Source organism: Macaca thibetana, chromosome 2, assembly GCF_024542745.1.
Source record: "Macaca thibetana thibetana isolate TM-01 chromosome 2, ASM2454274v1, whole genome shotgun sequence".
NCBI lineage: Eukaryota > Metazoa > Chordata > Mammalia > Primates > Cercopithecidae > Macaca > Macaca thibetana.
Window position 1 is genome coordinate 67613908 of NC_065579.1, and position 72089 is coordinate 67685996.

Consider the following 72089-nt stretch of genomic DNA (forward strand, 5'->3'; position numbering starts at 1 on the left):
GCTGATTGGTCCATGGGTGGCCATGGGCGAGCCCAGGAAAAACACCATAAATTCTTACTCTGGGATCCAGATTCCACCCAGAACTGACAGCTAAGCCCATATACTTCAGACCATCCTTGTCTTGAAGGTGGAGCTTCACCAGAGACTTGTCCCCTTTCTATCCAGGAGCCTGTCTTCCTCCTGCTGCCACCAATCATGTCGTTCATAATGCCCAGGCTGCTCATGAAGAGGAGCGCCTTTTGGCCCACACTGAGCTATCATCAACGCCCCCCCCTCCCCATTTCATCTCCCTCCCATGCTCATTGGTGCTCAAAGCCCAAAGGGGTCCAAGGAGGCAGAGGATTGGCATGCCAGCACTACCCTGAGTAGCCACAAAACTGGCCAGATTAGGACAGTGTCACGGATTGGCCTCAACTTTGCTCCGAAATCAGAGTGGGTTCCAGGAGAAGGGAGATGCCAGACAGTGAGAGCAGGTACTTCTGAACCTGGAGGAGCAAGAGTATAGCTTCCTGGGCTCCCAACAGTGCAGGGATGCCTGGGTTTGCAGCATCAGCTCTGTGGCTGCAGCTGAACCCAGCTGGGTGGGGCTCCTGCCCCACCAACTCAGAAGGAGGTAGGACTCTTGCCCAAACAACTCTCAAGTGTTTGTGGCTTATGCCTGTTCGTGACTTCTGCTGTTCGATGGAGCATGCAGCCCTGGCCATGCCTGCCCTGCTGCTCCTGGCATTTTTGCAGTGGTGGTTCCATATGGGCTGCTGCTGTCATCACTTTTACTTCTTCTTTTCCAATTTAGATGCCCTCTATTTATTTCTCTTGTCTGATTGCTGTAGCTAGGACTTCCAGTACTACGTTGAATAACAATGCACAAGACAGGGATCCCCTCTCTCACCACTCCTATTCAACATAGTGTTGGAAGTTCTGGCTAGGGCATTCAGGAAAGAGAAAGAAATAAAGGGTGTTCAGTTAGGAAAAGAAGAAGTCAAACTGTCCCTGTTTGCGGATGACATGATTGTATATTTAGAAAACCCCATTGTCTCAGCCCAAAATCGCCTTAAGCTGATAAGCAACTTCAGCCAAGTCTCAGGATACAAAATTAATGTGCAAAAATCACAAGCATTCTTATACACCAGTAACCGACAGACAGAGAGCCAAATCATGAATGAACTTCCATTCACAATTGCTTCAAAGAGAATAAAATACCTAGGAATCCAGCTTACAAGGGATGTAAAGGACCTCTTCAAGGAGAACTACAAACCACTGCTCAGTGAAATAAAAGAGGACACAAACAAATGGAAGAACATACTATGCTCATGGTTAGGAAGAATCAGTATCATGAAAATGGCCATACTGCCCAAGGTTATTTATAGATTCAATGCCATCTCCATCAAGCTACCAATGAGTTTCTTCACAGAATTGGAAAAAACTGCTTTAAAGTTCATATGGAACCAAAAAAGAGCCCGCATTGTCAAGACAATCCTAAGTCAAAAGAACAAAGCTGGAGGCATCACGCTACCTGACTTCAAACTATACTACAAGGCTACAGTAACCAAAACAGCATGGTACTGGTACCAAAACAGAGATAAAGACCAATGGAACAGAACAGAGTCCTCAGAAATAATACCACACATATACAGCCATCTGATCTTTGACAAACCTGAGAGAAACAAGAAATGGGGAAAGGATTCCCTATTTAATAAATGGTGCTGGGAAAATTGGCTAGCCATAAGTAGAGAGCTGAAACTGGATCCTTTCCTTATTCCTTATATGAAAATTAATTCAAGATGGATTAGAGACTTTAATGTTAGACCTAATACCATAAAAACTCTAGAAGAAAACCTAGGTAATACCATTCAGGACATAGGCATGGGCAAGGACTTCATGTCTAAAACAACAAAAGCAAGGGCAACAAAAGCCAAAATAGACAAATGGGATATAATTAAACTAAGGAGCTTCAGCACAGCCAAAGAAATTACCATCAGAGTGAACAGGCAACGTACAGGATGGGAGAAAATTATTGCAATCTACCCATCTGACAAAGGGCTAATATCCAGAACCTACAAAGAACACAAACAAATTTACAAGAAAAAAACAAACAACCCCATCAAAAAGTGGGCAAAGGATATGAATAGACGTTTCTCAAAAGAAGACATTCATACCGCCAACAGACACATGAAAAAATGCTCATCATCACTGGCCATCAGAGAAATGCAAATCAAAACCACAATGAGGTACCATCTCATACCAGTTAGAATGGCAATCATTAAAAAGGTCAGGAAACAACAGGTGCTGGAGAGGATGTGGAGAAATAGGAACACTTTTACACTGTTGGGATTGTAAACTATTTCAACCATTATGGAAAACAGTATAGGGATTCCTCAAGAATCTAAAACTAGATGTACCATATGACCCAGCCATCCCATTACTGGGTATATACCCAAAGGATTATAAATCATGCTGCTATAAAGACACATGTATACGTATGTTCATTGCGGCACTATTCACAATAGCAAACACTTGGAATCAACCCAAATGTCCATCAGTGACAGACAAGATTAAGAAAATGTGGCACATATACACCATGGAATACTATGCAGCCATAAAAAGGATGAGTTTGTGTCCTTTGTAGGGACATGGATGCAGCTGGAAACCATCATTCTCAGCAAACTATCGCAAGAACAGAAAACCTAACACCGTACGTTCTCGCTCATAGGTGGGAACTGAACAATGAGATCACTTGGACTCGGGAAGGGGAACATCATATACTGGGGCCTATGATGGGAGGGAGGGGGGGGAGGGGGGAGGGATTGAACTGGGAGTTGTACCTGACATAAATGAGGAGTTGATGGGTGGTGACGAGTTGATGGGTGCAGCACACCAACATGGCACAAGTATACATATGTAAGAAACCTGTGCGTTATGCACATGTACCCTATAACTTAAAGTAGTATAATAATAATAATAATAATAATAATAATAAATGCTGACAGTAGGCATCTTTGTTTTGTTCCAGATGTTAAAGAAAAGACTTTCAGTTTTTTTTCCTATTCAGTATGATAGTAGGTGTGGGTCTGTTATATATGGCTTTTATTATATTCCTTCTATGCTCAGTTTATTGAGGGTTTTATCATGAAAGGATATTGAACTTTATCAAATACTTTTTCAGCATCAGTTGAAACGATCATATAGTTTATGTCCTTTATTCTGTTGATATGATGTATCGCATTGATTGATTTGTGTGCATTGAACCATCCTCGCAAACCAGGATAAAACCCACTTTGTCATGATAAATAATCTTTGTAATGTATTGTTGAATTTTCTTTCTAGTCTTTTGTTCAAAATTTTTGCATCAATTTTCATCAGGGATATTAACCTATATGTGTCTTCTGGTTTTAGTATCACAGTAATACTGGTCTTGAAGAATGAGTTTGGAAATATTTCCTACTCTATGTTTTTTGATCAGTTTGAGTAGGATTGATATTATTTCTTCTTTAAATGTTTGGCAGAATTCAGCTGTGAAGACATTGGGTCCTGGACTTTTCTTTATGGGAACACTTTTTATTACAGTTTTCATCTCATTACTTGTTATCAGTCTGTTCAGGTTTTGAATTTCCTCCTGGTTCAATATTGGTAGATTGTATGTGCCTAGGAATTTGTCCATTTTTTCTATATTTTCCAGTGTATTGGCATATAGTTGTTCATAGTAGATACTAATGATCCTTTGAATTTCTACAGTCTCAGTTCTGATGTCTCCTTTTTCTTCTCTTATTTTGTTTATTTGATCTTCTCTCTTATTTTCCTTGTTAGCCTGGCTAAAGTTTTGTCAATTTTGTTTAACTTTTCAAAAAACTAACTTTTTAAAATTGATGTTTTGTATTATTTTCTTCATTTCAATTTTGTTTATTTGTGCTTTGATCCTTATTATTTCTTTTCTTCTACTAATTTTTAGTTTGGTTTTCTCTGTTTTTCTAGATATTAAAGATGCATCATTAGATTGTTTATTTGAAGTTTTTCTTCTTGTTTGATGTAAGCACTTATATAGCTATACACTTTCCTCTTAATATTGCTTTTGTTGTATCTGATAGGTTTTGGTGTATTACCTTTCCACTATTATTTGTTTCAAGCATTTTTAAATATTTTTAAAATTTTTTTCATTGACCCACTTATCATTAAGGAGCATATTGTTTAATTTCCATGTACCTGTATAGATTCCAGAATTCCTCTTGTTATTGATTTCTAGTTTTATTCGATTATGGTCAGAGAAGATTCTTGATGTTATTCCAAATTTTTGAATGTTTTAAGAATTGTTTTTTGATGTAGCATACGATCTATCTTTGAGAATGACCCATGTGCTGAGGAAAAGAATGTGTACTCTGCCGCCATTGGATAAAATGTCCTATAAATATCTTTTAGATCCATTTGGTCTATAGTGCAGATTAAATCCAATGTTTCTTTGTTGAGATTCTGTCTGAAAGATGTGTCCAATGCTGAAAGTGGGTGTTGAAGTCTCTAACTATTTTTGTATTGGAGTCTCTCTCTTTAGCTCAAATATTTTCCATATATAACTGGGTGCTCCAATGTTGGGTGCAGATATATTTAAAATTGATATATTCTCTTGTTGAATTGACTATTTAACATTATATATGAACTTGCTTTGTCTCTTACAGTTTTTGTCTTGAACTCTATTTTGTCTGATATATGTATAGCAACTCCTATTCTTTCTTGGTTTGCATTGGCATGGGATATCTTTTTTCATCCCTATATTTTCAGTCTATGTGTGTCTTTATAGGTTACCTGTGTTTCTTGTAGGCAATAGGTCAATATGTCTCACTTTTCTTCTTTAATCCACTCAGACACTCCTGCAATTTTGTTGTTTTCTGATTGTTTTGCATTCTTCTCTTCCTTTTTCATTTCCTTTTTATCTTCCCCCACTGAAGGTGATTTTCTCTGGTAATATAACTTAGTTTTTTTCTTTTTATCTTTTGTGTATCAGTTGTATGTTTTGTTGTTGTTTTGTTTGTTTGTTTTAGTATGAGGTTACCATGAGGTTTGCAAATGCTATCTTATTACTTATTATTTTAAGCTAACAACAACTTAAAACTGTTTGCAGAAGCAAACAAGCCAAAAGGAAACTAATAAAAACACTCGGTCTTAACTTAGTACCCCTGCCTTGCTTTTTAACTTTTAGTTGTTTCTCTTTATATCTCATTGTGCTCTCTATGTATTGAAAAGTTGTTGTAGTTATTATTTTTGATTAGTCTTTCTACTTAGGATAAGAGTAATTTACACATCACAGTAATGGTGTTATAGTATTCTGTGTTCTTCTGTGTACTTACAGTTACGAGTGAGTTTTGTACCTTCAAGTGGTTATTTGTTGTTCATTAATGTCTTTTCTTAATGATTGAAATACTTCCTTTAGCATTTCCTGTAGGATGAGTCTGGTGTTAATGAAATCCCTCAACTTTTGTTTGTCTGGGAAAGTTTTTATTTCTCCTTCATGTTTGAAACATATTGTAAACAGATCTACTATTCTGGGGTAGGAGAGTATTTTTTTTTTTTTTCTTCATTACTTTAAATGTCATGCAGCTGTCTCCTGGCCTCTAAGGTTGCCACCAAAAAGTCTGCCGCAGACATTTTGGAGCTCCATTTTCTGTGGTTTGTTTCTTTTCTTTTGTTGCTTTTAGAATCCTTTCTTTATTCTTGATCTTTGGGAGTTTGATTATTAAATGACTTGAGGTAGTCGTTGAGTTAAATCTGCTTGTGTTCTATAACCTTCTTATACTTGGATATTGATATCTTCCTCTACGTTGGAGAAGTTCTCTGTTACCCATTTGAATAAACTTTCTATCCCTATGTCTTTCTCTACCTCTTTTCTAAGGCCAATAACTCTTAGATTTGCCCTAATGAGGCTATTCTCTAGGTACTGTAGGCATGCTTCATTTAAAAAAAAAACTTTGTCGGCCGGGTGCGGTGGCTCAAGCCTGTAATCCCAGCACTTTGGGAGGCCGAGACGGGTGGATCACGAGGTCAGGAGATCGAGACCATCCTGGCTAACACGGTGAAACCCCGTCTCTACTAAAAAAATACAAAAAAATAGCCGGGCGAGGTGGCGGGCGCCTGTAGTCCCAGCTACTCGGGAGGCTGAGGCAGGAGAATGGCGTGAACCCGGGAGGCGGAGCTTGCAGTGAGCTGAGATCCGGCCACTGCACTCCAGCCTGGGCGACAGAGCGAGACTCCGTCTCAAAAAAAAAAAAAAAAAAAAAAAAAAAAAAAAAAAAAAAAAAAACTTTGTATCCTTTGACTGTGTATTCTTACATTGCCTGTGTTAAAGCTCACTAATTATTTCTTCTGCTTGATCATTTCTGTTACTGAAAGACTCTGATGCATTCTTCAGTGTGCCTATTACATTTTTCTGCTTCAGAATTTCTGCTTGATTATTTTAAATTGTTTATAACTCTTTGTTAAATTTGTCTGATAGAATTCTTGAATTTCCTTGAGTTTACTCAAGATAACTATTTTTTAATTATCTGTATGAAAGGTCAGATAGGTCTGTTTCTCCAAGATTGGCCCCTCATGCCTTATTTAGTTCATTTACAGAGATCATTTTTTTTTTTCCTGGATTGTCTTGATACTTGTAGATATTTGTTTGTGTCTTGGCATTGCAGAGTTAGGTATCTATTTTAGTCTTTATAATCTGGGCTCATTTGTACTTGTCCTTCTTGGGAAGGTTTTTCAGATATTAAAAAGGACTTGGATGTCGTGATCTAAGCTGTATTTTCTATTGGGAACACTCCAAGCCCAGTAATGCTGAGGTTCTTGCAGACTCTTACAGACACCATCTTGATGGTCTTGGATCTGAAAGAATTATCTGAATTACTAGACCGAGACTCTTCTCTCTACCCTTGCTTTCTTCCAAACAAATGAAGTCCGTGTTCTGACCCACTTGAAACTGGGGGTGGAGTGAAACAATTACACCCTTGTGGCCACCACCACTATGACTGCTAGATCTGACCTAAAGCCAGCACAGAGCCAGCACAGACCTGGCTCTTGGCCAAGGCCTACTGTAACCACTCCATGGCTACTGCCTGTGTTTTATCAAGCTCCTGGGGCTCTGTAATCAGGAGGTGGCAAAGTCAGTCAAGCCTATGTTCCTCCCTTCAGGGTGGTGAGTTTCCCCAGGTCCCCAGAAGTCCAGAGGTACTATCCAGGAGCCAGGGAGTAGAGTCAAAAACCTTAGAAGTCGGCTTGGTTTTCTACTGTACTGTGGCTGACCTGGCCTTCAGTCCACTAGATGCAGTTCTTTTCACTATTCCCTTCCCTTTCTAAAGGCAAAGGAGCCTCGCCTATGGCCACCACAACCACAGGCCATGGGGAGTATTGCCAGACTATTACTGATGTTCCCTTAAGGTTCAAGGGCTCTTCTATCGGCTTGTATGAGTGCTGCCTGGCTTTGGACTCATCCTTCAGGGCACTGGGCTCCCCTCGGGCACAGGACAGTCCAAAAATGCCAACCAAGAACCAAGTTCTGGAATGGGGGACCACAGGAGCCTGTTTAGTGCTCTACCCCACTGTGGTCTACCTGATACTTAAAGCCAGCAAGTCTTAGGCACTCCCTCAAAGCCCTTGATGTAGTACCTGAGTACTGCTGCTTGTTGTTCAGGGCCCAAGGGCTCCTCACCTAGCAGGTGACGAGTGATGTCAGGACTGGATTCTTCCCTTCAAGGAAGCATGTCCCTTTCTGGCCTAGGGTGTGTCTAGTAATGTCATTTGGAAGCTAGGGTCTGGAAAGGGGGCCTGAGGACTCTCATCACTGCCTTATACTACTGGGGCTGATCTGCTATCCAACATTAAAGACATAGTCTGCCATGCCCTTCCTGCTCCTTTTCTCAAGTGGAAAGAGGGGGTCTTCTTTGGAGCTGCAAACTGTGCGGCCTGGGATTAGTGGAGGTGTGATGCTAGCACTCCGTTAGTTACCCTAGCTGGAGTCTCATAGGCTACATGACCCATAATCCACTTGCTCTGGGCCCAGTTCAACACTTAGAGTTGTCCAGGTGTTATAGACCTTGTGGCCTAAACAGCCTTTCAAGTTTATATAGAGCTCTTTCAGCTTATGGTGGTGAGGCTTGAAAGAACTGAAGTTTGGGCCACTTTCCCCTTTGACTAAGGCTGGTTTAAATGCTCCCTTAGTGGGTAGGCATCAGCTGAGTTTGGTCCAGCTACTTTTTCTGCTATAAAGGACAGCACTGAGATCAATGTCTCACAATTACTGCACTCCTCCTCACATAGGACACTGAAACACTCTTCACACAATATTGCCACTGTCAGGAGGTGGGAGAGGAGTGGCATCAGCGATTCAAGATTGTTTTTCTCAATCTCTTCAGTGTCCCTTTCAGCAATACTGAATTAAAACCAGTATTGTGAGTGTTCACTTGATTGTTAGTACTTATGAAGGTGTTTTATGTGTAGATAGTTGTTAAGTTGGTGTACTTGCACAGGGCACAATCCAGCGGATCTTTTTTCCCAAATTTGTGTTGTCCTTTGTAATTACCTACCTTATTCTCTTTACCAGTGCCCTTTGTGCCTTTACATGGCTTTGATTTACTTTCTAATATTGTCACAGAATCCTTGGAGTGTTGCTTTTCTGACTGGAAACCTCTGTGGCCAGTGGTGCCTTTTCCTGAGTTTTGCTTGGGTCTGCTGGGATCATCGGCCTGGCAGGCTGCACTCAGCTTGTGCTATTGGCCCAGATCCCATGCCTCCCAAGGGCTACCCAGGTGAGGAGTGGCAAGGGGTATATGAGTGAGTTAGTATGGGGTCCAGCCACTGCACACAGCCAGGCACATCACATCATCTGCAGCCGGGCAGGCAGCTCCAGGCACTGGCATGGGAGCCAACTCCCTGTAAGGTTGTGACTGGACCAAGCATACCACAAGCAGCTTCCATGGCTGGCACCAGGGAACACAGTGGGTCCCAGAAACTTGGAGACACTTGGAACTGCAAAGCCCCAAAGAGGGTGTCACAGCCCTAGCTTTGGGATCTCTGAGGTATGGTCTCCCTGAAAAGCGACAGCCCTTCTCTCCTCATTGCCCACAGTGGGCAGGTAAGGGGTGTGTTTCAGTCCTGTTTACGTTACAACCCTTTCAGCCCTACCATTCAGTGGGTCCTAAGTTCTTGTCTCACATCCAGGACAAGTGGAAGGTGAGCAAGTTGAAGAGGTGCTTTTTTTTTGAGCAGCATAACAGCTCAGAGGAGACCTGCAGTGGGTAGCTCCACTGGACAGGCAGGAGGTCCCAGTGTTTCCAGCTGTCAGCAAAGAGGAGACCCACAATGGGTAGTTCCTCTCCACAGGCAGGTCATCTGATGTCTTCCCAGCTCTCAGCTGAGAGGAGACCCACGATGTGTAGCTCTTCTCTTCAGGAAGGCCGTTCTGACATCTGCCTGTGTCTTGCTGAGTCAAGGGGTTTTATGGGCATCAGAGGGGAGGAAGCGCATGCTGATTGGTCTATAGGTGGCCGTGGACAGCTTGGAAAAAGTACCATGAGTTCTCATTTCAGGCCATGAATCTGGCTTCCCAGCCCCCATGCCTCAGGCTATCACAGGCCTCAAGATAGGGCTTCACTAGGGACCTGCCTCTTTCCACTCAGGAGCCTGTCTGCCTCCCACTGCCATCAACCTGACATCAACAAACCCCAGGCTGTTTGTGCTGAGGGGCTCCTGTGGGCCCGCACCAAGCTGTGTTCAGTGCCCCCTTGGCCTCCCCCACCAACCTGCTTGTTGGTGCCCAAAGTCCAGAGATGACCAAGGTAGTATGGTGCTGGTGTGTCAGTGCTGCCATGAGTGCACACACACCTGGTCGGGTCATGACAGTGCCTGGGGTTGGCCTCAACTTTGCTCCAAAATCAGAGTGGGCACCAGCAGTGGGGAAAGGTCAGGCAGTGGGAGCAGATATTTCCAAGTCTGTGGGTACAGGATGGGCTTTCTGGGCCTCCGAGAGAGCAGAGATGCTGAGTTCACAGCCTAGACTGGGCAGCTGTAGGGCTCCCACCCCTTCAACTCAGAAGGGGCCAGGGCTTCTGCTTGCTCCTGGCTCCCACCGACTTCATGGAGTGTGCAGACCTAACTGCACCCTGACACCGCTGTATCTGGAGTCTTTGAGGCAGCCACTCCAGAAGGGCCACTGTTGCAATCAGTATCACTTCCTTAAACCCTGAATAACTAGTTTTATTTAATATTATTTTAAATAAAATATGCTAGCAATAAATTCTCAATAACAAAATTATGTTTACTTTAAAATGTCTTTATTTGCCTTAATTTTAAATAATAGTTTTGTTGAATATAAAATTGTCAATTGTTATTTATTTATTTTCCAAATTTTGGATATATTTGACCTCCATTATTTCTGATGAAAGGGTTTTTTTGTTTGTTTGTTTAAATTGGTCCCTTTGTACATGTTAAAGTTGTTTATCTGTTGCTACTTTTAGGTACTATTGTCCATTGCCTTTCAATGGACAATGATGTGTCTAGTGGTGGTTCTCTTTGTGTTTATTACACTGGGAGTTACTTGAATTTCTTGGAATTGTAGTTTAATATTTCATCAGTTTTGGGGAGTTTTGATCCATAATTTCTTCAAATATATCTTCTGCTTATTTCTTACTCTTCACTAATTCTGAGAAACCTATTATGTATATGTTGACACTTATGACCACAGATCTCTGAGCTTTTGTGTTTATTTTGTTCATGTACATTTTTTTATGATGGAGTCTTGCACTGTCTCCCAGGCTGGAGTGCAATGGGACAATCTTGGCCCACTGCAACCTCCCCCTCCCGGGTTCAAGTAATTCTCCTACCTCAGCCTCCTGAGGATCTAGGATTACAGGCACACACCACCACACCCAGCTAATTGTTGTATTTTTAGTAGAGATGCGGTTTCGTCATATTGGCTAGGCTGGTCTTGAATTTCTGACCTCAGCTGATCCACCCACCTTGGCCTCCCAACACGCTGGCATTACAGGCGTGAGCCACCACTCCCAGTCAATTCATGTACTTTCTATTCTATAGAAAGTATAGAAAACTTTGTAAACATTGTTGATCTATCTTCAAGTTCACTGATTCTTTATGTGCCAGTTAATATCTGCTGATGAATCATTCTAATTGAGCATCTCATTTCAGTTTTTGTGCACTATCTTTAGAATTTCCATTTGGTCATTTCTTATATATTATTATCTCTTTATTGATATTCTATGTTGGATGAGTAATTGTCATCTTTCTTCCATTTAATTCTCATGCTTTCTTTTGGTTCTTTGAACATGTTTATGACATTTACTTTGAAGATTTTGCCTACTAGATTCAACATGTAGATCCCTCCAAGGAAGTTTCTATTGACTACTATATTTCTTTTACATGGAGGACTTTTTTTTTGCATGTCCAATAATTTCTTATTAAAAGTTGAGCTTTTTTAGATAATATATCGCAACATCCATGGATTCTACTCCTCACCCCCATACACACAAATATAAGAATACTTGTTGCTATTTTTGTTTGTTTTTAATTTGTGTAATAACTTGCCTGGACTATATCTGGAAGTCAGTTTCTTTTGAAGTTTTCAACTTCTAATGTTTCCACTAAGATTTTTCTTCAATTTTGATGTTTAAGTCTATATGTTTAGGGGTCACTCATAGGTCAATATAACTTAATGGTCTGTCAATGTGTGTTCAAGGATTTTACTTACATATGCTGGGCAAGTAGGGCTTCCATCCTTATCTGATGAATTTCTGTGTATAGGTTTAGGAGTGGTTCACAGTTCAGGCAGCTGACAGGTCTGCCCTAGTTAACTCTGGGTACACAGATGCACATTCAGGCTCACATTTAGCCAGTGATGACTAACTCACTAGGGCCAGCTCCAGTAAATGTGCAGCCTTGTACATGCATGCATGCAACATTTCTGACCAGCCCAATAAATGGAATTTCAGCAAGACTCTCTGGAAATCTTATATCTCAGATATTCCTGTTAAATTTCAGGCTAATTTTCCTTTTTGTTGCTTCCCTCTGCCTATTTAATAACAAAAGATAAGCTACACAATAAGCCTTCCCTCTTTTTGTCACTGAAATCACTATTATTTTCATCAGCACCTCTGCATATGCAATACACATGGTTTGCTCCAGTAAAGTTGGCTTGCTCCATCAGGGAGAAAAAAAAAAGGCATTTTCTGTGGTCTGTGCTACCTTACTCTCCTGGGTAGAACTTCTTTGTCAAAGATCTGGGACTTAAAGCTAGAACCAGGATTAGTCCCTGGGTAATATGCCACAATAACTCACTGTTTTTAAATAAATGTTTCTTGATTTGGTGTATGCCTTTGGTCAATGATTCAGTCTCTTTAAATGGTTGTTTTTGACAACTTTGTCAGGCTTCACATTTGTTTTTTGGTAAGAGAATTTGCCAAGGTTCTCACTCAGGCATTCCCTTAGTCCTGCTGGCAGTCATTTCTGTTATTCAGTAAGTGGGTCAGAGCAACACACTCAAATGTGCCTCCAACATCCAAATAGCCTCATTGAGTGAGATTTTGTCAGTCATTTGTAATGATAGGAGCAATATAGTGGTAGTCATGGCACAACAAGTTCTACTTCATTTTGTAGGGAGTGATTCCAAAAATGAAATCTCTTAGAAATTTCACCAAGGTGGTGATGATAAGATGATTAATCTCTAATTATCTGCCAGATATGTCTTATCGAGATTCATGATGTTCAGTTTTCAATATAATGGGTAAGCATTTTATTTTGTTGTATGTCCAATCAATTATAATTTCTAAAACTACATCATGAAAGAAAACAAAAGAGTAGACATGGCTCTGAGGCAAGAGAGGGAAGGTTTACTCCTGCTTTTGCTAGAAAAAAGTAAATGGCTTCTGGTAGATTCTACAAATAGAGAAAAAGTATTTGTCAGTTCAATACATATGCATCAGGTAGATGAAACTGTATTGATTTGTTCAAGGAAATATTATATATGTGGAAGAGTAATTAAAATTAGACTCACCATCTGATTATGTTCACAGTAATACACAATTAATCTCCAGTATTCATATGCCTTCTGATTAAGCCAAGCCGAAGTTAAACAGACATAGGATAGAAATCACTACTTTTAATATTTTAAATATCCAGTGATGAGGGAAGTGAGACTAATCTTAGGAATTTCCCCATTATGTGTTGCCATATTTTATTTACTATTCTGGCTAGGAGGAAAAGTTCTTAAGACTTTCCTTTAACCCTTCTACTATAATGGTCCTTATTTCAAATGTTAAGTAATCAATTAGGAAATTCTGCCGTTTTTCACATATTCCAATTTCAGTTAGTCATTCAGGAACATGGAGAATAAACACAGATCATATATAAAATATATTTAAGTCAAGAGTTTATCTCTTGAGCTTCATAAACCTTTACTTTGGTAGATCACAGTGTCATCTTCCAAACTCTGAATTTTTTCTTTTTCTGGCATAATCGCCTAGTAAATTACCTCAGGCCTTAAAGAGAAGACCTGGAAAAAGTTTTACAGTAAATTTTGTGATAATGTTACAAGGCAATTTCTGAATTGGACCCAGTGATTCCTTCAATCAATAGCTGAGTCTATGACTTGGTTAAAATATTTATTTTGGACATTAGAGGCACTGCATCTCAAATATTTGACTCAATTTGTGTTCCTACTAAACATACCTAATACATTTGAAAGTTTCTCAAGTATTTTCTAGAAACATGGCAATCAATTAGCTACCATACCTCTGAAGTCAAAACCATCAGGTTGACACTTCATCCCTGTAGTCCATTACAGTAATTGTGTAACCATATTTCTGGTAATTAAGTACAGTTAGTTAGCTTATGACACACTGGGAGCTCATCAGTTCCATTGAAATTAGGGAGCAGGTGTCAATCATGGTATTTCCTCTATAGTTCCTGGACTACAGAGTTCAGTTTTTACAGACCTTTGCAAGGATGATGATACTCACCTCAATTATATGAACTTGCAGGGAGGAAGATACATGCTTTCTCAAGAAATACAGCTCAGAGGTGTTTGTTCAGGAAAAGTAAAGCTACTTCAGGGACAAATATGAGCAGTTTTATTTCTCAGCACTCAATAAAGTTGGTGCAAAAGCAATTTTTATCTAGATATATAAATAGACACAAGTTCCTTCTATTTTTTTAATAGCTGTAAGAAGTTCTATGAGAATAGTTGAGGTAAAGTTTCATTAGCAAGATTTAAATTTTATTTTAAGATACTGTTCTCTTTCCTCCATAACTTCATTGTAGACCAACTTATTTATTATTTGGCTATGAGGTAAATTATCAAGTTTATATTTTATGTGAATAAGCAGTTAATTATCTTCTAGATAAATTACAGCTTTATAGTATTTCTTATCGTTAATTAGTGCCTTTATCATCCTATGAATGCTGTCCACAAAGCAGGAGCAATAAGTTACCCCACATTAAAAGCAGTGAAAACAGAGAGGACATATGTTTTATTAAGTAGCAATCCAAAAAATAAATAATAACAAAAAATTATAAAGCATTCATGTATAGTAATGCATACATTTATTATTTAATAATGTAGACATATTGTCCTTATATTATTTTGTCATGAATTCATAGGGATTAATAATGGTGAGTTATTGAAGCACTAGCTGGTTCTTTCTCCATTCAGATACGTGTGACAAACTCTGATTATCTGAATTCTCACTCTTCATGAATACATAAAATTTTATTTATTTTGATGATCCAATAAAATACCTTATCTGACAAAATACATATCTATATACACTCAAATATCAGTCTTTGACATAGATGCTTGAAGTAGGAAAGTTTGGTTAAAAAGATAGTTCAGTTAGTTATACGATTGAAAATATGTTAGCCCATTCTCTTATTATGTACTAACAAATCACACACACACACCCATCAAGAGCTCTATCACTATGGCTATAGTTCCTGTTAATGTATCTATAATAATGTTGTATTTATTCATCAATTTTATTTCCTGTTTTAATTAAATGTTGTAATGTATTACTTAGTCACAGTTTTATTTCTTATTATAAGTAAATAAATGATTGGTTACAAATGACCATTCTGAGAGCTGAAAATCATTCACTAGCTTGCCACATACAGAAAAGTTAGTGAAGCAATTGCAATATTCATATCTATCAATGGGGAAATTAATGAATCCATGAGGAGAGGGATTTTTGTGTACTTTGCCTAATGTTGTACCTCAACTGTCCAGAACAGCACCTGGAATATTATAATTATTCAATAAATAGATGTCTAGGGCATACACATGATGAATAAATGTGGATTTTTTTTAATTTTTGAAACCTCAAACTTAGAAAAGTTTCAACTGTAATACAAACAATAAATATTTTTTCCTGAACATTTTGAGAGTAATTTCCTAACATAATGCTTTGTCTTTTCTGAATAGTTTAGTATATGTTTTCTACAATGATGTTCTCTCCCATAGTCACTGTACAACCATCAAACTTTAAAAATTCACATTGGTATATTACTAATATCTAATACTCTTACTCCTTTCAGCTTTTACTAATTGTCCTCATATTATCCTTTATAGCTCAAATATTAGTTTACAATAATGTTACACTTTCTTAAAATGTCACTTTAGTTTCTTTTAATCAGAGATAGTTATTCTGCATGTTCTTAATATTTGTGACACTGACACTTAAATATTACAGAGCACTTATTTTATAGAATGCTCTTTAGTTTGGACTTTGTCTTTTTTTGTGAATAGACTCAGGTTATTCATCTTTAGCAGAAACAACACAGAGGCGCTATTTTATTCTCATTGCAACCTATCTGATGGTACGTGATCTTGATTTATCTGATCACTATCGTTAAATTAAAAAACTTAAAGTGACGTCTGCCAAGTTTTCTTTTCTAATATTACAATTTTTCCCTCTGCAATTAATACATAAATTATTTAAATGTGTGTGAGAGGGTGTAATTTGACTCTGTATATATTCCATTCCTTTTCGAATTTCAGTGTATATGTTTACTTGTTCATATCATCATGAAGTCATGATTTTGCATTTCATTTAGTAGATTATAATCTGTTCCTACCTGTATTAATTTCTGAGGGCTGCTGAACAAAGTACTTAAAACTAGGTGGTTTAAAACAAGAGACATTTATTTTCTCATAATTTTGGAAGTTAGAAGTCCAAAATCAAGTTGGAAGTAGAGTCATGATTATTCTACAGGTAAAGGAAATCTTTCTTGCTTTAAAAAAAAAAATTCAGTTTTTATTTTAGCTTCAGGGGGTATTTGGGCAGGTTCGTTACAAGGGAATATTACATGATGCTGAGGTTTGGGCTTCTGTTGATCCTGTCACCCAAATAGTGAACAGAGTACCTTACAGAAAGTTTTTCATCCCTTTCCCCACTCCTTTCTTCCCTCCTATTTGAGTCTCCAGTGTCTCTGTACCCTGTCTTATGTCCATGTGTACTCAAGGTTTAGCTCCCACTTACAGGTGAAAACATGTAGTATTTGGTTTTCTGTTTCTGCATTCGCTTAGGGTGATGGCCTCCAACTGCATCCGTGTTGCTGCAAAGTAGATGATTTTATTCTTCCTTATGTCTATGGAGTACTCCATGGTGTACATAAACCACATTTTCTTTATTCAGTCCACCATTGATGGGGACCTGGGTTGATTTCATGTCTTCACTCTTGTGATTAGCGCAACAATGAACACACAAGTGCATATGTCTTTTTGATAGAATAATTTATTTTCTTTTGGGTCTATACACAGTAATGAGATTCCTGGGTCAAATGGTAGTTCTAATTTTAATTCTTTGAGAAATCTCCATTCTGTTTTCCATAAAGGTTGTACTAATTTACATCCCACCAGCAGTGTATGAGCATTCCTTTTTCTCTGCAGCCTTGCCAGCATCTGTTATTTTTTGACTTTTTAACAGTAGCCACTGTGACTAGTATGAGATGGTATCAAAATGTAGCTTTCATTTGCATTCTGATGATTAGCGATGTTGAGCATTATTGTATGGTTCTTGGCCACCTTCTCAGTTATTCCTTCCTTCTGGTTGCTCTTAACAACCCTTGGTCTTCCTTGGCTTGTAACTACACTATTTCAATCTCTGCTTCATCATCACATGCTTTTCTTCATTGTGTTTATCTCTTTATGTTAACTTCTCTTCTTATAAGGACTCCACTAATCAAATTTAAGGTGTATCTTAATCTTGTTGACCTCAACTCAACCTAACTAGCTACATCAGCAAAGACCTTATTTCCAAATAAGTTTACATTTTGAGGTTCCAAGAGGACATACATTTTGGAAGGGGGATGTTATTCAACCCACCACACTATTATAATTTATTTTGATGTTCAAATGTCCTAGATTTTGGCCAGTAGGGGCCTGTCAAGCTGGATTTTGCACTCTATGATATGTTCCTATTACATTTTGAGCACTTTCTTACTTTTTAGTATAAGATAAACCGGTGTGGTCATTTGCTGCTCTTATTGTCCTGGTTCTAGAATCTATAATTTCTTTGAGTATATCTGGTTCCTGTTTGTAGATCTTGGTATTTAGAAACTGAGATCTGAAACTGGACATATTCATTGCAGTTGAGTTTTGTTTGTTTCTTTTTTTTCTTATTCACTTCTTGCTTCAATGTACTGTGGTCACAGAACCTGTTCTAAATGGTATTGTTTATTAGAAATTTGTTTTATGGAGTTCATCAATTTATATAAATAATTCATGTGCAATTGAAAAGAACAGATATGTTCTAGCTATTGGGGGCAGAGTTATCTATAAGCCTATTAGATGAGGTAAATTAATTCTTTAAATTTACTGCATATTTCTTCTATGGTTTAATTATCAATAATTTAAAAGTATTCTGTTGGCATTTCTCATATAATAAAGGATCGTCAATTTTTTCTTCGAATTTTCTCAAATTTTACTTTATTTTATCGTTATTCATTACTTCTTCTATCCCCATTAATGTTTTATATTTTAAAGTTTATTTTATTTGAATATACCAGATTTCTTTGGGGTAATATTTATTATATATTCCTTATTTCAGACTTGATTTTAATTTATTTTGTATTTTCTATTTATATTTTATAAATAACAAATAACTAAATTTCTTATAAGCCAATTTAGTAATATCTGTCTCTCTTTTTTTTGGTATTTTGCTATTGAAGTTGGATGGTTTTTCAAAAAGTAAACACATTTTTTTTTTGCCATTATCAAGATAGAGAAATATTACCTGTGTCTTCATCACCATTCCCTGCCTCCTACTGCAACTACTCAGTTTTCCCCAAGGATCACCAGTACTCTGGTTTTTAACATTATACATTACTTTTGCCTGTGTTTCAACATTATATAAACAAATTCAAACAGTGCATACTTTTGTTTCTGGCATCTTTCCTTGAAGGTTATGTTTACAAAATTCATACATGTAATTGTCTATACTTACTGATTCATGTTACTGGAAAATGGTATTTCAGTGTATGAATATATCACAATGAATTTATCCACTTTGTTTTTGATGGAAATTTGGGTAGTGTTGATTTTAGGAATCTGGAAGAAAATGAAAATTAAAACAGTAACAATCAACTATCTGTCTTCAGGAAAATGTAAATTAAAACGAATGTTATATCATTACATATTCACCAGCATGAATAATGAATGAATAAATAAATAGAAGATAGACAGTAGTATGTACTACTATGAAGAGTATATGCTGATACAATTGCTTTGGAAAATTGCTTAGCACTATACTATTTACTAGAGTTGAATGTAATCATATCCTATGACCCAGCAGTTGTACTCATATTTCACAGAGAGGTATACTTATATTAATCAAAAAACACATATAAGAACACATTTTATGATTTGCATATGTTTTTACTGTTTTATTATATCACTTCTTCTTCTTTTTTTTTTTTTTTTTTTTTTTTTTTTTTTTTTTTTTTTTTTGAGACAGAGTCTTCTTGCTGTTGCCCAGGCTGGAGTGCAGTGGCACTATCTTGGCTCACTGCAACCTCCATCTCCTGAGTTCAATTAATTCTCCTGTATCAGGCTCCTGAGTAGCATGCATCACCATGCCAGGCTAATTGTTGTACTTTTCGTTGAAATGGGATTTCACTGTGTTGGCCATGTAGGTCTCAAATTCCTGACCTCAAGTGAGCCAGCCACCTCGGCTTCCCAAAGTGCTGAGATTACAGGTGTGAGTCACTGCACTCGGCCACCATCACTTCTTGTGTCTTAAACCAATTGCTGGGGTAAATTCTTTAGGTTTCATAATCTATAGATATTTTTTACAGGGAGAGACTAACGTTTTTGTCCTCTTACTCCATTGTTGCATTCAAAAAGTCCACTATCATTCTAATTGTTGTTTTGCTGTATTTAACTTCTTCTTTCTCTCTGGCTATTTTAAAGTAGTTGCTTTGTCTTTGGTGTTCCACATGATTTATAAGTGAGTATATATTATTTGTATTATTCTTGTATACAGTGTGCATCCTGATCTGTAGATTCACATATTAAACAAGTTCTTAAAAAACTATTATTTCTTAAACACTGCCTCTCCTTCATTCTCTCTATTCTCTCTTGAGGACTTATAGTCAAGGTATTCTTTTTAATGTTCTTTTAAATATTTTTCAATTCATTTCTTTCAGACGATGTTCTTTAGCTGTTTCTTCCAGTTCATTATTTTCCTCTTCAAGACTGCTTATATAACACTTAATTCCTAGTAATACCTCCTTATCACTTAGCAACTATGTATTTTATATATTTAAATATTTTATGCATTCAGTTATAAAATCTGTATCTGATAATTCCGAAATATGCACTTTGTAGTGAGGAGCTAGGACTGTTGGTTGTTTTGGCTGACTGGCATAAATAATAAATAAATTATTTCTAGGCATAATTATTACCAGCATAAATCTTATGTTTATCGACTTTATGATTATCAGCTTATTGTTTTATCACAACCTGTGGGTAGCCTGTGGACCCAAATTGGAAAAGTTTTCCTCCACAACAAATGTACTTTGGCGTTTGCTAAAAACAATTTCATAATCTCAGATCACTTCAGTTCCCCTTAGGAGTATCAGCTCATTATTGGTGTTTCCAGCTTTGTTTCCTCTGCGAATTGCACAGGGCTGAGTGTCCTGTTAGTCAGGATATTGTCAACATCTGCAATTGAGGTAATGCTACTTCTCGTTGACTGCAATGATGGTTGTAGTTTCCTGCCAATTATTTGCTTCCATCTCAAAGTGTGTGTGAGTGTGAGTGTGAGTGTGTTTGTGTGTGTGTGTGTGAAAAGAGGTCAGTCTATGGAAAATTCTCCTTTTCACACTAATAATGCCTCAAAATGTTTGGGCAAAATTTCCTGCAAAAATAAGCCTCATTAATCTCTTTTTTTAAAAAAATGCATGAAAACTAAATTTGAGTTGATTGAATATTTATTGTGTGTAGATTCAAAGTAAATAAGATAACAGGTGGTGTGTGCTTATGACAAAACGTGTGAAGACTGTCCATGAAGAATGGCACATTGGTAAATAGTGCTCTAGTTCATGCTAATTTCTCCCTCCTTGAGCACCTATTACAGATAACATGTGTCCTATTTATTCTGGTAATTAGTCAATTTTATCCTTACTCCTTTATTTAAATTGTCCATTGTTATTTTTATGTTATATACAAGTGCATTTCAGGGATGGTGATTTAGAATACATTTAAACGTCCTAGGTCTTGTTATAATTCATTTCATGAATAGTATAAATAATTATTCAGTTGAATACATCATGAATATTTTTCTGACAAATATGTCTTTCTACTAGAGTTTGCAGTTATAGGCACGTGTAATCATCTCGGTTTCCCCTAAAACTTCCACACTAAAATGGATATTTGAGGTGGAATAGCAATTAAATTCATTTTGCATTTACTAAGGACATATGTTGCATTCCTTATGACTAGCTTGTTGATAACATAAATATTCCTTTGTTTTCTGAATGAATAATCTTTTACAGCCTAGAAATTGGATGCTGTCCCCGGCATGACTGTATCATGCATTGCTGGCAAACAATAAGCACTACCTCATAAAAATCTCATCATTTTGATCTATGCCTTTTATCTCTATACTAATTGTATTATGCAATATATTGATCTATCTTCTTAAGAATAACATGCAGACGTCGGCTGAGGAATAATCTAATGTTTAGAACTAGCACTCCTATTGTCTGAAGTCTGTAATGTTTTGTTTTGTATCACGTATTTCATGGTTTATAATACTCTAAATCCTGAAATTGTCCTAGAATAATCCATGTGAAATATTTAAAAATACATTTACATTGTAAATTATTTCATTTTCGTTCTGAAGAGACTAAATTTCTAATTTTTAAAGGTAGTTTATCAGTTCACTTAAATCTAATCTAAAGAGAAGCATTAGTTTTATCTTCCAGATTTAAACACAAATTTTTAAACCCATTATTACTTATGCACAGTGTAAAACTTTTTCTCATCTAAATATCATGTTAATCAAATTTATTGTGCTAATAGGCACAAATATGGTGGTTGTCAATAATATGATTACTCAATATGTAGATATCTAAGGGCCTATTTAAAATGTAAGATTTTTTTCATAGATGAGTTTTCATTGTACATATTTTTAGAGCCTTTTTAGAATAAACTTGAAGCTATTAGAAAGTCGCCAATATATCTCCAGATTTTGTATAATAAATTTTTGAAAATCTTTTAAATCATATTTCTTATGACAGTAGTTTTCTGAAAATGATGTAGTTTATTTTCATAATCTAAAAGAAAATTCAGGGAGCATTTTCATTTTTTTTTTAAATCCTAGTTAGACATACTTAATGCAAAAATATTCTACTTAACCATCACAGATGGGATCAGCATCTTTAAGGGCTGTGCAGTAGTTTGGAAAGAAATTGTAAAACAAAACATGATCCAAAAACTATGTGATTCTTGTGCTTTTTAATTTATCAATATTAACGGAGAAAAAGTTTTGTGTGAACTACTTTCCTGAATTTTATGTTTTTCCATTTTCCATTACATACTTCTAGTAATTATTCTTCTGTAGCCTAATATGAAATTAATAGAATTAAAACAATAATTTAAAAAATTTAAGCATTTGTTCATCTATTATTTCTGTTCCAGACATTTGGTAAATTGTTATGTTTCTCAGGACCTCTGTTAAATTCATAAGTAAATGAGTACTCAATGCTTACTGCAAATGAAAAGAGAAAGTTTGCTAATTATTTTTATAATGTCAATCAAATTAATAAATTTGTTAATATTTAATAACTATGAAGAATATTGTCTTTTACAGATTATAGCCAGTTTAAAAATATGTTTATGGCAACAGTGCAAATGATACACAATAGTTAGGTAGAATATTTGTTTCATGAATATTTATATAAGTACTTACAACTATGCAAATGCTAATGTTGAAATGGAATCCAAAAAGGTAAATGAGAAGAAGAAACAGTAACATCAGCATAGTCAAATTTATGTATATGTATCAGTTGCACTGTATCTTTTGTGGCATAAAAGAAGTGGGGTTTTAGTCATACAAATGAATGAGTAAATGTCAAACTAGAAAGGCAAAATCTTTTATCTGAGTGAATTGCACAGTGTATGAATTGCTTGATTGTAAAGATAAGCTTCCAATTTTTAAGAATGAGATATTTAAATTTTAATAATTTCCAAATTACTCCAGAAATTATGCTTCTTTTGTGTGACATATAACAGAACATTCTTGAGCAGATGAAGATGTTGTTTTAGTCTTCTAAGAAGTAAGTTAACATAAAAGAAATAAAGCCATTTTTAGCCACAGCATTCAACAAAAGTCTTGGATCTGTTTGGTAAGTTTAAGATGATGATGTTGAAAACATTTAGAGCATTTTCCTACTGTCTTACAACAAGCTATTTTGGAGCTATCTAGGCATCAAAAAGACTTCCAAAGAGCCTTTAGAGTTTTAGAATTTCCTATTCTGTTCTGTTCTATTCTGTTCTATCCTATTCTATTCTATTCTATTCTATTCTATTCTATTCTATTCTATTCTATTCTTTTATTATATTCTATTCACAAACCACTTCATAAAATTTTCCATAATCTAGATTTGGCAATTTGTATTATATTATGTACGTGAGCCTTAGTTTGATGAACTGCTGCCAATTTCTACCAGCTCACATACAAGATGACCCTTACTGCATTTCATGCTGCTTCTACTTTGGTTTTTTTTTTTTTTTTTATTACTATACTTTAAGTTGTGGGATACATGTGCAGAACATGCTGGCTTGTTACATAAGTATACACATGCCATGGTTGTTTGCTGCACCCATCAACCTGTCATCTATATTTGGTATTTCTCCTAATGCTATCCCTCCCCTAGTCCCCCACCCCCTGACAGGCCCCGGTGTGTGATGTTCCCTCCCTGTGTCCATGTGTTCTCATTGTTCAGTTCCCACTTATGAGTGAGAACATGCAGTGTTTGGTTTTCTGTTCTTGTGTTAGTTTGCTGAGAGACATGGTTTCCAACTTCATCCGTGTCCCTGAAAAGGACATTAATTCTACTTCTTCATTAAGCTTTAGTTACCAGCCCAGTGCTTTGGTACCAGTCTTGAGTTTCTGTAAGTAGTAGTAATATATATGTATACGTGTGTGTGTGTGTGTTTAAAATATTTATATATTATATATAAGTTTAAAATATGTATATATTATATATTTTTAAAATATAGACATATTTTGTCTACTATAAGTATAAAAAGGTGTGTGTGTGTATATATATACACATATATATATACACCATATATATGAATATATCTACTCATAAGTGCAAGGGAAAAGAGCATTCTACAGTTATTGGTCAAGAGTTCCCCCAATTAGAAAAGGATTTTTATTATTTCAGTTTCGTTAAGTTATACTGAAACATCTATTTTAAACATTGATCTAATTTATTCTTATTTTCAAAGACAAATTTGCTTTTTCAAGGAAAGCAACAAATGTAGCCACCATTTATCTGAGATTTGTTATTAATTCATGATTTCATCCTTATTCTTTAAATATTCGTTCATTTGTGAAAGTGAATTACTGCTCAGTTTTTCTCACCTATTTAAAAATTAATTTTCATTTAACTATTTTATTCATTTTTAACTATAAACTTTGTGTTGTGTATTTAACTCATTTTTTCCTTTGCAGAGGAGGAAAACCTTAAAAGAATAAAAAGAACTTCCTTACTTCATGTGGCTTTTTAACATTTCTTCTCTAATAAGGATGATTCATATCAGTCATTTTTGTGAGAAACAACATTGCATGGTTAGAGAACAGATGGTATAGTTAGTATCCAAGATTAAGGACTTTATTCACAAAGCATTTGTGGATCATTTCTGCAATTTTTTGACTTTCTGGCATGTTGCCCTCAATTTGCTGAGCAGTAGTTTTGATGTAGTAGAAAGTGCTGTTTGCCATTATAATTTGTTGATATTCACATTTAAAAAAATTGAGTCTATGAGCTGGGAAAAAAATAAAATAGAAAAAACAACAATTTAATAAGAAAAACTAAAAATCTAGACATCTAAAAAATATGAAGCTCTTAACTTTACAAAAGCAACATGTTACTACAGAGGAGCTTACATTAATACTTAAAAATGCTTTCCTTTATTCTTAATTGGTGAGGATTCAGATGACAGGTTTTTTTATCTGTGACATATATATGCATACAGGCGCGCGCACACACACACACACACACACACAAAAGTCACCCTATCCACTACAGCTAACTCTTTAAAAATTGTCTTATCTTACTCAAGGTATTACATATAATTTCAAAACTCTCTAAACAGAGAGTTTCAAGGAAATGAAAGAGATGAGATGAGTACTGGGGAACAGTAAGATACAAATGGAAACTGAAAGTATCAATACAAACCTCACTTGATTAAATGATCTATGCCAAGACCACAACATATTTTGTGGATTTGTGTATATAATATTTTCAGCTTCTTCTGAACATTGATATTACATATTTGACATCCAGAGGAATTAACTTTGTATGTTAACCAAGTTCCTCATAGCTTCTAGCAATACAATCAAACAGTAAATCTTTACTAAATAATTTAACTTAAATTGCATAATTACAAATATTCTTTTTCCAAAACAATAATTGTTGCTTTATTTTTAGTGCACATATTAACACATTGCTTTCAAAATACAAACAAGATAGATACAAACAGAAAAATCTGGTATGAAAAGAGTCAATCTCCTGTCCTACCAACCCCCATCTCCATTCACTCCTTAAAGTTTAATTATTTTAAAAGCCTCTATTTCAACTTGGTGTGTGGCTTACTTTCATAACTCTAATTCATATACTAATAAATCAATTTTGCTTTATCAGTTAAAGTAAGATATAATTGATAACTTAATCTAAAAAATGACATTTTGCCACCTTATTTAACTCCCATTCAGCTCTCTTTCTTTCTTCCTTCCATTTTAATATTTATATTGCTATTTTACTACATTCAATTTTAAAATTTCATATTCCACATCTTCAGTCACATCATGACTTATCATGAAACTTGAGGGTACGAGATATATTCTTTTTCCATCCTTTCTCTCCCTTTCTACATCACAGTCTCTGTCAATGTTTTCTCATGTTTTCATTTTCAGAGATAAAAATATTTGTATTGCATTTTATATCTTAATAGAGCCTCAGTTGAGCATATAAGGCTAAATTTAAATAATTTTTAAATTACGATGTAAAAAGTACTCTGTGAGGCACTGCCTTAATCTTCATTTTTAGCTGTTTGTAATGAAGCTAGGAGATGGCCCTCAGCTATCAGATTTCTTTTGGAATTACTTCAACTGAGGAAAATTGCCTTGCTTTTCCAGGACAGTCCTAAACCAGGGACTGAAAGAAATGCTGTAGTAAAATGCTTCATTACCTTATCCCAATTTGGGACAGCTCTGTGGGACAGAGTTCAGAGCTACCCATCTGCTTCCTATGAAACACAACCTGCTGTAACACTTGGTACCAGAAGCGATTGGAGAAAGCAACTACTCAGATTGGATTTTGGCACTGTTCCTAACACCTCTTCGTCATGAGAACCAGATAACTAGTGGTAGCAAGGGCACAGATATCTTGTCACAAAAAGGCAATTGTTAAAATTTTCACTCAGAGTGAACTAAAGAGGCACATCTAAAGGAAAAGGATACACTAAACTGTACAATGTATCAAGATTTTCAGAATTATGTGGCAGGGGAGAAATGTAACTGTAAGGGCAGTAGAATTGTAGAGGTATTGTTAAGATCACTTGGTGTTCAAGGAAAGGACAACAAAAAGATGAGAGAGAATAGTAAATTGTTTATTTGAAGCTAATTGTGAAAGCCACAGGGCCTCACTTGTCTCATATAAAGATGTTCTCATCTGCATGTAGCAGGCAGATAAAAGATAAGATCAAGACTAGGAATTTATTGTAAGAGTAACCAAATTTCAAACAAACTTAAAAGTCCAACCAAAGAAAATCTGGTATGCCAAAATCAGATCTCTACTAGAAAAGAATCTTGAATCATGATGTAAAAATAGGTTGATGCACTCAAATCTTGAAACTCTTGATTCCTCTGAACCACCTGTCCATTAATCTACTCTCCATTAATGACAGCATTTAATCTCCCTCTACCCGTACTTCCATACACATCTTGTTTATATAAAAAGAAGATAACTCTTTTCTGAAAGACAATAGGCCCGCACTCATAATGTGCCCCTACCTTCCCTTCCTCCTGGACATTAGGCTATTAACTATAATTAAGTCATAACAGAATCCTGGCAGAAGCATGGTGAGCCTGATGGAAGAAAAGGAACTATAACATGAAGAAACTGAAAGACCTAGCCAACATGTCCTGTTAGGGTCCTGGAGAGTGCACATATTTTTGCTTCTGAGAGTCTTGTAATACAGGGACTGAAGCATACATTTGGATGTATTATGATTTATTAACATGGCAGAACTCTTCCAGGATACAGGATTTAACATACTGAGAATAACACTGAGAGACAGTATGAACATGATTCTGGGGAGGCTTCTAAATGTATAAAGAAATCCATTCACCCCTTTAAGTGAAGTGAAATGCCAGAATTACAAAAATAAACGTTGGAAGAAGGAATTAAAATGCTCAGAGAAGTTGGCATATGAGATTGGATACGATCTGTAAGACTAGAAAACGCTCAGGTGAATACATTCCCATGAATGGCATGGAAAACACATCATTTCCCAAAGCAATGAGAACTATGCTGATGAGAGGGGCACCATCATTACTAAAAAGTCAGTGGTAGCTACTCTGAAACCTGAAGCTAACGGTAGGAGACCCTGTTGCAAAACTGGGCTCACTAACAGCACTGGGGGTAATAGGAGCTGCAACAATAAATGCCAGATTGAAATCAAATCCTCAAAAGCTATGTGTACAAAGTCTTTGATTTCAAAACTTTGGTAAGGCAATTTGGAGAAACAGTCAAATTGGTCTGACACAAAATAATGGACCAAAACATATATAGGAAGAAAATAGGATGATAACAATTATGAGCATATCTCGAGTTGTACCATTAAAGAATTCAAAGGGGCAACTTGCAGTGGCTCACGCCTGTAATCCCAACACTTTGGGTGGTCGAGGGGGGTGGATCATGAAGTCAGGAGATTGAGACCAGCCTGGTCAACATGGGGAAACCCCATCTCTACTAAAAGTACAAAAATTAGCCAGGTGTAGTGGCGCGCGCCTGTAATCCCAGCTCCTTGGGAGTCAGGAGAATCGCATGAACCCAGGAAGCAGAGGTTGCATTGGGCTGAGATCGCGCCACTGTATTCCAGCGTAGGTGACAGAGTAAGACCCTGTATCAATAAATAAATAAATAAGAATTCAAAGGAGATCATGAGGCTGAGATAGTTGTTCCAGTAAAAACTCCCTAATTCTGTCTCAGTTTCCGAACTAGAGCCCATTTTCATACACAGAACTCAATGCATGAAAAAAATCGTCTGATCCCATAAAGGAAGATTGTACTGACAATGCAAGTCTACTCAGCAATGAGTCTCTTAATATATGTTAAAATTACATAAATATGTGTATTCAGGTATCTCAAGCAAAAAGGAGGTACTCAAATATTTTAAGGACTATTGGACATCGAGTCAAGGTTGTCATTTTTGTCTGGAGATTAGAAGGGCCACTATGGCTCTAGGCTATATGTGGAGCCAAATATAAATAGTTCTGGGCTGGATCTAGCTCACAGTGAGTGAGTTCATGGGATTTATGAACGTATAAAGTGCTCATTGCCTAGCCAGTGAATTTCTCATTGCAGTAGACATACATGTTGGTAGGCACAAAGCCCAGATCTGTATACAGCAGAGTAAGAAATATTATAGTGAACAAAGCCAAGTAGGAGCCTCCAATTCCTTACCTTTTTCCATCTCCAAAACAGCAAATCAAAACACGAGGCCTGTACTCTAATAATGTAGTTTGCTTGTGCCTTCTGTCATTCCATATCGTGGGGTTTGTTATTACAGGCATTGTTTCATAGCATACAGTGGGGAAAATGGCAGAAATTGGTGACACATTTAAAGACTTAAAAATGCAAGGTGGTAGTCATCCCTATCACATTTCAATTTAATTTACCTATCTGGTTCCTGAAAAAACAAAACAAAACAAAACAAAACAAAAAACTAAAAAACAAAAAACACAGATGGATTCTGGATAATGACAGTGAACTATCTTAATTAGCCAAGCTGTAATCACAGGTACTGTGGCAGATATGGTGTTTTTGCAGGTGCAGATTTGCATTTTCAGGGGCAGAGTGTGGAGCTATTTAGTTAGCAAATGAGTTATTTTACATTCACATTAGAAAAGTGGATTGTATTTATTTTCAACAAACAAACATGCAAACAAGTAGTTGTTCTCTAGGGCTATGTTAATTTTTTCACCTTCGCTTGTAATATGGTTCAAAGAGATCTGGACCTGTTTGACATTTTGTAGAATTTCATACTAATCCATTCTACTGATGTCATCATAATTAGTGGAGCAAGAAAAGGCTAGCCCATTGAAGACCTTGGTAAGGCATGTGAAATCCAGATCGTGGAAGGTAAACTGTAGAAAATGAAAAGACTACATTAGTAAAACTTTTTATGTTTGTGTGCCTATGGTCTGGGACATACTGGTCATCCCCTCCATAATAAAGAAAAATATATTGCATTTATTGAATATCCCAACACCAATAAGGGACAATAATGCCTAATAGTCCTCTTCTGCATGTTCTACTCCTAGGAATATTGCTCTGACTCCTGCACATGGTGACAGAAAAATCTCCCAGCTTTAAATGAAGCCCAGACTAAGAAAGGGATGGGTAGAATGTTCAGGTTGTGATTTAAGCAGCCCTGCTGCTTGGAACATACAATCAGTAGACTCTATGCCACAGAATGTTAGAGGTATAATACTATATTATAGAGGTAGAGGTGGTAAAATACACTCTTTAGAGTTTATGAAGTGCCCCAATGGGAAAATTAGAACCCTGAACCATGTCTTTATCCAACAGTTTAAAGAAATACATGCTTTTTAGGAAAATACCTCTTGACTTGACATTGGGCACCTGTAGAGATGGAACACCTCATAACTGACCACGTGTCCGGAATAGATAGTCATAAATTGGGTTCTACAAAATTCAACAAGTCAAAGACAAACCCAGAAATAACCAATTTTACGATGGAGATAGGATAACCAGGATTGAGTACAAGTGGGAACTGAAGGCACAAGCAAGCTACATCATCAGATAATACAGGTCTCATGTCATCCCCCACTATTACACAGCTCAGTTCAGACATATGGTAGTAAGAATTCCTGACTGATTGGCTGATACTTTGATGCAAGCAAAAACAGATTAATTACCACAGTAGAATTCCACTCAATGAAGATCTTGAAAGAAAGTAGTGAGAAAAAAAATTTTCTTCATGGTCAGAGCATCAGCTTGTATACCTATTCATACACTTTGAATGAAAAGAGGAGTGGAACATAGTTCAAATATACACTCATGAGAAGTTGTTCATGGCCTGGCTGTCAAGAACATGAAAACAGAAAGATGGGAAGGTTGGTGTGATAGGCAGAACAATAGACTTTCAGAGGTCCACATCCTAGTCCTTGGAAACTGTAGCTATGTTAGCTTACATGACTAAGGATAATTTACATATATGATTAAAGTTAACAGCCTTGCAATGGGGAGATTATCCCGGTCTATCCCAGTGGACACCATCTAAACATATGAGTCTGTATAAGTGGAGACTCTTTCCCAGCTGTGTTCAGAGAACTAAAGAAATAACAGCATGAGAACAATTTGGACCAAAATTGACTTTTTAAAAATTATATTTTAAGTTCTAGGGTACATGTGCACAATGTGCAGGTTTGTTACATAAGTATACATGTGCCATGTCAACGTGTTGCACCCATTAACTCGTCATTTACATTAGGTATATCTCCTAATGCTATCCCTCCCTCCTCCCCACACCCCACAACAGGCCCCGGTGTATGATGTTCTCCACCCTGTGTCCAAGTATTCTCATTGTTCAGTTCCCACCTATGAGTGAGAACATGCAGTGTTGCGTTTTCTGTCCTTGCAATAGTTTGCTCAGAATGATGGTTTCCAGGTTCATCCATGTCCCTACAAAAGACATGAACTCGGCCGGGCGCGGTGGCTCAAGCCTGTAATCCCAGCACTTTGGGAGGCCGAGACGGGCGGATCACGAGGTCAGGAGATCGAGAGACGATCCCGGCTAACACGGTGAAACCCCGTCTCTACTAAAAAATACAAAAAAAATAGCCGGGCGAGGTGGCGGGCGCTTGTAGTCCCAGCTACTCGGGAGGCTGAGGCAGGAGAATGGCGTGAACCCGGGAGGCGGAGCTTGCAGTGAGCTGAGATCCGGCCACTGCACTCCAGCCTGGGTGACAGAGCAAGACTCCGTCTCAAAAAAAAAAAAAAAAAAAAAAAAAAAAGAAGACATGAACTCATTCTTTGTTTTGGCTGGCTGCATAGTATACCATGGTGCAACATGCCACATTTTCTTAATCCAGTCTATCATTGATGGACATTTGGGTTGGTCTCAAGTCTTTGTTATTGTCAATAGTGCCGTAATAAACCTAAGTGTGCATGTGTCTTTATAGCAGCATGATTTACAATCCTTTGGGTATACACCTAGTAATGGGGTGCCTGGGTCAAATGGTATTTCTAGTTTTAGATCCTTGAGGAATTGCCACCCTGTCTTCCACAATGGTGGAACTAGTTTACAGTTCCACCAAGTGTTCCTATTTCTCCACATCCTCTCCAGCACCTGTTGTTTCCTGACTTTTTAAAATAATCATCATTCTAACTAGTGTAAGATGGTATCTCATTATGGTTTTGATTTGCATTTCTCTGATGGCCAGTGATGATGAGCATTTTTTCATGTGTCTGTTGGCTACATAAATGTCTCATTTTGAGTGAAGATGAAATGAGGAGCCATGAGCTAAGGAAAGTGGGTGGTCTGTAAAAGCTGTTAAAAACTGACAGCCTTCTATGTCACCCGATATATGAGCTGGATAATTATTTCTAGGGGTGGAATATATCTCTCAGAAATTGAAAGCACATGTGGACACTGTGCCTCCCTCTTGGTGGTATGGAATGTAAAATGGACAATTTGTCTGTTATTTTGAAGGTGATATCCTAACATGTCTCTCATTACTGGACCTCTAAAATCTTTACTGAATTGGCAGATCCTTGAATCTTTTGAAAGATTTATCTTAACACGCATTGGAAGATATTTCTCTTCACAGGGCCTCCATCATGCTAGCCACTTATTGTTCATACTGGCCAATTAGAGCAACAACATTGATGTACATATTCTCTACACAGAAATTCAGTTCATAACAAGTACTTTTCTATTCATAAGGTAGATGCTTCAAAATGTAAGCATGGGTCTTTCGTAAATAAATATCAGTAGCTTGAATAACAATATTCATATACTCTGTCAAATGTATTTTTATATATTTTACCTAATTTAAAAATTTTTTAAATAGTCTACTGCATTATGGCACAGGAGTTGATAGATTTGTAAATATTTCAATGAGGTTTTCAACTGCAATTTTGAAATAGTATCACTAGGTTTTATAGTTACAAAGTTTTTAAGTGTTTCTATATCCTTGGGAATAAACCATTTATATCTATTACTGGGGTTCCACCAGATAATAAGATGAAGACGGATATTCTTAAAACTTCTTTTTGTTTTTTCAATTTATTGAAGAATATATTGAATATATTCATCAAACCCACCAACAATGGAAGTCAATTTATATGCACTTTGATACTAGATGGGATCTTACCTTTTTCTTCTAGATAATGTATGATAAATATTTTAAATACTTTGAACTCTATAAACATATGCGTTTTCATTTGTTTTGTGCTTGTTCCATGTGGTTATTTTGTTTTATATTTATTTTGTGTGGTTATCTAGTTTATCTTTACCTCTTTCCCTGTCTTTTCTGGAATAGATATTTTTTAAAATTTTGGGTTCCTATTTGATTCCTTTATTGTCTTCTAAGCTATACCTCTTCTTGCACTTACAATCACTTTTATTTTGCTCTAAGGATTAAAATAGCACCATGAACTTATCAGAGTCTACTTATTGTTAGTATTTTCCCCATTGCTGTTACATATTTCCAATGTAAAGATATTATAAGTTTAAATAAAATTTGCCTTTAACAGTGTGTTGTTTTCTGCATTCCCTCCTTTAGAGTCAATGATTCATTTAACATCATTTTCCTTTAATTGTACAATTTTCTTTATGTTTTTTTTTAGTAAATTTAGCTGATATCACATTATCTGATTTTATGCCTTACTTTTCACTAGGTGCTATAGGCTGAATGTTTGTCTTGCCCCAGATTCATATGTTGAAGCCTAATCCCTAATTTCATGGTATTTGGAAGCAAAGCATTTGGGAGGTAATTAAGTCATGAAAGTGAAGCCCTCATAAATGGGATTTGTGCTCTTTTAAGACAGGACATAGGCGCATCCTCTCTCTCTCCCTTTACTGCTTTTTGGGGGCACAAGATTGACCATCCAGAAGTGACCTCATTTGATACAGGATTTCCTAGTACCTTGTTCTTGGACTTCACAATCTCTAGAACTGTGAAAATAAATATCTGTTGTTTAAGTCACCAAGTCCATGACATTCTGTTATGGCAGCCTAAACTGACTAGGATGCTGGATTGATAATTTTGTTTTACCGTTAGATGTTGCATTATTTTCTGGCTTTTATTATCTTTGAGGAGAAACCAGGCCTAATTCATATTAGTATTCATGTTGTAACTTCATTTAACAATTTTTACTTTAATATCTTTGATTTTCTATAGTTTGATTAGGATTTGTCTTTGAATTGTGCTGAGCTTTTGGATTTCTACATTTATTTTATTCATCAGATTTGAAAGATTTAAGGCTCTTTTTTCTCAGTTTTTGTTTGTTTGTTTTGTTTTGTATTGTTCTTTTTTTTTTTTTTTTTTTTTTTTTTTTTTTTTTTCTTTCTCTAGTTCTTCTATCTCCTCTCTTTTTTTGGACCCTGAATCCATTCGTGGTAGACCACTCAACATTATCTTATAGGTCACTATGTCAATTTTATTTATTTTTTCTTCTTTATATAAGATAATTTTTATTAATCTTTTTCCACATGCACTAAAACTTTCTTCTGCTATTTTCAATGTGCAGTTTAACCATTCTGATAAACTAAATTCATTTCAGATATTGGAATTTTCAATTATGAGATTCTTATTTAGTATTATATTTTGTTTTTCACTTCATAATTGAGATTTACTGTTTGTTCACTTATTATGATAGTCATTTCCTATATATTCTTCCCCATATTTTTACTGGTTTATTTAATGTTTCTGATTGTTAAGTCTCACATTACCAGGTCTTATTCTATTACTTGTTTTTCTTTTCTCCCCCAAATATGGCTCACATTTTCCTGTTTCTTCTTACATGTAGTAATTTTGGATTATATACTGAACAATGTAGATAATGCAATCCAGAGGCTTTCAGTTAGGTTTTCGTTCTCTGAAGTATGTCGGTTGCTTTTTTTTTAAGCAAACAATTAAGTTATTTGTTGATACTTCTGAAATCATGAAGGCTTGGTTTTGTATTTTGATAGACTCCAGCTATGTAAAGACTGAGGTTTTTACCAGCACTCTAACTTGACTTGATTAATACTCTCTTTCTTCGAACTGTTGACCTCAACTGACCCTCCCATCTCAGCCTCCCAAAGTGCTGGAATTGCAGGTGTGATCCACTGTGCCCATCTATTCATCAAATGGTGCTGGGGTAACTGGCTAGCCATATGCAGAAGAATAAAACTAGACTGTTACCTTTCAGTATACACAAAAATTAACCCAAGATAGATTAGAGACTTAAATGTAAGTCCTCAAACTATAGAAAACCTATGAAATGCCCTTCTCAACATTGGCCTTGACAAAGAGTTTACGCCCACGTCCCCAAAACAATCACAATAAAAATAAAAATTCACAAGTGAGACATAATTATACAAAAGAGCTTCTATGCAACAAAAAAAGCTATCAACAGGTTAAACAGACAGCCTATAAAATGGGAGATAATATTCACAAACTATGCATCCAACAAAGGTCAAATATCTAGAATCTATAAGAAATTTAAACAAATCAACAAGCAAAAACAAATAACTCCATTAAACGTGATGAAAAGACAAGAACAGACACTTCTCAAAAGAAGACATATAAGCAACCAACAAACATATGAAAACAATGCTTATCAACAGTAATCATCAGAGAAATGCAAATCAAAACCACAATAAATACTATCTCACACCAGACAGAATGGATATTATTAAAAAGTCAAAAAATAACAGATGCTCGCAAGGCTGCTGAGAAAGGGAATGTTTATACACTGTTGGTGAGAATGTAAATTAGTTCAGCCACTGTGGAAAGCACTTTGGAGATTTCTCCAAGACCTCAAACAAAGCTACCATTTGATCCATCAATATCATTGCCGGACATATACTCAAAGAAATATAGATCGTCATACCAAAAAGTCACATACACTTGTATGTTCATCACTGTGCTATTTACAATAACAAAGACGTGGAATTAACCCAGATGGTCCTCAATGATGTATTGCATGAATAAAATATGTGGCATATATACACCATGAAATCCTTCACAGTCATAAAAAGAATGCAATCATGGTCTTTGCAAAAAGGATGGATCTGGAGGCTGTAATCGTAAGTGAATTAATCCAGGAACAAGAGACCAAATACTGAACGTTTGAACTTATAAGTGAGAGCTAAGCATTGAGCACCTATGAACATAAATGGAAACAATAGACCCTATGGAATGCTAGAATGGGGAGGGTGAGAAGGGAGCCTGGTTTGAAAAACTACTATTGGACACTATGCTCACTACCCACATCCAACATGTTCATGTAACAATCTTACACATGTACCTCCTGTACCAAAAATAATAGCTGAAATTTAAAAAGGTAATAATAAATAGCAATAACAAGTCTCTCTCTTGCATTAAGCAAAAATTGAAATCTCTGCCCAGTTCTCTCAGCCATCCAGGTATGTGCTTTTTTTTTTTTTTTTTTGAGCTGCTTGGAGTCTTCCCATGCCTGAGTAGTTTGGGAGTCAGCCAATGATTCAAAGGGAATTTTGATGCAGATACTTCACCTGTTCTGGCAGCCACAAATTCAGCAATTCAGCCCTTCAGGCCAAAAATCGTTCTGCTTAAGTTCTATTTACATCACACCAAACAGACCAGTGAGTTCCCTCAATATAAAAAACATATGAGAATTGATTTTTTCCAGTATGCTTTTTTCAAGAGTCGAATTTTTTCAACTTCTGCCTGCTTTTGTTCACTCTCCAGAGATTTCAAATAGTAATTATGAATTTATTTTCAGATTTATTTATATTCATTTATTATATTTATAGCGTAGAACACCTGCACTTTTTAATTTGCATAAAAATTTTTATTAACACTTCACACACACATTTATAGTGATACAGTTTGGATGTGTGTCCCTGCCCAAATCTCATGTTGAAATGTAATCCCCAATGTTGGAGGTGGGGCCTGGTCGGAAGTGATTGGATCATGGGGCAGATTTCTCAGAAATGTCTTAACGCCGTCCCGCTCGGTACTGTCCTTGGGATTGGGAGTCAGTCCTCATATGATCTAATTGTTTAAAAGTGTGTAGCATCTCCCTCCTTGCTCTCTTGCTCCTCCTCTGGCCATGTGACGTGCCTGCTCCCCCTTCACCTTTCACCAGGATTGTAGTTTCCTGAGGCCTCCGCAGAAGCTGAGCAGATGCCAGCATCATGCTTCTTGTACAGCCTGCAGAACCATGAGAGATTAAACCTATTTTCTTTATAAATTACCTAGTCTCAGGTGTTTCTTTATATCAGTGTGAGAATGCACTAACACATTTAGAATGTCACATATTCCAGGCCCTAAGATAAACTAATATTTTGGTTCTTAGATAAGGCAGACACAGCAGCAGCTCCCAAGGAGCTTATATATAATGAGAAAGATAAATCTGTGAAAAGATAATTAAAATAGGATAAACGTTATAAAGAGTGAGAAATGACATTAGACGTCAGTACCTAATATAATATGATAGATCAGAGAACTATGTTCTGAGCAGGTTAATTTCAAACTGAATGTAAGCTGTGACAAGTTAAAGTATATGTGGCAGGTGGATGTTTCTAAGAGGAGGAGGCAAAATGTGTGCAGATTTTATATGTAAAGTAGAATAAAAAGTTCAAATAAAAGTGAGAAAAAAGCATACTTTGGTTGTAATGATAAGACTGAGGTTGACAATGGAATGAAATAGACCTAAGGATAGAAAAAAAGAGAATTTTTTTTTCTTCAGAGTTAAAATAATTGCTATCAGTTGACTCATTTACTACTCTATTAGTCATCCATTAGTTATGAAAATATCATGAAACTGAATAAAATACTTGATCAAAAGATAACTTAAGTCATCTGTCAGATGACAATGAGAAGATATAGCATTTTAAAATTCATGATATATATCAGATATTCTTCTAAGTGTATTGTATGTATGTATATTAACTTGTTCAATCTGTGTCACCCTCTAAGGATGTAACATTATTATTCTAAGTTTGAAGTTAAAGAAACTGAGATGTTAAGTGATCAAGTTCATTGGCATAATTGAAAGGTTAAAATAAGAAAAAAAGATTTCAAAATTAAAATATTGTCAAATAACAAAATCAACAAAATCTTGATTTTTTTTCCTGTTGAATGCATTTCATACAAAGTAGACTTAGTATAATAAATTTTTTTATGCAGGTTTTGAAAGACTGAAAATTTTTAGGACAAGTACCAAGATTTGAACCCTATTAGTCTGGGTGACTTTCAATGTGTGAACTTATAACTACCTCACCATAGCTACCTTTTATGTGTTTGGTTTACCACTTTATTTTTAAAAAAATAAATTATATTAAATTTAAATATTATTTTCAAATGTTTACTTTTTACTTGAGAACGACTCTGCTCTTTGATTTCTTGCATTTTTCTGGAAACTCTCCCCAAATTAAAATGACAACCCTATATTTTCCAAAATCATTGTTTTCCTGATTTCAAATTTGAATAATCCTAAACTACTTCTGCAGGCCCCCAAGGAACGTAAAATTAATAGCTAATTACTTTGCAATAGCACCTGCTGATTACATATGAACACTGTGATTCAAGACATCAAGAAGTGCTTATTAAGAACACTGCCAAAGGTTTTGGCATGCTCTTTTAAATATTTTTTTTGACTCTATATCTTCATGCTTCCAAGTAGAAACCCTATACTCCATTAAAAGTCACTAATAATTAAAATAACATAGGTTTTATCTCATAAAAGTGACAGTTATTTTTAGATAAATGTATGTACCTATATTACTATTTTTTATGAGATCCAACTTTCTCTCTAAACAATCACTTCACACAAATAATTGAGTGGGTCTTTTGTTTTCATTGCTGTCAACAGGCCTCTCAAGCTGCATTGCCATTTTGTGTGCACTGCTTTCCAACAGCTTTCCTATATGTCTGTACTGTTTGTTTCTACTCTCCCTTTGTGGCTTGTCCTGATTTCTTGTATCAGGCTCAATCCTATTTTTCTATTGAGTTTACTTTGTTCTGGACTAAGCCAATTTTATGCCTTCATTTCTTTTTACACTTTCTACATAATTAGCTAATATTCCCATGTGCCTGTGAAAGTGGTTGCCTAAGGAACATGAAGCGTACTTGAATTTCTCCAGCTCTTAATCTATTCTTATTATTTTAAGGTTAATATAAACTTTGTCTAAGTTCATTTTGTTCTTATTTTTTCCTTTTTGTTAAGTTGGTAGATTTTTATCTTTTTTTTCTTTCTTCCTAAATAATAGATTTAACATGCTATGCATGTATTACTTGTTTATTTCTGCCCCAATCACCCTTTTTAAAATCTGTTCCGTGCTTGAGATGAAAACAAGAAAACTGCATGTCTCCAACACTATTACTACCTAGTTTCTTATTAGGTTCAGGATGGGAGGCACTGAGGAAAGATTGAAGCAAGTAGTGAAGCAAGAGATACCTGCTTCTTCTCCACCTCTGGTAGCAATCCCCTAGAAGCTAAAGACAGATACAGCCGCAGTCTGGGCTCCCATGAGCACTCAGAAAATCACCATCCCATGTTTCCCTAAGGGTCATTAGATAATACCTCATGGCATTTGAGGACATGTGCGGTCCCCTCATCTAAGCAACTATATTCTGATAGCCCCAATCCTTTTATTTTTACTCTTGTTATACATTTTGTAGCTACATTTCCGTTACCACTTTCTCCACTTTAAAAGGAAAAAAAAAAAACAACCTTTCATGCTCTGAGTAAATAATTGACTCCTTTCATTAAATCTATTTTGTTTAAAATGCCTCTGGTAGTAGAATTATAAAGTTCACTTTGATTTTTTTTTTTTAGTTTTTACATTTCACTTTTATTGATTTTATTTTCTTGAAATATTGTCATTCTGAATTTTTTTCTCATTGTAACCTTTCATTTATGCCAATGAACATTTATTAATGATTTTTCTACCTGGAGTTACAAACAGTAGCATTTTACATGAAGGAGTACAGCCAGTGAATTAAAAATATAATAGTTAAAAAAATAGCTGCCCTTTTTTTAGAGAATACTATATGCTAAGTATTATCTCTCTTTAGAAATATTATTCCATTTATTCTTTATAACAACCTTGTGGAATTATTATTTCTCAGTGTTAAGGACAAAGGAATTGTGATCAGAAGCAAAGTGAATTAAGTTCACAGCGCTAAGGATTGGTAGGAACTGCTTTTAACCACTGATGTGTTCACTTGAGCCCTCTGCTTTTAACCACCAGGAGGAAATGCTAGCAGATTTGCAACTTACAACCAATAACTGTTAAGCCTCCAATAAGACACAAGCATATCCTCATGCTTCTATTTCAGAGTATTGCCTTTTAAATAGCATTTTGAAATACTAACGTGTTCCAGTGAAAGCCTGAAATTTCTAACATCAATTTTCTCAGGCACATTTCTACTGTAGATAAAAATGGTAAAACTTAAACATGCAAATAAAATTTAATATTACATTATCACAGCTCAAGAATTGTGGTTTGAAATTTTAAAAATATGAAACTCTTATCCTCAAAATTCTGAACCACGTCTGTGGAACATTGTTTGTTTAATTTAGAAGGCATTTTTAAATGTTGAAACACTTGTCAACAAAATAAACACTTATATTACAATATAGCCAGGATAAACATTCCAAATAATTGAGGGGTTAAGCAGATGAAGAGTGGTTTAAATGTAATAGTAAGCATTTTATTTAATTTACAAGCATTATAGACATTGAAAATAGAATTTTTAGAAATATTTTAAGAATCAGTTTAAACAAGTTGAGAAAAGAGAATTTTAATAATTTAAAAATGTATATGCATATATAAAAATTTACCGATACAAATTGAAGTGAAAAATTCTACAAGTAATGGTAGAATTTTGGTAGAATAAATGGTAGCCTGTAATATAATTGCATTAGGTCACTGTTCTACAGTTCTAAGCAGTATTGATTTTCTATTAATTGTGTAAGAAGAACTTTTAATACAATCAAAACAAGTAAAAAGTAGGGTTATAATCTTCTAGAAATAAGGAGGTGCAATTAGTTTAGAAGTATATTTAAAAGTGTACTTAAGTGTAGTAAAGTTCTCTGTTATGATCAGAATTAGTAGAGAAGCAGCAATTACTAGAATATAAATGGTAGTTTTTTGTGTAATAGACCAATAATTTACCCTTAATTTTGATGTTTATAAAATGATGGAATATAAAAATTACTTCCACATTATTCCACATTGTATCAAAAATTAAAAGCATAAAACTTTATGTGATGGACAAGAACTAATTTATTGATGATTTTTTTATTTAAAAAAAACAAAATATTGATCGGGAGTACCTAAGTATTTGATGCCATAAATCCAAAGAAACATCAGTGAATCAGATTATTTTATACCAAGACTTTGCTCTAGTTTTCCATTCAGCTCTTTGGGGAGCTGTATGTATTCATTGGAGATACTAATATACTATTCCAAAGGACAGGTGAAATGTTTCAGTGTTCCTTGGTTCACTGCTAAAATTAACTCCTTATTTGCAACTAGATAATATTTATACATTATGAAAATCTGGCTTAATAAATATTAGAGGAGTGAGAATATCTACTTCCTAATATAAGTATTAACTCCAAAGTATATCATGTCCTCCACAAAGTCTTCACATTATTTTATTTCTCTTCTCTTTCTCTGCTGCAGGTAAGAACATAAGCAAAGTTCAGTCATAACTTACTGTGTCCCCAGGTTAACGGGAAAATCAATAGATACAATTAATGTTAAGAACGTTTAAATGCAGCCACTACCTTTGATAGGATTCTTACATAGTGTCTACAACAAAAAAAATACTTGTACAATCATGTGTTGCTTAATGACAGAGATATGTTCTGATAAATGCGTTATTAGGTGATTTTATCAATGTGTGAACATCATAGAGTGCAATTATGCATACCTAGATGGTATAGCCTACTACATACCTAGGCTATATGGTGTAGCCTGTTGTTCTTAGGCTACAAACCTGTACAGCATGTCTTAGGCTACAAACCTGTACAGCATGTTACTGTGCTGAATGCTGTAGGCAATTGTAACACAACGGTATTTGTGTATCTAAACATATAAAAAGTATTGTGTTGTGCTAGGATGTTACAATGGCTACAATATCAGTAAGTGATAGTAATATTTCAGCTTTATTATAATGTTATGAGACTACCATGGCACATGTCATCCATTGTTCGCCAAAAGATGGTTATGAGGCACATGACTGTATTAATATAAATCCCAAAAGCTAGCTTATATTTTACCAAATTAAACATACATAATACAGCACGTTGTATAGGTTATAATTTCTGATTCACAGGGAGTTGGCAACAGTTAACTGGCCAGAGGTTTTGAAGGCAATGTTTAATGACTCATCCTTAGTGTGTATTATCCATTTACAATTTGCTGTGTGAAAATACAGTACTCTTCTCTCAAACTAAACCATTAATTCTTAAAATACATCTAACTTTGTTGCTATGACAAAGACATTAATCTATCCTTCTTTTCCCTTCTCTCTATCTTTTCCAAAATGCAAAACTAAAGTCATTAATTTATTTATCTAAACAGTAGGCTTTATACCTGGAAAACAACCAAATAAACAAATAAGCCAAAAAAAAAAAAAAACAAAACAAAAAACAAACAACAACGATAACAAACCACGAGAAACAGAACACCTGAGTAATAAGACAACTTCAAAGATGCGTTGGGGAAAATGAAAAGAAAGGTTACCGGATTCAACCATATGTTTTGCAAATTCATAAATAACTCCTCAGTCGCAGTGACGCACGTTGCCAGCATTGACAGCTTCATCCCACTGACCTCCCTGCCCATGTCCTCCACAAAGAATATTACAAAGTCTACCAATATGTGTCTATACATCTGCTCTGTATGGAAGTTGGTGATCAGAAATGTAACACCATATCCCTCACTAGTTTCCTTCAAAAGATAAAGAAGTTCTCTGCTGGCATCATCATGATGCATATATTGCTACCAGGTCAATCATCATCATCTGTAGCATTGTGATCACTATTGACACCTGAATTGCTTCTCAGGTTATACCTTCACCTTTTTTCCAGGGGTACAATTCTTAGCAGGAGGCTACTGTTGTGACTACCACTTCCCCAGGATTTAATTTATCTGTATAGTGGTCCAGCAGAGTATGGGTTGATGAATCCTGCATACAGCCTTCACAGATAATTGCTGCCTAATACCTGTTCGCTAATACATTTGCTGTCAATACTTGGCACTTCTCCTTGAACTTCGCATTTAGACATTATGCTTGAGATTAGTATGGTTCTTGAGCCTCAGAAAAATATGTGCAGTGCTTCTGTCCTTTTCCCTTAAAACCAGGTTTGTTTTCATGGAGCCTTATCATACTATATTTATTTAGGCACTTGACCTAAATCTTGCCTCCTTCTGGATGGTCATATATTGCCTTTTTAATGTCTCTAATTTTCAATATATAAGAGAAGAATGTACAATTTTAATTACTACTACCAAGGCATTTTTCACCTTTAAAATGGCTTCATATTTCTGTAAACATTTTCATATATATTTCCTCTGCTACCTTTATCACCTTTCTGCTTCTCTTCACTTTACTCCACTCTTTCTTCCTTCTTGTCTTACTGAATAGTGCATATTCTGCACATTGGTTTTTGCTCCATTCTCTGGCAGTACATTTTTCTTTATTTCTATTGAAGGGGTCAGGAAACATTTTCTATCAAGGGCCAGATAATACATATTTTAGGCTTTTCAAGTCATACCAAATGGTCTATGTCACAAATCTTCAACTTCGCCTGTGAGTGCAAAATTAGCCACGGTCAGTATTTAAATGGATGACCATGGCTGTGTTACAATAAAACTTTGTTTACAAACACAGATGACAAATTGTAGTTTCCTGGCTCCTACTGTATACCATATGCTTCTATTTGAAGGGGAAGAATAAATACACTTTCAGGGTATTTGATTAGTATAATGAAACATTACTAGAACACCAATCATGTTTTTGCCAATGAACAAAATCCTTTCTTTGCTAGGACTTTTTGGATTCTTCTTTAAAATAAGCTAAAACAATGACAGCAACAAAAATAAATGTTCATTGTGTAACAGGGGTCAAAGTAATCATAGTTCAAGTTCATTACAGTTCAAAAACGACCTGTAACCATCATACAATTGTGGTAAAAGAACATGTGACATCTAATTTTTCAATTGGAAAAAGACTAAATCTGTCAAACAACTGCTCTGGTAACAGCAGTTCTGTATTCAAGGCATCATTATCTCTTGAAAAATTTATTTAGGTATGAAAATAATATTTTATTGTTCCACACGCTATTTTTTTTCTATTTATTTGTTTGCCTAATTGCTATATTGCTAGCTTTCAATTTCTCCACGATCATTGTACTGACATTTAAGCAGCAGCAGTCTTCCAAGACTTAAAGGGCCTTTGAATTACTCTGCATTTAAAGAGTGATGGATAGGTAAATCTTACAAGGAAGGAAAGTAAGCAAAACAAAAGAAAAATCACCTCACACTGAAACCTCTTCCCCAATTTATTTATTTATTTATTTATTTATTTATTTATTTATTTATCTATCTATCTATCTATCTATCTATTTAGAACAAAGATTAATTAGCATGATGTCATTATTGGATTTATGTTAAAAATTCATAGAAACTATCTGCCATCCCCATATTTGCTATTTGGTTTAGTATATAGTCAAATGCTATAAATGCTACCGAATTTAAAATGTAGGAAATAGTAGTTTATGAATAACAGCTGTATTGACTGGCTTTTATACTAAATTAAATAAAAATTCCTTCAAAGTATATTTGTTTTTCCAATTCTGTACTCCAAGTGCCTTATGCATAGTAGCATTCAGAATGTATCAACTGAAGTAATAAGTCAACAACTTTATCGAGTAAATTTTTGTTAAATATGCATCTCCCTTGATGTAGTTTGTGATTATATAATATAATCTGAAGACTCTTGCTAACTTTCTCCACGCTATTGCATAAAAGTAAACAATGATGCCATCTTACTCTTCCACATGACTTCCATATCCAGTTATTAGTGGAGATGCTATTCTTTTGAGTGTTATGTAAAGAAACTAAGAGCATTGTCTACAGAGTTAACTGATAAATTGCACGGGTACTTTCTAGAAGTGAAGACGCTTTCAGGCTAGTGTTTTCTATCCAAATTATTATGTAACACTATATGTCACAGTAATTCAATATTCTTTAAAAATGAAAATCCTTAATTGAATAGAGATAAATTTTACTGTAGATATAGAAAGGAGAGCAGCAGTGACAAATCCTGGGTAGCTGCTATTCATGGCATGCCTCAGAGTAATTTAAGAATGACTGGAGTAATACAAATTAAAAAGAGATACCGAAATCTTTTCACTACAAAACGTTTCCTGTGGTGTGATGGTTTTCTCTAATTAATAATATTATTAAAGAAACCTAGGAGAATTTTAAGTAAATCCCCATGTACAGATATTGAAGGTCAGGAAATCACTAATTTAGATCTATTCTTATTTGTGTTTCAAAGTTTTAGGTACACTTTTAAGAAAATATCTTGATATTCTATCTGACGGGTAGGGCTTTTTAGAGGAAATTCAGTATTCTTACAAGACATTTGTCTTTGCTTAAGGTCATCCTTACAACTTTGAAGAGAGAACATGCTGACAATTTATGAAGCAAATGTCGTCTAACTACCCATAGAATGGGGCAAACTTACATTACCTGTCAAAGCTACACTGAGAAATGGCAGGAAAAGACAACAGTACAGACAGTGTATCTATACTCTTGTCATTACTTTCCCCTATGCTGAATATGCCGCTAGAGAGTTAGCAATAATCAGACTACTTCCCTGAATGGAAAATTAACAATGATGACTCTAACAAAGCTGTGTAGGTTGCTATTTCAATTATTTTGGAAAAAAAAAGAAAAGAAAAAAAAAACATAGTCTTAAGGTATATCAATTGTAGTCATGAATCACATAATCCAACTGGAAAAAAATACATTGAAGCATATCTTCAGAATGAGGACAGTTATTACAAATGTCCAGAACAATATTTGGATTGATATAAATGATCAATAAATAAATTTGATTTAATTGAATAACTGAATCTACTTAAAATTGAATGGGTTGCCTTGAGTGTTAGTAAGGTTTTTTGTTACTACAATTATCTTATTATTGGAGATAATAACATCCAATGATATTGAGTATTCAATAGAAACTCTGGGTGACTATCTTTAATGTAGGAAGTGTAAAAAGTTCCTTCACTTAGTGTGAATTTGAACTAGATTGCCTGCCCAATCGTTTCTTATTGTAAGAATTACAGTGTTAGTAAGAGCCTAATAATTATGACGACACATGAGAATTTAACCAGATGAGATATTGTGCTCTGAATATATGGACAGAATGATAATACAGAGAGGATGTGTGTGTACATACATGTACCCATTTTACTTATGATGACATTAATATCTATATAGTTAAGCCCAACTTTCATATACCATTGGATAGTAAAGAATAGATAATTAAGTTCACTTACAGATGATTAAAAGCTGACTCTCTATGAATCAAAACTATTTGAATTAGATGATTCGTTAGAAAGCATGTATTCCAATTGTGTAATCTTGTGATGGAGAAAGTGATGTGCAGAGGGCATGTGTCATGTTCAAGCTTCCACTCTAATACTGACCACTGGTTCAGTGCTATTTCCTTTTTAAATAGTATTTTACTAATGTGTCCAATACATTTTTATTACCTATTCTAGATTTTGTGTTTTGGATTTTGAATGAGTAGATCTTTTCATTTTTGGAAACCACATTTTTTCACTTAAAATATCACATGCTGTCATAAGTATATTTTTATTTTGATGAAATTAAGAGGAAATCATAAATAAAAAGGATTATTATTCATAAGTTTAACTAAATGGAAAATGAATATCCAATAATAATCTTGAGCTACTTGAATTCAGCAGTATAAGAGGCCAACTTGCAGATTACAAATGTGATTACATTCGGCAACGTTGCAGGTATTAAAAATTTTAGTGATTGCATGACGATGGAAGAAATTTTAACATCCGTTAAAATTATGTGTGAAAAAATTTCTAATAGCTAAATGGACGTTGCAATTAAGGTACAACAAATCACAATTCCTCAAAACCAATGCAAGAAAAGAAGAAATATTAATTCATTAAGTATCAAGTTGTGAATATTGCCAGACCAAACATGAATGGAATCTCTTATGTCTACTGCCTAAATTAATCAAACAAGGTTAACTATGTATCTAATAAGGTTCCACAAATCTTATTGAAGTTTATTATATTGGAAAGTGACATTTGAAGGTTGTAACAACTTGGAAATGACTCAACCATTTGATCTCATCTGTGGCTTATCTGGATTTCACACTATCTTTAGCTTGACTATATTACAGATGTCCTGATGATCTCTTAACCTTCCCTAGTCAGGAAGAATTTTCTCTTCAACTTTTAAAAATTTTGTCACAGCAGCATCTCTCTGTCTCTGTCTGTTTCTGTCTCTCTCTGTCTCTGGTTTATTCGTATACGAGATGGACCGACATAACACACTGAAGATCAGTCACAAGAGGCAGCGGTATAAGTGGTTGCCAAATCAGCATCAAAATGAAGTACAGCTATGTTAACAAACACAAAAGAAGTAAAACCAGACTGGGAAAACAACCAAACTATATCACTATGACATAAAAAGTTTTGAAATTTCTGATAAACTAAACATATGATGGTTTGCTATTATTTATAAAACTCATAATTTACAAATAACTAAGCAAACCACAATTTATATAATTTCATTTCTGAAAATAAAATGCTCTTGGTTATTACTCTATCCAATTAAATCCATTACTAATTTAGAGGGTGATGTGGCTAACAGAGCAAGACAAAAATAAATTGAATGTATAAGAAGCATATTGACAAGGCATGAACATGAACAAGGGTACAAACCACAATGTAATTATGAAACATTTTGGAGTTTAGATGAAATGTGATTTAGTATTACCTAGTCATTACTGTGTAGAAAAACTCATCTGTGGTTTTTGCATTGTATTTTGCATCATATTTTAAATTGTATTTTAAAATGAAAACACTCATTATTCTTATGGAAAAACAGCAAAATCTTATGGCATAACCACATTGTACCTTTCTATCTTGCTTTCACTTTTTATATGAACTAATGGTTTGAAAAGGTGACTCTCAAATACTCTAGAACTGCTACTGACTTTCTTTAAAGTGATGTCTTCTTATACATGAAGTCCTATGAAAGTTTTATTTCAATGTATGAGTTGTAAGGCAATGTTTTAATACTCTATGAAAGGATGACACTTTCATATAAGAAAAAGATATACACATAGGTAGTTACCCCTTCCTATACCTATCAATAAATTTTAATGAATTATTCTTAAAATATATATTTTTCATTAAAAAAGCATATGTAAGGCACACGACAGTTTGTTTAATTTATAAGATTTTATGAATAAATTTATAAATATTCACTTTTTTCTTCCCTTCGCCTTTTCCCCTGCATCATTTTTAAAACGTTAGACTGTAATCCTTTTGATCTAAATTATGTTGCCAATAGAAATACATATATGTCATTTTTCATTATATTTACAACCTGGTTTCCCATGACTCATTCTGTTTCTAGGATGGGTATACATATAGGCATATTAACTTATAAATAAAGGTGAAAAAGATACATGTAATGCAAGTATCTATTACAACAACCAGTTTTCATAGACACAGTAAGTAATTTAGACTTTTCAAGTGATATACACTCTTTTGCAACTACTCAAATCTGCTATCGCAGCATAAAAGCAGCCATAGATAATACATAAGCAAATTAGTGCACCTGTGTTCCAATAAAACTTTATTTACGAATACTGAAATGTCAATTTTGCATAATTTTCACATGTCAACATATTATCGTTTGATTTTTTTTTTTCAGCCGTTTACAAGTGTAAAAATCATGGGCCATGCAAAAATTGGAGAAAGACAGAATTTGGTCCACGGGCCATAAGTTGTTGACTACCGTACAATATGATAAATATAGATATAGATACACACGCATTTTGTGTGTATCTGTGTGTGTGTGTGTGTGTGGAGAGAGAGAGAGAGAGAGAGAAGAGAGAGAGAGGAACTAAAAACCTAGAAATAACAGTATATTTTGGTCGCGATTGAATTTCTAGTGAATTCCTATAGCTTAGTGCATTGCTTAACATCTAACAAATATATATTAATGTGTTGACTATATATAAAAGAAGGAAATAACAAATGGTTCTATTATTAATTACATCAGTGTTTCTATGAAAAAAATCACTAAGCTAGAAAAGAAATTATTAGATACAACTGTCAACAATAAGAAATTATTAGTAAAGAATCAAACCATTGAAGATAGCTCTGTCAGAGTTTTTACATTAAAAGAAAAAAATTACATTAACTTATCTACTTTTGTATACCATCTTTGTCATGAGTTTTATACATCCAAATACTTATATTTTGAGTATTTCTAAGTGAGCATTCTAGGATAAGAACATTTTTAATTGAGTGTCTTTGTATTTATAGCTAATATAAACCCAAACATTCTCGGCCGGGTGCGGTGGCTCACGCCTGTAATCCCAGCACCTTTGGGAGACCGAAGTGGGTGGACCACGGGGTCAGGAGATCCAGACCATCCTGGCTAATAAGGTGAACCCCGTCTCTACTAAAAGTACAAAAATAGCCAGGCGTGGTAGTAGGCGCCTGCAGTCCCAGCTACTCGGGAGGCTGAGGCAGGAGAATGGCGTGAACCTGGGAGGCAGAGCTTGCAGGCAGCCGAGATCACGCCACTGCCCACCAGTCTGGGCGACAGAGCGAGACTCCATCTCAAAAAAAAAAAAAAAAAAAAAAAAAAAAAGAAAGAAAGAAAAAAAAATCCAAACATTCTCTTCTTTTTGCATTTAATTTTTTTCTCCATCTTCCCTATTTGTTATCATTTATGCTTTTATTTTGATTTATTAAGTTTTATTCTTTCAATATTCTTTTTGGACATGGTGACCCAAGCTGATTGCAATATTCTACATCCTAGTACAAACAACAAAAACATATTAACTTAGTCTTTCTGCATCACTGTCATATAATTTCATTATTTTGCTTTACATTGAATTTTTTCTCAGAAACATTTTATGCTTTACCTGCTACTTAGATAAAATCTCAAATATCCCAATATATCTTTTACTTGCATGCTTTCTTCAGCCTCTATATTTACTTCTTTTAGGGTAATTTTTTTTTTTTTTAATTTTTGCTTCTGTTTTGGTTGTTTATCTTTTTGGTACGTAAGTATATGGTAACTAGTAAACAATAGGAAATGATCCACAACATTCAGATGCAGGGTTAATTTCCTTTATTTCTCAAATTAAATTCATTTCAGGGAGCTGCTGGCTAGGGTGGCAGAAAGCCTAATAGCTTTTTCTTTGACACCTTATCCACCCCTCATTTTCAATCTTAAGATTATTTCTTATAATTCATTTCCAAATAATCTTCACATTCCTAAAGACATCCAATCATTTCCATACACATGCAAAGATGGCTTTGGTTTTCAGTCAACCCATGGCTACTCTTACATATAGCTACCAAAATGTGTTGCTGTTGAGCGCTAAACTTTCCTAGTCTGACTGCTGCAGTCAAGATCCTAATGCAGTTCTATCTTGCTTGACCTGATCTAGGCAGGGTCTAGAGCAGTCTTTCACAAGAAACAGATTCCAGTGGCAACTCCACTCATTCCTTGTCAGACTCAACTTAGATTGTTCCCTGAGTTCCCAGGGAGATATTCCTTAGGTTTCAGTTCTTTCAAATGCATAATCCTCTAAGCTGCTTGGCACCTCAGAAGTGTATGTTTAGCTGTTCACTTTGCAAATTTACAACTGTTACTGTTTTTACAAGCTTGGTGATCAAACTAAGGATCAGGGAGCTTTCTCTTTCTTACTATGAAACTCAAAGTGCTCTTTCACCTTGCCTCCTTTCCCAAAATAGTAGAGATCAACTGACTTCTTCATGAGGTTGAACACGATCAAAGATTCCAAAAAAAAAAAAAAAAAAAAAACATAACTTTCTAGGACTGACTTACTACAAGCAAAAAGAATAAAACAGCAAACAAGGAATAAATACGCGTAACTTGAGTTGTGTTTCACTAAATTATCCACTATATTAATTGTTAATAAGTGCTGATTGAATGATTGAAATTTCTAAAAGTAAAATTCACTGTTAGATTTCAGACCATCTATATTTAAGAAGTAAATGTGAGACATTAAATATATCATATAAATTATATATTTAAAGGTATATATAATATTAAATATTTAATGTCTCACATTTAATTATATAAAATATGTGTGTGTGTGTGTATATATGTGTATATGTGTGTGTGTATATATATATATATAGAGAGAGTAAATTTTACAAAACTACAGGGAAAAAATTTCCATGTCAGAAATTCCTACATGGTTATAGTGAGAACTGCTGTGAAACTAGACTCTTTTTCAGAAGTATACCTTGTGACAACTGCAGAAATGAAACTTATTAGCATTCATAAAAGCTATAGAAAGTTTTAATCGAGTTATATGATTTATTCCAAAGCACACTTATTTAAATATGACTATCAATAAGTTACTAAAATAATTATGAATACATTTAATTTTTTAAAAAAAATTGTTTTAATTTTTATGGGCACATAGTAGACGGATATATTTATGGGGTACATTAAATATTTTGATACGGGCATACAATGCATAATAATCACATCAGGGTAACATCTAACTTTATAAACTTTTAATTCACATTTATAAGCTTCATACTTTTTGTGCTTTCTTATATTCAGTTTCCATTCCGTGTATGATGAAGATCTATTCTTATTTCGTAACTTCCATTTTTTCAGTTTTTTATTGAGATATATATAAAACAGAAAAGCGCATAGAAATAAATATACAGCACAATGCATTTTCCCCAAAATGAAGACATCTGTGTAATTAGCACTCAAATTAAGAAGAAACATTATCTGCTTCTTAGAAGAGGTCTCATGCTCCTTTCACTCAATACCCTCCTCACACTGAAGATACTCACTTTCTTTACTTCTAACCTAAAAAATAGTTTGGGCTGTTTTATACTTTATGTAAATAGAATCATGTAGTGCAATCATTTAAGTTTGGATTCTTTCACCTAACTTTATGATTATAAAATCTATCTCTTTTTTTCCAGGTAGTGCTATATCATTTGTACTCATTGTTGCATAGTATTCCACTTCATTAATGTACCATAATTTATTTATTCTTTCTCCTAATAATCATACACAATTAGCTGAAACTTTAGGGTTAATAAAAATAGTGCTGCTACAAATATTTCAATACATGTTGTTTGGTGAATATACACAGGCATAACTATTGGGCATATACCTAAGAATAAACTGCTAGGTCATATGGTATGTATTTGTTCATATTTAACAGATACCACCAAACACTTTAGAAAAGTGTTTGTGTCAACATATATTCCTATAAATAGTACATGATAGTGTTGGTTGGCTCACATTATGTTCTGCTTTCCCATTACCTTGAAGTGCATGCAGTGGTATCAGGTTGTGGTTTTAATTTGCATTTATCTGAAGACTAATGAAATTGCAGAATTTTTCAGATATTTATTGGCCATTTGGATATCTTCTTTTATCAAGCTATCCATTCAAGTGTTTTGTGCATTTCTTTCCATCGAGTTATCTGTGTTTTTATTAATTTGTGGCTCTTTATATGTATATAATGAGTTATTTGAAGGATGTATATGTTGTTAATGTTTTCTCCCAATTAGTAGATTACGATTTTTTCTCTTAATGGTATATTTTGTTAAATGTAAGTTTATTAATTTTAATAAAGCTTATTTTAGCTTTCTTCGGTCATTGTCATAAATTTTGTGTTGTGTCAAAAAAGTCTGCTCTTCCAAGGTAACAGAGTTTCTCCTATATTTTCAATTAAAAATTTTATTGTTTTACTTGTTGTTTAAATTTTCAATACATCTTAAAATGACTTCCGTGTATGATGTGAGGGTAATGGGTCAAAAGACTTTTTCAAAAATACCATCTTCTCTTCTCTTTTTCTGAGACGGAATTTAACTCTTGTCACCCAGGATGGAGTACAATGGCGCGATCTCGACTTACTGCAACCTCTGCCTCCCAGGTTCAAGTGATTCTCCTGCCTCAGCCTCCCGAGTAGCTGAGATTACAGGCGCCCGCCACCAAGCCCAGCTAATTTGTATATATTTTTTTAGTATAGACGGGATTTCACAATGTTGGTCAGGCTGGTCTCGAACTCCCGACATCAGATGATCCACCCACTTCGGCCTCCCAAAGTGCTGGGATTATAGGTGTGAACCACTGCACCTAGCCCATCTTCTCCTCTTTACACTGTATGATTGCCTTTGGGATAAATAAGGTGACCACAGAAGTATGGTGTGTTTTTGGACTCTTTCTTCTGTTCCATTGGCTACTTTGTCTCTCTTTAAACTAGCACAAAATTATCATAACAATGATATATTCTGATGTCATTTTATATAAGAAAATATGATAGTTATAACTTAATAATTATAATGAAATAGAATTCCATATTTAAAATGTAAAAATAGTTTATTGTATATTGTTTTTAACTTTTATATAGACCACTATGTAACTATAGATTATTTTAAAGTCATAAACTGTAGATTAAAAATACTATTCTAAAGCAAACCGCAAGTATACAATGTTCTATTTTTAAACTTAATCTTTTAGAAATGACTTCTATTCTGTAATTTTTGACATGAGATATTACAGGTTTATATTGTCCTTTCCCTTTCTCAATTTTAGAAGTAGCCATTTCTTCAAGGAGGTCTGGTTCCTTTTAGCGGGAAATGAATTCAGAAACCAAGATTTCAGCACTTATTTTATTGCTGCTTGGTACTCTGTGGCCTTTTTACTGGGCAAAATGAGGACAAAGATGTGTGTGTGTGTGTGTGTGTGTGTAGCCGTATACTACATAGATGAACATATGTGTACATAATTTTGAGTCATACATATGTATGTGTATGTAAATATGTATGTAATATATAAATATCTATATATCTATTTTAAATATATTTTATATATGTATGTATGTGTGTGTCTATATTAGTTTACAGTAATAACTTCAATTCTATCCCATCACCACAATATTCATTCTAGGTTCCCTCCTTTTCAAACTTGTAATTGTTTTATCTAATATTGAGAAATCTATCTACTAGTTATTTCTCAATCTCCTATACATAACCAACATTATGACACCAACAGCTTACACTATATTTTTCCTGCTTCCTCACATGGACCGCAGGACTCACCAGGCCTCTTTCTATGCTTGTTTGCTTAATGACTTTTTGATGACATTATTAAAGAAGGGAGGAAGGAAGGAAATAAAGAGAAAAAATAATATTTTTCTTTGAACAAATATTGAAAGACAAATCTAATTTTGCTTCATGATACAATTAATGATGGAAGGAAACATATGAAAAGGGAAAGAAACTGATGTAATGTATTTCTATTTCATGGAAAGGAATAATGTCTTTCTCCTGGTCTTTATTTTGTAATATTACTATTGCTCTTGTTAACAGGCATCACAAGTATTATCAGTGGTCACATTTTAATCTTGATTTTATCCTATTTTATTAAAGACTATCACACATTTATCAACATCCAAAGCTTAATTTATTAAAAGACAGACCATACTCTTATCTTTTATAAGACTCTGAAATAGAAGTTGAAAAATTGAAATATATATATGGCTTAGTGTTATTTTCTTGTGATCTGAAGCTGGAAATAATTCCTAAGCTTCAAGCTTGTAAGAGCACATTGCACTTTTTTAAACAACTTGCTTTATTTCATTTTGAAAATCATCATCTTTGTCACTATTATTAGAAAATTAAGTTATTTATTCTTTCAGAAATTATATTAAAAAATAAGTAAGACATTACTGAAACAGAGTACCAGACTTCAAAAAGCTTTTTCTCTGCTCAAGTCATGCAATTATTAGTTAGGTTGGTGCTACCTGTGTAACAAATTGATTCCAAAGTGTATCATGGTTCAAACATAATACTTTTTTAAACAAATTATTTTTCCAAGACGAGTTTCTCTAGTCAGCAATAGGACTTTCTCCCCATAATCACTTAGACTTACAGAGCTTCTCCAAGCTTCAAAATGTGGCTTACAAGTTCACCAACCATGATAGCCTCCTCTGGATCAGTCAGAAAGAAGATAGATGCAGGGTATATGGGACACTTCTATGGGACAAGCTTGGAAGTCACTGATCTCATTTGTTCTGCTCTTTTTCGGCTGCCGAGAACTCTGTCACACAGTGGCAAGTAAAAGCAAGGAAAGCTAGAAAATATAGTGTTGATGTATGCCCAGGGAAAGGAAAATTGATTCTGATAGATAGCTACCAACAGCTACGATAGCAATATATCAAATGTATAAAAGGAAGACTTCTGTGGTTGAAACATGAAAGTGAACCCAGTATCACCCAGTAGACATTTCTCTCAGCCCCTTTAAAAAACAGCCAAAATAACAACAAAAGCCTTTTCCAAACTCTTGGTTTTCTTAGATCACTATTTGAAAATTATTACATTAAAAACATATACATTTACTCAGCAATCCCATTCAGGGAACACTATCATATAGAAATAAAAATGTAATTCAAAAGCAATTTCATTACGAATGTACCCATTGATTCAGCAACCACATTTCTGGGACTCCATACTATAGAAGTAAAAGTATATTTTTAAAACTATTGCATTAAACATGTACTCATTGTCTCAGCAATTCAATTCCTGGCACTCTGTATCAAAAAAATAAAAGAATATCATATTAGAAAGCTCTGTTCTCAGTAATTTATTCTTTAGAATGTTTTATGTACCGTTGTTTGTAGTAGCAAAGGCAAAACAAACAAACAAACAAACAAACAAAAAAAACCCAGAAAGAAAGAAAGTGCTTCAATAAGGAAGCACTAGGAGAAAAGTTGCATAAATATTTCAAGATCATGAAATACTATTTGGCTATTCCTTAGAACTAAATGTCATATGAGTATCAGAATTTCTACACTGTACCTGCACCATAAAATAAGTGAGAAAAGTAAGATATTTATCACTATATATGTGTCTGTTTTCCTAAAAGTATGAGGATAACCAATGTTTCTAAGCAGAGGGCATGTTTCTGGGAGCATTATTTTATATATATATATGATAAAATGTATGTTTAGCCTTTTGTAGTCAACACTATTTTGATTGAGGTCAGGTGAATACTGGAATTAGGAAACATAAAGACCACATGTTAATATAACAGTGTAAAGACAGCATTGATAAAATAGTAGATGAGATTTCAATGGGTACATAAGCCTATATATTTATAATAAAATAAGTGAAGAGATATTCACTACAATTATGATGATGTGTATATTAGAGTGATGCAATCAATGGTGGGGTTTACTTTTTTTAACCTTTATGTAGTCACTGATAAATGTGGAAATGCTCCTACAAAGCCTTATTTATACATTTTCTTTTCTTTTTTTAATACCATTAATAAAAACATTGCTGGGTTATAAAGAACCAGAAATAACATTCTAATTTAAATCCTCTCATTTAAATTTCCCTGAAAAATTCCTATGCTTTTCATTTCTTTAAAGTAAGAACTTCTGATGCTTCCCACACTAAATCTCTCTTGGAGTCCATTAAGTTTTAAGAGCATGTTTTTACATATAAATATATATATTTATATATACATTTATACATAGATGTAGACGCATATATATGCATGTCTTGCACGACTTGATCGGTTCAAATAATTGAAATAGTTTACATGAATATGGCTATGAGATATACCACATCATTGGCTAAAACATAAGACATATATATTTAAAGAAGATTTTAGACATGGGTTTGTAGCAATAAGTATTGTGTCAACGCTCTATTTGCAGAAGCTTTTCAAAGAACCTAATGGACTCAAGGGAAGATTTTAATTTCTCACTGTTTGTCAATATGAAGAGAATGGTGTGTATAGCCTCTTAAAACCCTAAATAATTTAGAAGAATATTCTGACCTTCAATGAGGCTCTCTCATCACACTTCCATTTGCATATTTTAGAAAATTTTATTTGTATTTTGTTTTCTTTTTATTCAGTTGTTCCCTACATGAAAAGAGATACTTACAACAATCTATAACAAAATCTCATGCCTTGATAATTCAACTCACATTCAGAGGACTCTATCTATCTATCTATCTATCTATCTATCTATCTATCTATCTATCTATCTATCTATCTATCTATCTCAATCATCTATCTATCTAGTCTTGAAACCTAGGAGTTTTCCACTTTTAATCAGCCATCTTAATTGAGTCAGAGAAATTTTGAGGATTGCATTGCATAATCCTGGTTAGCATTCCCCTGGTTAAGATGTCATGGAAAAGTGGTCTCAAAGTCCCAAGCTGTTTAATATTTAAAGAGCCTGATAGGAGGGGTTCTTTTTACCCTGAAATAGCCATTTCTAAAATGAAAACATAGAATAATAAATAGGTATATATTTTAAATGCTTGACTTCATCAATTATCAGGAAAATGCACGTCAAAACGACAAAGATACATCATCTCAGCTCAATTAAAAATGTTATTTTTAAAAAGTCAATCAGTAATGCATGCTGGTGAAGATGTGGAGAAAGGGGAGCATAGTTTCACTGTTAGTGGGAATGTAAATTAGTACAATCACTATGAAAAACAATATGGAGACTCCTCAGAAAACTAAAGATAGAATTACCATATGATCCAGAAATCCTACTGCTGGATATATATCCAAAATAAGAAATCAGTATATAAATGAGATATCTGTACCTTCTTGTTTATTACAGCACTATCCACAATAGTGAATACATGGAATCAAACTGAGTGTCCATCAACAGATAAATGGATAAAGAAAATGTGTTATATGCACACAATGAAATATTATTCAACCATAAAAAAGAATAAAATCTTGTCTTTTGCAGCAGCATGAATGGAATGGAGGACATTATGTTAAGTGAAATAAGCCGGACACAGAAAGACAAATATTGCATGTTCTGACTTACATGTGGAAGCTAAAATAATTGAGTCCATGAAGGTAACAAATAGAATGGTGGTGTTCAGAGCCTGGAAAGGGTAGTGGAGAGGGGCAATAAAGAAGGGTTGGTTAATGGGTAAAAAAAAAAATGCAATTAGAGAGAAGGATTAAGATTTAGTGTTCAATAGCAAAATAGGGCAACTACAGTTAACAATAATTTATTGTATATTTCAAAATAACTGGAAAAGAAGATCTGGGATGTTCCCAACAAAAAGAAATGATAAATGTTTGAGGTGATGGATATACCAAATATCCAGATTTATTCATTACACATACATGTATGAATAGATCACATGTACTCTATAAATATGTAAAACCGTTATGTATCCATAAAAATGAAAATCAAATAAAATAAAGGCATAGATGCCTTATTATTGCTCCTGTAGATCTACATGTCCTAAGGATAGATCAGGAAAAAAAAAAATGTCACTAGGAAAGAGCTGTAAATCATGCTGGAGTAGTCACTGCAAGGTGTATAGGCAAACACTCATCCTTTTTTCAGTTGTAGCTGTGATCTTAGAGAAATCACTTGAAATTTAAGTGTTCAAAATAATGTGAAATGTAAATTAGAGGTAATCCCAGTAAACATAGAGAAAATGTTTTGAGAGTTCACTGTATCTTAGTGGAATGGCAACAACACAAACAATGTCATATTAACTAAGATGAGACTGATCTACCACAGGCAGACTCCTAGTGGCAGTGGGATTACACATTTGTTTTGGTGCCGCAACTTTGGATGGTCCTTTAATCCAGCTTCACAGACTCTGTAATGGGGATGACAGCAACATATCATAAACGAAGTGTAGAAGCAACAACTGGTGATTCCAAACATTCTAGGAAAGACCTTGCTAAAGTCCCATTGCAATGTCACATAGGAGGCAATAACAGAGCCACCACAACATGGGGCAGAGCAAAGAAAAAAAAATCACATTAATTTGGAAGCAAACGTCTGAGCATGATTTCTTGTCATGTTACTTATCATGTTTCTCTACTTGGCAGAAAAATGAAATTAATATTGCCTATAATTTTGTAAGATTTAAATGAGTTAATTCATGGTACTCCTTTATATGATAAGACTTTTGCAAGAACATTGAAGACACTGGAAGAAAATATGTGTGATACCCTGAAGAAAAATGTTTGTATAGAAAATGACATGAGTTACCTGCTCATCCTGCTGACTCTTGGTCAAGTGCAGTGAACCTTTTCTATACCTGGAACATTAAAACATCATTGATCCTGCTGTCTGAGAATCGCGTTATCAAACAGCAGGGAAATATACTTAAGAGATAGAAAACAGCTAAATCTCACTGTAAGAGAGTTTAAGAGAACTTCTTAGATTCAAATTGAGTGGCATACCTATGCATTAAAATAATGATTTACCATTGTTAAATGAAATGACTGACAAAGAAAGGCAGAAATTTGTTTTTTCTCTAAAGTTTCTTTTACCCAGGTGCTAGTGGATACCATAACCAATTAGATCTCATTTTCTATTTATATGAAGCAAATAGAATTAAAAATAATGTTGTTTAGGGATGCTTTATATGGCAAAAGAAAGAATGAGAGCAAAGAAAAGATGAAGAATATAATGTATATTAATAAAAATGAAAATGCATAAAATATTCAAAATTATTTTAAAACAATTCAAAAATACAAGACTCTTTCATGAAAATAACTAATAACAGATCTGAAACTTCACTTATCACTTGCTTTACCTGCAATGGAAATTCCTTATTAATTAAATTAATTTTTAATATTCCTTTTGTATTTTTGTAGATATAGTATTGTGCACATTTGCTTTTTTTTTTTTTTGCCAAAACATGAACTTTCAAAATGAGAGATGAGGTTACAAAACTCACCAACTAATGTCTACATATATTCATCTGTACTCATTTCCTGACTTACAGAGATCTAACATACGTACTTATTAACAAAACTTACCCTACTACTTCAGCCTCTGCTGGGATGATCTCATCCGTTATTCTCACAAAAAAAGAACATCCTTTGTTTAGTAAATCCCTTTTCCACCCCCCCACCCGGGGGATTGAAACATTGGTGTCATCAATTACTCCTCTTATTCCAACCCTTGTGAAATAACCACATTCTATTGATTTTATTCATAATAGTATTTTAATCAACGCTTCCTTCCATTCCCATGGTCACCACCTTGGATCAAACATATTCTCCCATTACAGTGCATCTTGGTTTAAGAATTCAAACTCTTTGATCCTTAGGTTTGAATCTCTACTCTACCACTTAATAAATGTTGATACTGGGGAAATTCTTTAACCATAATGGTATATTTTTTTTCTAATCTTTGGAAAAATACCATCATTATTATCCACAAAACAGGGATACTAGTGCATATTTTATATATATATATTTAATTTATACTTACATTATAGGTTGGCTAATAAACATAAAGTACATATTATTTATTGTTATATCCTAATTTAACTTTCTGCCACCGTTCTTTTTTGAAACCACACTATCAACTTTATCTTTTGAAACTACCTGATAACTCAAATTTGTCTTTATTCTAATGTGACACATAAGTAAAACTACAATTCCTTAGTTTGGCTTTTAAAGACTTCTGTATATCCCAAATTTATAGCTTTATACTTTGTCATGTATTTGTTTAATATTTGTTGATCAATAACTACATAAATTTTGGGGTCAGATTTGCAGAGGACCCAAAAATATTCCACTGCTTTTCTTCAGGTTTTTCATATTCCATGTAAATCCTTTGCTGGCTCAGAATTTCTTGTTTTTAGATCCTCCTTAAATCCTATGGACATATTAAAATCCAAACAAATACAATGAACATCACTCTCACAACATGTTATCTGGGGAAAATATTTTCTGCATCCTGCAAACTCTTACAAATATCACAGATCTCTATACTATTGTTTAAGCACGAGTCAGTTTACCCTATAAGACTGCAGGGTCTAGATTTAGGGCCCATGAATATCTGCCATATTGCCTTTGAAGAGTCCATGTTTACATCCTTCTTGGCATTCATAGATTTCTGCAATGTTCTTATTAATTGTTCTTTTTTCTCTTTCCCTCACTAGAATGCAAGTTTTATAAGGATAATAAACTTGACTATCATATTCCCCAGCATTTTACTCACGCTAAACATAAATCCTGACCCATCTTCCTGCCAAAATAGTTGCTAATATATAGTTATTAAACTAATTGAAGACCTATACTTTATTTTTTACTAGATAAATACATAACTTCTGGCTGAGAAACCTTTGGCACTCCCAAAGCCATACATTAAGAATGTCTGTCTTGTTTCTCACCATTCCCACTCCCACTACTGGTCCCATCCATAGTTAGATAACATAAATTCCTGGAGAAAGCCTCAAAGGTTTGACAATTTTTATTATATTTTCACTTACCTTTTTGTACTTTTTATTTCAAATAGTTCTAAAATAGGCCAAGGTGGGAGGATCACATGAAACCAGGAGTTTGAGGTTACAGTCAGCTGTGATCACACTATTGTATTCCAGCCTGAGCAATAGAGCAAGACCCTGTCTCAAAAAAAAAAAAACAAAAAAAAAATCATAAATTTACAGAAGAGTTGCAATGATAGTAAATAACTCCTATATAGCTTTATTCATCTTCCTCTAACCATAATCATGGTACATTCATCAAAACTGAGAATTTAATAGTAATACAATCCTATTATTAACTAAGCTACTTATTCCACCAAGTTTTCCACTAATGCCTTATTTTTACTCTAAGGCACAGTTTATACCACATTGCATTTAGTAATAATGTCTCCTTAGTGTCCTTCAAATCTTTGGTAGTTGCCTGATCCTTTCTTGTTTGTCATGCCCTTGGCACTTTTGAAGAATATTGGTCATATATTTTGTAGAACATATACCAATTAGGGTTTTTCTAATTTTTTTCTCATTAAAATTTTAGATTCGACTGGGGTTGTAGATTGTTGGGAAACATACACAAAAAGAGAAATATTTACTGTTAAGTGGAATCAAATAACCTGTACCCCCACTGAAAGCATTCCAAAGAGGTAGAATATACTGCTTGGCCAAAATGGTGGAGCAGCCACCAAACCTGGCAACTGAATGACAGTTTCAATGCAGATGGCAGAAACAAAAACTTGACAACTCGGGTGTAGGTTTAACTCAGAAAGCAAAAGCAAGATAAGACAAGACAATGTAACAATGGTGTTAAGTTTTAAAAATCCATTAGTTCTCATAAAGAAATAATTTTACAATAGACCAAGTTTCAAAGCATTATAAAACTTCTGTGTTTCATTAATATTTAAATTGATTTTCCACTAATGTCTTTCCTCAAATATTTAATTCTAGAATACTACTAGAAAATAAATTAAGGTTTAAAATATCTTTTTAGTTCACATTATTTTGGTCACTTGTAAAACGTTTTCATAATTTTCTGAGTTGCGAGCATTTCATGATAAATTAGTTTAACACGCCCTGCAGCTGCTAATATTTTTTACTGAGATTTGTTTACTTTCGCTGCATGTCAAATTCGGGAAATACAGGCAACACTAATTCAGTGTTGGATTAGACAACAATAATGCAGACAATACTCAGCTCATATTTCAAAGTAGTTCAAATGAATTCAGAATTAGCTTGAAATATGTAGTGATAAATGTAATTGAATATTACATCCTATGGCTTCAAAATTAAAGAAATGTTTCTAAGGCTAATTTTCTACGTCGTTTTAAAAAATAAATTATTATTTTTACTTCCAGAAAAGATAGTTTCAAAATCATGCTCAAGCAATATTTTGTTTCTAATTTATTTAAAATGTTTTAAATTATCAAATCAATTTAAATACTGATCATCACAAATTTAATGCATTTCTGTCTCTAATATGCAAATACTAATTTTTCTGTTCTAACTATAATTTTGTCTAGCAAAAAATTATTGAACTTCAAATTGTAATGGAATCAATTTTAGTACTCCACAAATTGTCAAATTAAAGTGCTTGCTCTTTGAGTGTTCTCCATTTCAATAAATTAAATTCCAGTTCCAGTATATAATTTTCTGTAAATTTATAACACATATTTAATTTTAATTCATTATTTAATAATAAATATTTAAAAACTCAGATTTACAGTTGCAATGTAACAATTCTGACTTTGTGGCTAGGAAATCTCACCTAAAAAACAAGTATAATCTCACCTTTCCTACTTCAACTAATGTTCTCTACAGCCTTTGCTGTCTTAATTTAGCATTTTTGTAGCAATTACAAAAAATAAAAGATAAAATCAGGATTAGAATCTTTGAGTGAGTTCCTTTACACATAAACAATTTTTTAACTCCTGCTATTTTTACATAATCCATTTTAAAATTTGAAACCATTTTACAGTTGGTTTTTATTAGAGTTTTGTTGACACTGAACTTATCTCTAGCTACACAATTTTATTTTTCTTTAACTGGGCAATATCAATATATTATAACCAAATTATATGTGCAAAATTATTAATTATTATTGAATTCTTATACATATATTTATAAATTTGCATATGAGTCAGATATTAGGAATAAATACGTTTTTATTCTTTTCTACATGACAATTTTAATTTTCCTCCTCAGGAACTAATAGATGTTGTAATGAACACCTCTTAATAATAAATAATTTAGTACGGGTGAGGTGGCTTACAACTGTAATCCCAGCACTTTGGGAGGCTGAGGCAGGCGGATCATGAGGTCAGGAGATCGAGACCATCCTGGCTAACATGGTGAAACCCCATCTTTACTAAAAATACAAAAATTAGCTGGGCATGGTGACGGGCGTCTGTAATCCCAGCTACTCAGGAGGCTGAGACAAGAGAATCTCTTGAACCTGGGAGGAAGAAGTTGCGGTGAGCAGAGATTGCGCCACTACACTCCAGCCTGGGTGACAGAGAGAGACTCCATATCAAAATAAATAAATAAATAATAAATAAATAAGTAAAAACATAACAAATATGTTAGTAATACAAAAGAATTATTTATACTGTATTTTTAATCCAATGGCCCTCCTTGCCTAGAGAGTCAGCAACTTTTAGAACCAGTTATACAACACACAGGTGAAAGTAAGCACAGAGAATAACAATTTCTAAACTTAGTAACTATTTTTTGAGATTAAAAAACAATCTGTGACTCATGACTGAAATATTTTTGACTGTTGTTTTACTTAAAATTGTGTTAGCCAAAAACAGCAGAAAATCAATTGAAGGGACTCTAAGTAATAAAAGTTATGTTATTTCACAAAACAATAATTAGAAAGTGTTTAATTCAGGGTGAATTGATAAGGCAGTTTTCATAGTGTGGATCTGAAATATCTTCCAGATAATACTCAGATATTATTTGCCTATTTCTCTCTTTCTCTCATGAGTGTACAGTGACATTTTCTAGGAGCTATATTATGTGTGATATCACAACTGGATAATGCAAAAAATTATATAAGAATCCACCCTCTGCTATTAAGCCAAATATTAAAGAGATTAGAACACAATGTAAAGTTATGCTCCCTCTCACATAGTCTATTTTATTTTATTTTATTTTATTTTATTTTATTTTATTTTATTTTTGAGACAGAGTTTCACTCTGTCACTCAGGCTCGAGCACAGTGGCGTGATCTAGGCTCACTGCAACCTCCACCTCCCGAGTTCAAGCAATTCTCCTACTTCAACCTCACGAGTAGCTGGAACTATTAGGTGCGTGCTACCATGCCCAGCTATTTTATTTTAATTTTTTTTCCCCTAGAGATGAGGTTTTACCATGTTGGTAGGATGGTCTCAAACTCCAGACCTCCGGTGATCCACCCACCTCAGACACTGAAAGTGCTGGTATTACAGGTATGAGCCACCATGCCTGACCACAATTATCTTATTTTGAAAAATATAGTTATCACTCATAAAAAACATGTTATTCATGATAGTGTGTAATAAATATATTGATATCAAGTGAATTAATATATAGTATGTTTTATTTTCTTTTAAAAAAATTCTAATACAGCAAATATTGAGAGATGTAATCCACATAAACAGAAGCTCTTTGGAATCCTCAGTAATTTTTAAGACTGTAAAGAATTCCTGAGTCTCCAGAACTTTAGAGCTGCTGGTTGAATGATAGATAGCACAGGGATCCAGGTGATTTTAATCTCCTACTTCTGTCATTACCACAGGTGTTAATAATTTCTCTCCTCCGCCCTTCTCTCCAGTTAGATGACTGCTGCAGTAATTCTAGGTATCACATGCAGTTATGTGATGCAGCAAAGAAGACAGGCAATTACTCCCAAGTGCTTCCTTTTATAAGGAAGACAAACCTTATTCATGACTCCCACAGAATTTATTTCATATCCCGCTGGCTGGAAAAAAAGACATGTCTCTGTTAAAACAATCATTCTAAAAGGAATGACATCACTCTGCCTAGCTAAGACCAGTTGTGACCCATCCTTGAGGAGAGATGGAGAGTCACTTGCTAGATTCTTCGGCCAAGCAGAGGCTAAACATTCAAAATAGAAAGGACCTCTGAACACAGGAAAGAATCATAGCTTGAGAATGGATTTTGATACAGTCACTGTGTCATTTGCATCTGTTGTGCTGGATTTACTTTCAAAAATTTAGGCAAGTATTAGATACTGTAACCACCTCATGTGTGGCACCAGTCATAGTCTTTGACTATTTAATCATATTCAGAGATTACTGGGGTTTAAAGATGAAAACGTTTTAAGAATTAGCATTTGAGTATTAATTAAAGTAATAAATATAACAGGCTAGATGATTTTTTTAAAGTAACTTGAGACAATAGTTTGGTGGTAAGCACACTAATACAAAGAAGTGAAGATTTAAAATAAAGGAAGGCCATAGATCTCAAAGAACATTCAGTGTATTTATTAGGAATTATTATACGCTTCCTTCAAAAATGCACATATTTTTAAGCATATTAAAAATAAATTATACATTTGAAAGTATGTGCAGATAAGACACTACAAATCACACCAATTTTATGCCTATATATATAGGTGCTAATTTATTATATTGTACTTGGATTTCATTCTGGACCTTCTAACAGCAACAGACTGTGGTGAGATGTTTTAGCTACTTAACCTAGGCCTATGCTAAATCTCTGTGACTGTCTTCATTAAAGTTTCTGATATTCATTTTCTAATTTATAAAATAATTAACTTAAGGAAAAGAAATGACAGCAGAGATAACTCAGATGCTAAACACTGCTTCAGTAGATGTACTCTTAATTGTTTGCAAGAATTATACTCACTTAAATTGGTTGGCCTTGTGATTCACTTTATTTCAGAGATTTGAAGACTACGTATGCTAAAGAAATGATATTTTAGACATCTATTACAAACTGACATTAATGACAAGTGTGTGCATATTTAATCACTTTGTCCATTTTAGGTGTGGGCATACTTTTACCTAGTAAGTATTTTTAAATATAAATATTTGATATTGCTCTGAAAAGGTTATGGTTTCAATTTTAGTTTTAGAATAAGTAGTCCAAATTAATCTATATTGCTGTTATAACATCCTTAAAATTTTTACAAAATTTAAATTGAATTATTTGGAAATTAATTAATATCATTTCAAACATATTTGCATATGTATTTGGTTTTTCTTTTAGGGAGAAGCTAGATTTTTCATCTTTCAAGTGAATTATACACAATTAAGGGTTTTTTATTGGTAGGTATTATATATTTTCTTTTGTAAATCATACGCATTTAACACTGAGACATTACAATATATAATAATTATTATAAAGTATTTATTTTTATCTTCAAATTAAATACCAATTTCTACAACTGGAAATATTTTAGAGCACTTTCAAGCATAACCATACTTTTGTTTCAATTTTTAGACTAGAACTGACTTACAATAGCCTCAGACTGATATCTCTATATGTGTGTGAGTAGTTTCAATTGTTTATTTTGTTTTTGTCCTTATTTTGGTTGTGTTGACAAGTTATTTGACCATAAACAAACAACACATTTGATTTAAAATGAAAATCCGACATCCAATTTTCAACCTTCTGTGAGCTAGTACATTACCAGATAAATCAATTCTATCGTTGAATTGAATAGCAATTATAAGAATGTAGTTAAGTCAGCCAATTCAGTTGTATTTGGTGAAGCTATTTATGGTATTGCCCATAAATGTGAAGTTCCAATTTATGTTAAATGATGTCCTCCAGCATCTCCTGTGGAGAAGTTGCTTTGCTGATGGCGAGTTCCTATCACCCGTATCTCTAGGGGAAGTAGTTCAGTATGGTGATGCATTACAGGAAAATTAAAATTAAATTTCAGTTGTCTTATAATAGCATTTTATAATTATTTGACAACCTAGTTAACAGCACCAACATATTTTCTCTTCTGAAAACCTAACAGGTGTTTGCTGGATTTTCTTCATCTGTTATGAATCAGTACTGATTCCAACTGGACATGTTCCATTCAATAGATGGATAGTTTTTATATTTGTAGATACCTTGCACCTGTTCAAACAGTATCAGCTCCAAACCTGTCTTCTTAGTTGATGCTGGTTGTTATGTTCTTGACACCTGGCCCATCTGATCCACATCATTGTCTGTAGAGAACAGATTTATTATACGCATACTGTTGCACCTGTCTCAAATTATCTAAATCTGTCTCTGTCTGGCATATTGTCAGTTTTAGAGGGATTGTGGAAAAATAGGTTTACCGATGCTGAATTATATTTTTCCTTCATGACAAAATGATACTTCAATTCTGTAAAAAGTCATCAAAGTAAATTTTAAGTATATTACCATTAGAAATAAACTGAAAATTTAATATTTGAATGTTTTGTTATTTGCCGACTAAAATAGGCAGATTTTAAAGGCCAGAAGATTGAGACTCTATTCATTACGTATGCTGAGAATATGCTGACTTCATTATCCTTAGTAAATGCGACTTCATTATCCTTAGTAAATTAGGGAAGGTATTTACCACTTGCGGAGTACCTGAAGGGGTGGGAAGAAAGCATGTATTTTCACGGTCCAGGGCAATTTAAGTTAGCTAATATTAATTTATCCGGAAAGGAAAGAAATGAGGCAATGTGCAGAATCAAACGAAGAAAAACTAGGAGAGGGAGTTCCTGGGTCTATCAGAAAATGGCATTTGTGGCAGGGTGCAGTGGCTCACCCCTGTAATCCCAGCACATTGGAAGGCCGAGTCCGGCCGATCACCTGAGGTCAGGAGTTAGACACTAACCAGGCCAACATGATGAAGCCCCGTCTCTACCAAAAGTACAAAATTTAGCTGGCCGAGGTGGCTCACTCCTGTTATCCCAGTTACTCGGGAGGCTGAGGCACAAGAATTGCTGTGAACGTGAGAGGCTGATGTTGCAGTGAGCTGAGATCTCACCATTGCACTCCAGCGTGGGCAACAAAGTGAGACTTCATCTCAAAAAAAAAAAAAAATAAAAAATAAAAAAAAGGCATTTGTGGTCATTTTTTTTTCTTTAATGAGAATCTAAAAATGTTTAATACTTGTCTATCTCATCACACTGTTCGGGTGACTCCTTATTGTGCTATAAAAATTAGGGGAATTGGAAATACATTCTAGGTCCATGTATTTTTAGTTTTCCTGTAAGTCAAAAGATAATTCTGATTTATAATAATATTCTACACACAAAAAAGTGATTTTAAAAGGCCCAAATTGTATTCTCACAAATTAGACTAACTTTTTAAAAAATAGATATTTTATTATGTAATCCAGATGTTCAGTTCCAAGAAAATAAAACCATGGCATAATTTTAAATCTTCCAAATTTCTTCTTGTTAACTAGACAAAACAAGTAGGTGAAACATAAAAGAAATTCAGAAATGACAGTGTAGAATTAACACAGAGCAAATACAGACTTCATAAAGCCCTGTAATAAAAATAGAGACTAGAATAGAAAAATATTGAAAAGTTCAAGATACAGAGAAAAGCATGAAAATATTTCAAGAGAAAATGATATAAGCAGAAGATGAAGCTATTTAGCACATGTTTAATTTGAGCTCCCACAAAAGTACTCTATCTTCCCCCCAAAAGCAAAAAATAATGTTAAAAATATATAGACCTATGTCAAGAGAACCTTATTTCAGAAATATTCTCACTGATAAGGCATGCTATTTACCTGGAGAAACTGAGTAATAATTATTGACACTGAGAACTATCATAGCAACACTATTAGACTACAAAAACAAAGAAAAAAATTTCTGAGAACCTAGGCATGAATACCAATTTTCTTATATTAAGAAAAATCAGGCTTTCATCAAACATCTGAAGAGTAACATTGCATACCAAAGATACTGGTTACAAACAGAAAGAAAATATGAATCAAGTATTTTTCTCTATCCAACCAAAAGAAATTTTAGTACAAAAAGTAAATAAAGGCTAAAAGCATCTAAAACAAAATAACAAAAAATCCTCTTGCATTAATATATTCGGGCAGTGTTCCTGAGGAACAAAGAAAGAACTTCAAACAAACAAGACATTGAAGATTTTGCAACCGGTTATTTGTATACATTAAATATATTTAAATACAAAATTAAGATTAAAAATAGAGATAACTGCAATAGGATATTATGTAAATACAAATGATCTGATAATGTAAGAGTATAGAACTTACAGATATTTGAAAAAAAAAGGCAGGGTGTATGTCAGATAGATGCAAAAAAAAATTGATTTCATGCCAAAAAATTAAGTAGTTCAATTACATTTATCACACTAAATAGGACAAAGAAAATACCTGAATTAAGATAATATTAGTGATAATATTTTAATAGAGTGAGAGAAGGTAAAAAGGATAAAACGTTGTTTGCTAATCATATTTACTCTTATTTTAAGCAGCCAAGAAATCTTACTTACTAAATTCCAAAAATATACCAAAACAACAGAAAAATGATAAAGAAATAAACCTCATAGTATTTTTTTTCTTTGCATATGTAGTGGAATGAAACATTATGACAAAATTGAGATCAAACATCTATCTTATGTATATAAATATGTCAAATTTTCCCTTTAAATGACAATTTTTTAAGATTTGTTAACAATGTAAAATTCAGCCATTCAATGCAAAAACAAGAAGATAAAAAAATCAAACTAAATTATTTTGGACGTTTAAAAATAAAAAAAGCACGGCTGAGTGCAGTGTTTCATGCCTATAATACCCATACCTTGGGGTGCTCAGGCAGGATTGCTTGAGGCCAGGAGGTCTCGACTATCCTGGGAAACATAGTGAGACTTACATCTATTTTTTTTAAATAAAAAAACAGTAAATAAGTAAATTTTAGAAAAACATTGGGAATCATAAACTTGACAAATGCAAATAAAAGTAAAATAAGCCATAATCTTCATATCTAAAAAAATGGAATTTATGCCAAAAATAAGAGAAAAAGAGCTACTTCATGTTCTCTAAATGTCCCATAAAAATATAAGAATTATTATCTGTGCATAATAACCTGCAGCAACTTTGCAAATCAGAAATTATAGCAGATAAAATAATTGACAAAAATCACCCTAAAAAGAGAAACTATAATATTCTTATGTGACAACCAAATGTTAATGTCCTTAACATAGAAAGAGCTCCTACAAAATAAAAAAGATATATACCAATGTTATGATAGGAAAAATATATAAATTCAATATATAGGAAAAGAAATGCAAACATCTCTGAACATATAAGGTGCTTAATCTCACTCTTAAGGAGATAAGTAACACTACAGTAACACTATTTCTCATCTATCATATTACAAAAAAAACAAAAACTTAAGTAGCAAATAGTTTTTAAATGTTTACAGAAATGGCATACTATTGGTGGTAATATAAAATCGTGCAAATTTTTTGAAGGAAAACTTGACACTATTTAGCAAATCACATATCCATTTACTCCTTGACTTGTTTATAGGTATTTAAACATACTCATGCAAAGCTAATTGAAATGCACAAAATTTCTTCATTATTAGTGCCATTATTAGTAATAGCAAATATTAGAAATAATTCAAATATTCATTAAGGAATTGATTGAAATAACAATGACACATTTATAAATGAGTTACTATACACACATGAAAGGAAATTGAAAATATATCTGTGTAGTGATATGGAGTGTTTTCCAAAACATACTGTCAAATGAAAGCATCTCTCTTGCTACATGTGGATAGTTACAGATGACTGAGATAGACAAATGACAGATATCAGAAGTCCCTTTTTTGTCATAGAAGGAGTCTATCTAATGCTTCCAACTTCCAGGGGATGGTCTGATGCTGTACCTGTCCCATGGTTAAAGCCTCCTTCCTCAGCAGCTGAAGTGAATTCCAGAAGATGTAAAGGGATTATATTCTTTTTTCCCTACTCTTCAATTTTCTTTCTTTCCCATTTTGAGAGCCAGACATTAAAAGCTAGAATACGAAAAAGTAAGTTTATATATAAGGAAAATTAGAAATGACCACACATGTTCAGGGAAACACAAGGCTCAAAAGAAATGGGAAGACCTTAAGTTTACACTTTAAGCTGATACTTGGCATAGGCACAGCTCACAACAAGCAAAAAATAAAAACAATAAACAAAAGTCATAACCAAAATAACACCAAAGCCTACCCTTGGTAATGGAAGAATCTGATTTCCAGAGTTACAAATTATCAGATTTATGCTTCTAATCTTCAACAAAAGAAATCACAAGAACGACAAAGAAGAATAAATGTACTGCCCATTCAAAAGAAAAATAAATAAATAAATAAACTGACAAGAACTGTTCATGAGAAGGAGCTGTTGACATATCTATTAAACAAAGATTTTTCTTTCAAAAGATGTTCAAAGTACTAAAGAAACATTTTTCAAAAGTTAAGAAAATGATACATAAACAAAATATAATAATAAAGAGAAAAAACTAAAAAAAGGAAATTTTGCATCTGAAAAGTACAGTAACTGCAACGAAAAATTAGACAAATTCAAAGGCAAATATGAGAAAGCAAAATAAAGAATAGGAATAAATAATGAACTTTACAATAGGTCAGTGGAAACTATTGAGCCTGAGGAACAGAAAGAAAAAAACAATTTGAAGAAAATTGAACAGATCCTGAAGAACCTATAGGACACCGTCAAGCTGACTAACATATGGATTGTGGAATTTCTAGAAGAAGCAGCTAGATAAAAGAAAGGCACAGAGAGACTATCTGAAAATGTAAACACTGAAAACTTCCCAGATTTGATGAAAGACCTGAAAAAACGTCCAAAAGACGCAACATATGCCAACTAACATGAACTCAAAGAGGCACACACCGAGTCACATTATAATCAAACTTCTGAAAGACAAAGACATTCTTGAAGGCAGCAAGAGAGAAATGACATGTCACATACAAGAAATCCATTAAAATATTTTAAGCATATTTTTTATCAGAAACTTTGGATGCCAGAAGGCAGTGGGCCAACATGTTCGAAGTGCGAATAATAAAACGGTCAACCAAGAATATCCTACATTCAACAGAATTATCCTTTGAAAATAAGGTAGAGATTACGACTTTCTCAGACAAACAGAAGCTGAAGAAGTTCATTACTACTAGACCTGTCTTGAAAGAAAAACTAAAGTGAGTTTTACAGAATGAACTGAAAGGGGAAAAAGGACAGTGGTATAGCCAACAAGTAATATCTGTCTT